The following is a 60,948-nucleotide window of genomic DNA, read 5'->3' as shown; positions in this document are numbered from 1 at the left end:
AAATATGTCATTTAGGATTTCCATTAGAGAAGACCTATTAATGGCAAAAGAAAGACTTTTTCTGGTTATAGAATTCGAAATTGCCAGGTACTTTGTTTTAGCCCATTGTCAATATTGTTCTGTCTTCTGGCTTCCTTAGTCTCCCTGCAAAGTCAGCTGTCAGTGTAACTTTCACTCTTTGAAGGTAACCTGTGTTTTTCTCTGGATGTTTGCAACATCTTCTCATAGTATTTGTTGTTCTGCAGTTTTATCAATAAAATGTCTAGGAGTGGATTGCTTTTTATCTGTCTCACTTGGGAGTCACTGTTCTTCTAAGTGTAGTCCCTCATAGAATTGTTATACGGATTAAATGAGTTAATGTTTACAAAACACATAGAACAGTACCTGCACAGAATAAGTGCTCAATAAATATTACCTATTATTGATCCTGTGTATTGATATCTGTGCCAGTTATCAATTTGTTACTTTGCAGCTCCAATTGCCCTTCTGTATTTTATGATGTGAAAGCTGGGTTCTGCAAACACAATTCTCCTTTGCCAGCTGTCTCTATGTTAGGTTCTGCCATTGGGGTATGCTGGAGGGACACGCAGGACTTGAGGAGGAGAAAGACTTGCTACTTCCTGGGTTTTTTCCCCTGAGGTCTGGTTGTGGGCTTGTGATCCTGAGAGCAGCCTCTAGCAATGACAGTCTTCACTGAGCTAGTGGCTCAGTGCATGGCTAGTTCCTGCAGTGGCATTTCCTGGGTTCCTGAGGTGGCCAGAATTCCTGCAACAGCAGTGTGTTCTCGTCAGGCCTGTGACTCTCAGTTCTATGGCTCTGTACTCTAAGTTTCTGTTTTTCTCTGGTTCCCTTGTACCATCAGCCCAAGCAACTTTCCACATTTGCCACCTCTGTTACACCTTAGAATTCTTTTTAACTCTCTTAGTAGTTAACTATTTTTTTACTTACTTAATAATTCTTTATATTAAATTTTATATTCCATTTTTCCAGTTCAAATTACTGGTTTGGATTCTGTCTCTTGACTAGACTCTAACTGATACAGTACCTTTCATCAGTACTGGAATCTCTTTATATATTACTCTGATCCATTCTATCTCTTCTCTCCAACAGGAACTCTGATTTGACATATGTTTGACCTTTTCACTCCGTACTCTGTGTCTCTTAAATTTTCCATATTTTCCATTTCTCCTTCTCTCTCTGCTACATTTTGGGTAATTTCTTTTAGCCTATCTTTTAATTTACAAGTTCTCTCTTCAATTATGTCTAATATTCTGTTAAACGTCTCTATTGCTATATATAAAATATGACATATCTATGTTTATATATCAGCATTTTTAGTGGTTTTCAGGAAGAGGGTATGTCTTGAGAGCTAGCAGGCATATCGCTGGAAACTGATATGTCAATATGTGGAATCTTTTATCTAGAAAGTTTAAGCAATATTTATATTTTGGGTTTGTATAGTGTGTTCTAGCAACAGAGTTGATCTAGCAGCCTCTGGAGTCTAGAGCATGGCATTTTGGGAAAGAGTGCCTTACTACCTTGATCTTTTATGCACTAAGTATTGCAGAACTATTTTCCTGTAAGGTCATGTTCAGAGATAATGAATCAAACGCTTTATCAGCCAACCACGTGTGAAGAGCATCTACCAGGCTCTATGAGAATGACATGCTTTCTTTGCTTGTTCTTTCTCTTTCTTTCCCTCCCTTTAACTCTCCCTTCTCTTCCTCCTTCCTTCCTCTCTCCCTCTTTCCTTCTTGCTCTTTGTTCCTTCCAGAGGCTGTTGATTTTGGAATTATGTTTTCACCACATTTTGTCCATGTGAGAGGATTGCCTTTCCATGTCAATGCCAATGCCCAGGACATTATAAACGTTTTTTTCTCCACTGAAGCCTGTTAGAATCACCATGTAACACAGTTCCAGTGGGAAGGCCACTGGAAAAGCTTATGTGCACTTCAATACCCATGAGCATGTTGTTGCTGCTATGCTCAAAGATTGGTCTCATGTTCCCTGTAGATATATTGAATTGTTTCTGAATCCACACCAAAAAGGAAAATAAGACTTCCAGGGACTCCAGATAATAAGGATGAAGCAAGAAGCACTTCATTTATACATCTTTCTTGGACATGGGCTATCAAGTTCCAGATTTTTAGCAGCAACTGCTAGAGAAAGGATTTGGGGGTTTGGGGTTAATTGCTTCTGAGAAAAATTCCATAGTGGCCTGTTTAGAAAGAAAAAGGAAAAATTCAGTTTGGGATTATGAAATAAACCACAGATTTAAATTTTTGTTTAAACTGTCCAGGATCTGATTGAAAAATCTTGTCTTTGTTTTATATAATTAAAGAGTTTGTTTTCATAGAGGATATGTTACCCCTCCCCCCCAAAAAAAGAAAAAAAGCTTGTCTTCCCAGAAAAACTTCCAGAGGCTGCTGTTTTTGGAACTACCTCTTCATATATACACGTATATATGTATATTCAAACACTCATAATCATAGCAAACATTCATGTAAGAGTGGGCAGAGGGCCATTATGAGGGAGTAGATTCACTATCCATAGTGAAACCTGATCCTGAATATAAATCCTGGTGGCTTCTGAAAGGGTAGGAAAAAATTAATGATGAGGTGAGGAGGCAAAGGGTACTGCAGTATCAAGGCCATATATAATCTATATAAACACCATTTTTTTTCTTTCTTGAGGAAGATTCACCCTGAGCCAACATCTGTGCCAATCTTCCTCTACTTTTTAGAGTGTAGGCCACCAGCACAGCATGGCTGCTAACAGAGTGGTGTAGGTCTGTGCCTAGGAACTGAACCCAGGCCGCCAAAGCAGAGCACACCAAACTTAACCACTAGGCCACCGGGGCTGGCCCAACATAACCACTATTTTTAAGTTCCCTGATTAATTGACTCATGAGTGGGAATAGAGTACATTTCCCAAGGTAAGGATTTAATGTAAGCAAAGCTATGGTTTAAATTTCTCAATACCTTGAACAGGGAACATTGAACAGAACAAATACTATTGAAGGAAACCAAAGTATGTCACCCCAAAATATGTCACTTTGGCATATTGATTATATTTAATTAAAGACACGTAAGAAACAGTAGGTACAAAAAGGACACTCTGACCCTCCTTTTTCTTCCTGAAAACAGGAGATAAATCTCCCATCTAAAAGGTACCCTCCCTGTACCAGGATGAAGGAAAACATTCTTATCACCACAGACAGGGAATTTGGGGTTGAGAAGTCTGTACAAACAAACCTTGTTAAACCAACCCTTATCGTCTCAGTTACTTCTTCACCCTTTCCTGTCCCTAGTCCAAACCCCTTTGTCTTGTCAATTCTTCACAAATTTATTGTTTCTTTGTCAAAAAGGTATAAAAGCTTCCTGCTCTGGTCACATCTTTGAGTCTTCATTCTGTTGTGAAGGCTCTCTTGTATGTGTAAAAAAATTAATAAAATTTACATTCTTTTTCCTGTTGGTCTGTCTTACATCAGTTTAATTCTTAGGCCCAGCCAGAGACCCTAAGAGAGTAGAGGAGAATTTATTCCCCCCCCCCATACTATTATCCCCATTTTACACCAAAACTGAGGCTTAAGAATCTCAAAAGTTAGTTTTCCTAACTGCCATTTTCATACAAATTGTTGGTGGCAAACCAGGATGGCAGATTGTGACTTTTGCCCTTGAGTTCTGGATGCTTCCCACTGCTCTGCACTGCCAGGGCATCAGGAGAAGCAGGAGCTGTCAGTGCTGCAGCAGCAGGGCCTCGGAACCCTTCACAAAGACACCTTGCTTTGATTCCGCATCCTTCAGGTCTGTGACTTGCAGTACAACATTTGCAATAACCTGAGACAATTTGTCTGCCCCATCTAAGTGCCTGCAATGAGCCGTCTCAATACCACACAAATCTCCTTTACTCCCTCTACCACCATTTACTGGGAAGGGTCAATGACTGACCCAGGCTGGACCAGGCAGATTATCTCTCTGAGGAATCCGGGTTTGGACCATGCAGACCTGGTCAGCCGGCTGTGAGGAGATGAGTTAGAAGGTTGTGTAAGTTCAGGTGCAGAGGCCACCATTTGGAATGGCCAGAATGGAGCCATGCATAGCGAATAAGCAAAAGCAGAAGCTGGTTTGCAGAGAATAGAGGCCCCTAGCCTTCCAAAGAGAGGCAAAATGAAATAGAGAGAGAGAGAGAAATTAGCTGACTAATGATTTTTTGGTTCATGAGACCCAGTTAGATACCCTACAATTTGTTTCCATTATATTTTCCTATTAATATTGCCTTTTTACTTGAGCTTCTTTGAGTGAGTTTCTGTGCCTTAGAACCAAATGGGCCCTTGCTAAGTCATCACCCATGGAACGCTGCTACAACTGCGTTTGGTGCAATATGATAACAGTCCACTAATCAACCAGTGTTTTGAACACCTACTAGGAAGACCACCCAGTGATGTGTGGTAGGGGACATGAAGAGGACTGAGCCATGGTCGTTGATCTAAGGGAGTTAGTGGTTTAGTGTATCACACATGTAAAATTTAGTTTGGGAAGAAAACTGACTCAGAAAAACCGGGAACAAATACACAACACCAAAAAATCAAATGGTTGGCCGGGTGAACTGATTCTAATGGCAATATGAGTCCAGAAAAGGGAATTTATAGACTTGTTAAAGGAAGTAGAGGGCTTAAAGTTCACTTTGAAAGAATCGTCAGGATTTGGATTGACTGAAAGGAGTGGGGAGGCTCAGGGAGGAGGTGTTTGCCAGATGCTGAGAAATGGTGGGTGAAACCGCAGACAGAGAGAGGGGATGGAGGGGTGTGCAGAGCACGAGGACGGGGCTACAGGATTGTGGCTGGCCTAGACACTGGAGAAAGCCTCATCCGTGTTTTCATAATTGCTCTCTTACCCTCTTTCCAGACTTCATCTGATATTCCTTCTCTAGCCCTGAACACATTTCCTCTCCTATTTTCCCTCTTTTCTTTTCTTTCCTCCACATGTTTAAATTGAAACTATTCTTCTGGGCTCTCTTTCCCGGGAGAATCCCTGCGAGAAGGAGAAGAATGATGCTGCTGTGGGGAGATGACTCATCTCTCTGAATTTTGCGGTTGTTCTATGAGTTAAATAATTTCCCTGATGAGCCCAGGTGATTCCTCCTGTCTATAATCCCTTGTGGCTGAACTTCACCCCTTGGCCGAGCATTGCATACAGCTCATGGCCCACCCTTTCCCACTCTGCCCTTCTCCTAGGCTCCCTTCCCCAGGAATTTCATCACTTCCTAGAGCAGCCAGAACATTTTTGATATATTTCTCTCAGTTAGTGTTTAACCAAACATCTATTGCTAAGGGATGGGCTAAACTGATAGAAGAAAAATTGATGGCCTGAGACTCAGGAAGTCAACCTCCGCAGGGTGACTACCCGATTTCTTGAGGAGAGGGAGGGTGGGCGGTGGATTGGTGGCAGCAGGCCTGAGACACAATGGAATCTGGCTTCACCTCCAAGGACACTTATCTGAGCCATTTTAACCCTCAGGATTACTTAGGAAAATATTACAACTTTGGGTCCAGGCACTCTGCAGAAAATGAGATTCTTAGGTATCTTCTGAAAAATATTTTCAAGATCTTCTGCCTAGATAAGTTTGTCTGTTGTTTGTGCGTCTACCCTCCGAAAGGCAAGTCATGCATTTTGAGATAGAGTCTCAGGGCATGACTGGGTTTTGTGTCTAGGCATTGTTATTTGACAGCCCTTTGGGCATCATTTCTTTAATGAGGGTAAAAACTAACGTTGGTAGAGATATTTTACAGTTTACAAAGTGCTTTTGCATCCATTGTCTTTTTTGGCCATGCAAAAGGGAATCAGAGGATGAGAGTGCTGTCCTTGATTCTGTATGAATTTGCTAGGTGACCAGAGCCAGCCATTTAACCATGATGGGCCACTTGAGAAACAGAGATTCCAATACTTCTTCTGTTCCTAACTCAAAGGAATGCTGTGAATATGCGTGGGGAAAAAACTTCCCAGTATATGAAGAATTGGGTGCTTTTTGGAGAAAGACATTATATATAAACTCAATTAAAAAACTTTTTTTTAACTTTCCCCAAAAGTACTCCTTAATAGTTTTGTGGAAATTAATAAAAGAAACCTTAACTAAATTGGAGTTGGGAAGGCCTGTAGGGGGAGCTCTCACGCCCTATCACACGTCACCAATTACCCCAGACAGGAAGAGAGGGAGGCTTGCATCTTGGACAGGAAGTAAAACCACTTTACTACTCAAGGAAGACTTCTCTCCCCACCTGGCAACAGCCCAGCCAATGAGAAATGCTGAAGCTCAGCCAATGAGAAGCTGTTGATGCACTGAACCGTTACTTCCCCCAATGGATTTCCATTTAGAACAGCCCTCCCTCCTCCTCCTTTTCTCTATAAAGGCTGCTCCCCTCCTTTCCCTTCCGGCTTTGCCCATGGTTGCCATAGCATACGCTCCTGAATGGCAATTGTTTTGGCTATTCCCAAATAAACTCGTTTTGAGGCTTTCCCGTCAACAGTTTTTACATTCTCTGTGTAGCGGTCTTTCTGGATCAGGGGTCTGTACACCACATATAGATCTTTTTTTCTTTTTCCTAGACCTAAAAATATCCCAGCAACATGTCACCACCCTGGATTGAGGACTAGAAAATGAGAAGATGTTTTAAAAAAAGACTTTGAGGGAGGAGGAGTGAATAGAGAGATGATCTGCCTCTGGGGCTCTCCTTGGGGCTTTCCATCACGATTCTGGCAAAGACGATGCAAATCGGCTCTGTCCGCTACCATATAATGCCTGGTCCCCCCTTCTTCCTTCCCTCCTCTAGACCAGATGGCCTGCAGGGAGACCTCCTGATTGACATCGGCTCTGGTCCCACCATCTATCAGCTCCTCTCTGCTTGTGAATCCTTCAAGGAGATCATCGCCACCGACTACACTGCCCAGAACCTGCAAGAGCTGGAGAAGTGGCTGAAGAAGGAGCCAGGGGCCTTCGACTGGTCCCCAGTGGTGACTTACGTGTGTGAACTGGAAGGGAACAGATAGAGAAGCGGGGGTCTGCTTCCTGGCTTTTTGAGCGTACCTGAGTGACAGTTGTTTTTCTGAACCAAGAATTATCTGTCAAGTCCAAGTTGCAAAGCAAAGGAAACAGAAAGAGAGAAACCAAACAGAAATTCAGATGGAGAATGAGAGAGCTAGAGAGAGAGAACAAGATAGAGAAGTGAGTGTGTGTGTGCACGCACCAGAATAGCAGAAAGCACAGGGAGAGAGTTGAAGAGATGCACACTGAGCTGAGAGGAATACACACGAAACCTTTCCAGGGCTGTGTGTAGGTGCAGCCTGTCGGTCAGGTACATCGGATCTTGTTTGGGACAACATCAGCTAAGGCGAAAACAGCTCCTCACCAGCAGCTTCTGGCTGTCAGAGCTTCGTGCCCCAGAGCCGCTCTGTTGCTAGTGATCCAAGCACAGAGAACTCTGCTGTGGGGGTGGCCAGTGCTGACGCCACCAGATACAACAAAAGCTGACTAGGTTTTTAAACTGAGATTATCAGCATCAAGGAAGTATTTGAAAAGAATTTGTTACTCACCATCCATAAAAATAGAGCTTTACAAACTCACAACTAATGATCAAAATCTTACACTACTCCGTCTACAAGTAAAATTTATGCAAATGAATCTTGTTTAAATTAATTTCTCCCCGCATGAGAATTGGCAGCAGCCTGCTAGCCAGAGGTGGCCAGTTCTGCATTTCACCTTGTCCTGACGTGCCTCCGTCTTTGGCCGATTGTCCCATAATTGCTCAGCTCAGGCCCACTCTCCTGCCCAGCGGACCATCGGCTCCTGGAGCATCATGTCTTTGCTGCTACGCATGTTGCTGAGACCCCACAGACTCCTGTGCAAACTCATAAAAGGACCACTTTACTCTTTCTCCTAGGATCCTGCTGGCCCTGTCTGCTGTTTCTTATATGCTCAGTTGTACTTACCTTTCTTTTTTTTCCTGCTCTTATGGGGTTTTTTGTTTTTGTTTTGTACATTTTTTCTCTTTCCCCATGCTCTTTTACCCATGGTTTTATTTGCACATGAACTGTCTCTCTCCCTTCCCCCAGTTCACTTTTTCCTACATTTCCCCTTTTGCTCATATACTGCAGACGTTGCGTGTTGCACAACATCCTTTGTCTTTCCTTTTCTTGTCTTTCACTCACAATGGGAAGGCATATATGTTTTTAATGAACATATCCCACGATTTGGTCAGGAAAGAGCTCTGATTTTCTCGCAAGACAATCTCCCTCAAGAAACAAGGGCTAACACTTTTTGGCTCACAGTTAAAGGTACTAGCATTCATTCATTCATTCAACAGACTTAAATTGAGCACCTACATTGTGCCATAGTACTAGCTACTGGGAAAGAACGGTGAACAAGACAGAGGAGGTCCCTTGTTACCTAGAGGTCACATCACAAGAGGCAAGCAGGTGCCAGATCATTAGGGCCTGCAGGCCAAGTTAAAGATTGTGGCCTCAGGTGTAAGGAGAAGCCCTTACAGGTATAATGGGGAGAGCAATAAGACCAAATTTACTTTTACGAAGATCTCTCTGGCTATCGTGTGGAGAATGGGTTGGAGGGGCTTAGAGGAGAATGAGAGATGCAGAAAGGAGACTATTTAAATCCAGGTAGGAGATGATGGAGGTTTGGACTAGGTGATGGAGAGAGGTAGATTACTTTGAGATGAATTTTTGAGATAGAATGGGTAAGAGTTGGTAATGATTGGTTATGGGAATGAGGAGAGGGAAGTATCAAGGACGACTCCCATGTTTCTGAACTTCAACAACAGGAGGATTGAGGTAATATTCCTGAATCCCCACAATAAATATGAAATCCTGTGGTCTTAACGTGTCCCTAAGGAATATGCTTGCCTCCATGCTCTTCTTGGAGTGAAGGTCAATTGGTTTTTCTATAGTTGCATTTAAATTTGATTCCCATCTATTTACCAACTTTTGTTTATTCCTGGGTCAGTTTCCTGTCTGAAATTAACTCCGAAGTCTGCTTCTATTTCTTTAGCCCTCCCATTTCTTTTTAATGGTCTGCTGACTTCAAGGTTATTAAGACTATTTCAAACTTTATGTTCATTTTCTTACATATTGTTGCTACACTGTCGTATTAGAAGAAAACGTGGATTGTTAAATTTAAGTTATCAAGGTGACTCATTCGTGGTACAACTCTTTATAATATAGCAGTATGAATAAACTAGGAGTTTTATATTTTGTTTGCAATTAACCTTTTTGCTTTCATGCAGTTGCTAAATTACCATTGGATTTATGCTAGTCCTTTATCCTTTTCACCAAGGATGGTAAGTCTTGAAATCAGATAGTACGAGTCCTCCAACTTTGTTCTTTTTCAAGATTTTTTTGGTAAATTTAGTGCCATTAATTTTAGGATAAACTTGTCAATTTCTTCAAAAAAGGCTTGCTGAGATTTTGATTGAGATTTCTTTGAATTTACAAATAAATTTATGAGAATGGATATATTGATTCTGCAGTCCACCAGCATGGTTTATCTCTCTGTTTATTTAGGACTTCAGTTTCTCTCAGCAATGTTTTGCAGTTCTCATATTTCACATATATTTTGTTAAATTTTTCCTGTGTTTCATGTTTTTTAATACTACTGCTAGTTGTAATTTTAAATTTCATTTTTGTTTCATGCTAATTTTATTTTTATTTCATTTGCTAATATATAGAAATATAATTGATCTTTGTATATTGCCCTTGTGTCCTGTGACCTTGCTGACTTCCCTAATTCATTTTAGTAGTGTTTTTTGTAGATTGCATATGGTTTTCTATGTATACTCTTATATCATCTGCAAATAAAAATAGTTTTACTTCTTCTATTCCGTGTTTATGCCTTTTATTTATTTTTCTGGCCTTATTACAGTGGCTAGGACTTCCAAAAGAATGTTGAATAGAAATGATGAGAGCAGACATTTGTGCCTATTTCCATATGTTAGGAAAAGATGTTCAGTGATTCATCATTAAGAATGATCTTAACTATAGGTTTTTCATAAGTATTCTTTACCAGACTAAGTTCTCTTGTACTCCTAGTTTCTTGGGAGTTTTTAATTGAATGTTGAAACTTTTCATACATATTTTTTGCATTTGTTGAGATGGTCATATGATTTTTCTCCTTTATTCTGAAAATGTGAATTACATTGGATAATTTTGAATGTTAAATCAAACTGGCATAAACCCCTTTGTCATGAAGTAGTATCCTTTTGTGTCTCGCTGGATGTGATTTGCTAATATTTTGTTAAGGATTTTTCCATCTATATTTATGAGGGGTATTGAGCTATAATTTTATTTTCTTGTAACATGCTTGGCAGATTTTGATGTCAGCATGATGCTAGATTCATATAACAAGTTGGAAATATTTCTTCCTCCTCCATTTTTTGAAAGAGTTTGTATTATTAGAATTATTTCTTCCTTAAATGATTGATAGAATTCACCAGTGAAGCTATCTGAAGCTGAGGGTTTTTCAAGTTTGTGGAGGTTTTTTATGAGAACCTTTATTTCTTTATTGGGTATTTGAATTTCCTACTTCTTTTGTCTGTTTTGATAAGTACTATTTTTCAAGGAATTTGTCCTTTTCATTTTGATTGTCAACTTTATTGGCATAAAGTGTTTTACAATATTCCTTTATTATCCTTTTAATTTCTATATGATCTTTAGTTATCTTTCCTCTTTCAGTCTTGAAATTGGTAATTTGTCCTTTTTTTTTAAATCTTGATCAATCCTGCTTGAGATTTATAAATTTTATTAATTTTTTCAAAGAACCAACTCTTGGCTTTACTGATTTTCTCGATTGTCGGTCGATTTTGTATTGTATTGATTTCTACTCTTACTTTTCTCAATTTCTTTCTTCCACTTACTATAGATCTGACATGTGCTCTTCTTTTTCTAGCTTCTTAAGGTGGAAGCCTAGGTCACTGATTTCACACATTTCTTTCTTCTCTTGTAGGCATTTAAAGCTATAAATTTTCTTCAGCACTCTTTTAGCTTCATCCCATGATTTTTGATTTGTCATATTTTTATTATTATCTGATTCAGCATATTTTCTAATTTCCTTTGTGATTTCTTCTTTGACCATGAATTATTAGAATTGTTTTGCTTACTTTCCAAAAATCTAGGGATTTTCTAGATATCTTATTGTTTTTGGTTTCTAATCAAATTTTGTTGTAGTCAGCGTTTTATTTTATCAGCTTATGGTCTATCTTGGTGAACAATCTATGTACTTTCTACATTGAAAAGTATGTATATTATCCAGTTGTGGACTTAGTTTCTATAAATGTCAATTAAGTCTGGTAGATTGATAGCATTGCTTAAACTTCTACATGATTTTATTTTATCAAATACTGAGAGAAGGTGTTAAAATCTCACACTATGATTGTGGGTTTATCTCTCGCTCTCCGTTGTTCTGTCAACATTTGCTTCATGCATTTTGAAGCTTTGTTATTAGCTATATACATTTTTAGAATTATGTCTTCTTGATGAATTGACCATTTTACGATTATGAAATATCTCCCTTTTCCACCAGTAATATACTTTGTCTTGAAGTCTACTTTGATATTAATGTGGCCACGCCAGCCTTCTTATGCTTGATGTTTGCTTGGAGTGGTAGGTAGCCTCTAAGATGGCCCCCAGCAATCCTCACCTCAACTATTCACACTCTTGTTTAATTCTCTCCCCTTGGGTGTCCATTGGATTTAGTGACTCTATTCAAGTCACAAATACAATGCAGCAGAGTGGTGGGACATCAATCCTGAAATTAGGTCACAAAAAGACTACAGCTTCCCTGTTGGGTGCTGTCTTTCACATACTTGTCCTAAGAAGTGAGCTTGGAAGAAAATTGCCCCCAGTTGGATCTTCAGATGAGACTGAAGACATGGCCAACCCTGCAAACTCATTAAAGACCTTGCACCTGAGGTACTCATCTAATCTGTGCCAGGATATCTGACCCACAGAAACTGTGAGATAAATCTTTGTCATTTTAAGTTCCTAAGTTTGGGAGTAATTTATTATGCCGTAACAGGTAACAAATATACATGATATATCTTTTTCCACCCTTTTGTTTTCAACCAGTCTGTGTTTTTATACTTAAAATATTTTTCTTGCAAATAGCATGTAGTAGGTCTTTCTTTTCAATCCAATGTGACAATTTCTGCCTTTTAACTGAATTGTTTAGTCCATTTACATTTAATGTAATTACTGATATTGTATGATCAAGTCTAAATCTACCATCTTAGTATATATTTTCTATTTGTTCCATCTGTTTGTTGTTCATTTGTGCTTTTTCCCCTGCTTCTTCTTGGTGAATGGAATAATTTTTGATATTCCATTTAATATAAGTATACACATTTTTAGTATTCCTTTTTATCTCCTCTATTGACTTTTCTTTCCTCTATTGGCCTCTTTTTTTTTTTAAGGTAATATATATTTTTTTAAGTTTCAGTTCTTCTTTTTGGTGAGGAAGATTGGCCCTGATCTAAAATCTGTAGCCAATCTTCTTTTCTTTTTTTCTCCCCAAAGCCCCAGTATACAGTTGTATATCTTAGTTGTCAATTATTCTAGTTCTTCTATGTGGGATGCTGCCACAGCATGGCTTGATGAGCAGTGTGTTGGTGCACACCATAGATCTGAACCAGTGAACCCTGGACCACTGAAGTGGAGCATGCAAACTTAATCACTCAGCCATGGGGCTTGCCCATATTGACCTCTTTTTGTTTTGCATGATTGTGTATGTGTATGTATGCATGTGATTTTTCTAGAAATTGCATTATGTATTTTTAACATATTTATTACCTCATGAACAATGTAAAATATTACAACAGTGTAATTCCTTTAACCCACTCTCCCACTCCTTATGCACTTGTTGTCACATATTTTACTCTATATATACTGTAACGCTACAATACATTGTTATTATTTTTGCTTTAAGTAGTCAGTAGTACTTTTATTTATTTATTTTTTATTATTTTATTTTAATTGTGGTTAAAACACAACGCATGCCCTGAAATTTACCATCTCAACTATTTTTTTTTTAAGATTTTTATTTTTTTCGTTTTTCTCCCCAAAGCCCCCTAGTACATAGTTGTATATTCTTCGTTGTGGGTCCTCCTAGTTGTGGCATGTGGGACGCTGCCTCAGCGTGGTGTGATGAGCAGTGCCATGTCCGCGCCCAGGATTCAAACCTACGAAACAGCGGGCCGCCTGTAGCGGAGCACGCGGACTTAACCACTCGGCCACGGGGCCAGCCCCTCCATCTCAACTAATTTTCAGTGTATAGCTCAGTAGTTTTCAGCATATTCACATCAGTCAGTAACATTTGAAACAAACATATATAAAATCTTTTATAGTTACCCACATATCTATCCTGTCCAGTATTCTTCATTCCTTTCCTCAGATCTAGGCTTCTATCTGGCATCATTTCCCGTCACCTGAAGAACTTGTTGTAGTATTTCTTATAATGCAGGTCTACTGGAGACAAATTCTCTAAGCTTATCAGTATCAGGTAAAAGTCAGTAACTTTTTTTCTTCCTTGTAATATGAGGAATTTAACAATTTTTGACACCCAAACATTTGGATATTTGTTTTTGGTTTGTAATCATATTTGCAATTGTGTGTACATTTTATATTATGCTCGTTTTATATGATTATTTCTAGTCATTGGGGTTTTAATTCTGGTTTATCACTTAGTCAACTGAATAGGTCTTCAAGTAATTTTTTCAAGAACATGTAAGTGACATATTTGATAAGTCTATGCATATTGGGAATGTATTTTTGTTGCCCTTACATGTAAGCAACATCATAAAACTGTTTAATATTGCCTAAATATTGCTCTATTTTTTTCCCTGGCATTTAGTAAGAAGTTGAGAGAGGCTACTTTCATAGGCCATTGTAACTTGCAAATCCCTTACTTAGAATTTTATGCTGGCTGTAGTCTTCAAACTGAAGATATATTCTTCAAAATAAAAGTAATTTCAAACTTCTCTTTTCTATTGACTATATGATTCCACAGAATGAAATTGGTATTAACTAGAAAAAAAAAAAAACCTGTAGCTATGAGGATTTGGACAATATCCAAAATTATTTGATACATTAGGAATTTCCGAGGATTTAAGAATTTCAGGGAAAGTTTGTAAAAAAGTTCTCAGTCATTGTCAGACAACACACCTTTCTGAAGTCCAAATCATGTCAAAAGGGCTTTTAGAACTTTGTTCTCAATTTCCCTGGCCATCACGAGCCTTCCCATCTCATTCAGAAATGAATCCTTAAAATGTAGCAGGACCCTAAAAGCATTTCTTATCTCGTGCCAGAATCGTCAGTTGTAGCAATTGCCTCTTGAGACACTGTCCCTTCCCAGTCGCTCCGTTAGATTAAGGGATTGTATTTTTGGCAGTCAAGTTCTGCATTCTCAGCCTTATCCTCGTGCTAGATCCTGTGGCTTCAACTCTTTTGAGAATGATAGTGATCCCATTCAGCTTATGTCTTTCTTGCATCGTCAAGTACCTCTGTCAACCCACAGCCTATTTCCCCTGAGATTATTTCTTCTTTATCTGAAGCTATTTCTTGCGCTGACTGCTGCCAGAGACAATTTGAGCTGTCTCCTGTTCCTCCGCCTTTGGAATATGTCTCATACATTTAGATACTACTCATTTTTACCACTCTCTGAAAAGTTGTAAGACACTGGTACCAAATTCTTGCCTCACACTCTTCATTTCTCGAGTCAGAAAGTCAAATACTAAGATATAACTAACTGCTCAAGCGTGAACCGAAGAAAATGAACTTTTACCTTAAGACATCCTAGAAACAGCATTAATTAACCTCTGGCTCCTGGGACTTGGAGCAGATTGCCTTGTGGTCCCCAGAGAAGCAGCTTCCACATCGCCTGGGAGCCTGTTAGAAATGCAGACTCTTGGGCCCCGCTCTCTCCCTACGGAATCAGCATCTGCATTTTTGATGAGATCTGCAGTGTATTGTATGCATTTTACAATTCGAAAAGCACTGGTGTCTAGAACAGAGCTTCCCAACAAGATACACTGGGGGATGCGCGTGAGTTAGAGGTGTGCTCTGCTGTTATTCTCCTCAGCCCTCAGGGCAGCCAGGAGGGACCTGGGGAGGCTGGAGCCCCTTCTGGTTGTCTCTATAGAAAGCAGTTCCTCTGTTTACCTCAGTGTCCCTGACAGGAGAAAGCTTGAGCACATGCAGAGTGGCAGTTCTCTAAAGCAAATGTTCTCTACATAAACATTTTCAATCTATTTAAAAGGAGTTGGGGCCAGCCTACTGGTGCAGTGGTTAAGTTTGCACACTCTGCTACGGTGGCCCGGGGTTCGCCAGTTCGGATCCTGGGTGTGGACCTACGCACCACTTGTCAAACCATGCTGTGGCAGGCGTCCCACATATAAAGTAGAGGAAGATGGGCACAGATGTTAGCTCAGGGCCAGTCTTCCTCAGCAAAAAAGAGGAGGATTGGCAGCAGATGTTAGCTCAGAACCAATCTTCCAAAAAAAAAAAATAAAAAAGGTGTTTGTCTATTGCCCCAAATAGACACAGTCATGCCAAATTTGTTCCATGAACTAGTGAACTGCCTCTATTCCAGAGCATCTCTATGTTTTCATGTCTTGTAAGGGGTGGACACTCCTCAACATCAGGATCCTGATGGTTATGACGATTGTTTCAGCGATGCCTCGGAGAACTTTCTGCCTTTTTTAAGGATGCTTTTCTCTTAAATAGGTGTTCTCACTGCATTCTCTCTTAGGGAAAATTAACAGGGCAGGTTGAGAAATCCTCAACTGGCCATTACTTTCAAAGTGTAAACATTTCTACTTGTAGGTCTCAAAGCCTCTCAAACTCAATGCGCCCAAATAGAACTATGATCTCCCCCAAATCTGCTCCATTGCTGGTTCTTATCTCCTTGAATGGCACCATCACACAATTAATGGACAAGCCAGAAGCCTGGAAGCCAGCCTTGCCATCTCCCTCTCAGTCATGTTCCGTGACCAGCACCAGGTTCTGTCCATTTTATTTCCTGAGTTCCTCTTGAACCAGTGTCTTTCTTCCAATGTTTTCCACCACCCTGGTCCCAGCTACCATCCTCTTCCTCCTAAGTGGCCTCCCACCTCCACTCCTGTCCTAACGTAGTAATCAACTTAAAGTGTAGATCTGATCACCTCACTCCCTTCTTTAGCACTCCTTAAAGACCATCCATACCTTTTAAGATAAAAAGCAAAATTCTTAACAGGGTCCACAAAGTCCTGCCCCGTCTGGAACTTGTTGACCCCATTTACCACACTTTCTACCATGCTCTGCTTTATTTTCTGAGATCCAGCCACATTGGCAGTCTCCTCCCCTCCATGTTTCCTCCCACCACAGTGCCTTTGCACTTGCTATTTCCTCTTATGGGAGATCCTCTTCCCATCCCTACTCTCTTTGGCCTAGTTAACTCCTACTTATTTATCCTCTATGTCTCTGCTGCCCTGACTCCTTTTTGGCAGAGCTTTCCTGATACTGTAGACCAAATTAAGCTCCCAATATTCCTCCAGCAGTGCCATGTTCCTCTCCCTCCTAGCATTTATCACAGCTTAATTTTCCATTTTTGTGGATGATCATTGGTTAATTCTTTCTCCCCCACCACACTGTTATCTCCATGAGGATAGGACCTATTCCTCATTTGTTCCACCTGCATCCTCATTGCCCAGCACTCTTCTAGCACATAGCAGAGGTTCAAAAAAATCTTTGTAAAATACATGTGTGCATTTTGCTTTCCAGACTCTGCCTCCCAGAATGTCTTCCACCTGACTCAGCTGTGGCCTGTACCGAAAGTCAACCAATGATTATCCCCTGCTCTTACAATTCTTACATTGACATCCAAGCTCATTTAGCTTTTTATTTCCTGTACATGTTTTCATGGCTCTCCCTCAGGAGGTGCCTGCTGGAAAATCTGGGGATGGGGCTCGGAGGAGGTGAGTGTAATTGAAAAACTGTGTCCCGGGGATTCTGATTCACCACCTGCCTTGCCGAGACAGGGCGGGAGCAACCTGCTCTAAGTCCTGGGATAATTTCCTGGGGTTCTCGAAGACAGTCTTGCTAAGTGTTCTTCCCGGGAATCCTGCTCTTCATCCTTTCATTCCTGCCCTCCCTCCCCAGCTGCCTCAGGCTCTCACAGACAGCATATTTACAGAGGAAATCACTGCCCTTTTTTTTTGCATATTGATTCTTTTGAGAGAGCAGATCTTTAGAACTAGAGAAATGGCGCTGTGCTGTTCCCTCTCTGTAAAAGGGCCTAACGTTTTACTAGTGTGTGTTTATCACCTACCCCTTGAGCTAAACACGAGGCTGAGTGGTAATTGCCTGGGTCTCCAGGCGAGTCCATTTCCCCGTGGGTGGGCTTGCAGGCCCTGAGGAGTCCTGAGGCGTAATCTTTACTCAGCCGCCTCAGCAACGGAGTTCACTGATGTTGGCTGTACGTCCAAGGACACACAGGTATCCGCCACAGTGGGTGTTTCCAACAAATTTCCCTCTCAAACTGGCACATTCTCTGAGAGCTTTCTAGACTTCACAGTGTGACTCACAGTTTGGGAACAATTTCCATCATCATCTGACTGGCAAGTACTCATTCTGTGGTAACTTGTGTCTTTAAAATAGCTTAACACACAACAGGGCACAGAGGTCCAACCTGCTTCCGACGTAATCACTTAAATACACGCTCCCACAATGTTCCCATGATAGAGGATGATCCTTAAACACATTCAGTTAACACCGTGTTGTCACCTCTTTAGCTTTTTATGTACACTTAGGTTATCCATAGGTACAGATAGGTTATTTGAAATTTTTCTATTCCAGATTAATTTACCTGTTCAAATCTGTGTTCTACACAGACTTCCATAATGTTGAATTATTATTATTATTTTTTTAAAGATTGGCATGTGAACCAACATCTGTTGCCAATCTTCTTTTTTTCTTCTTCATCTTCTTCTTCTCCCCAAAGCCCCCCATTATATAGCTGTACATTCTAGTTGTGGGTCCTTCAGGTTGTGCTATATGGGACGCCGCCTCAGCATGGCCTGAGGAGCGGTACCATGTCCACGGCCAGAATCTGAACCAGGGAAACCCTGGGCCACCGAAGTGGAGTGCGCGAACCCAGCCACTCAGCCACGGGGCTGGCCCCTGAATTATTATTTTTTATCTTAAAATGTTCTGTCAAATCATCCACATTCTCTCAGGCTAGGTGGCAACTTTGTAACTGGTTTTCCTACTTTGGGACTGACTAACCTTCCCAGTTTTCCCAGGACTGGGAGGGTTCCAAGGACGTGGGATTGCCGGTGCTGAAACCAGAAGAGTCCAGGACAATCAGTACAAATTGGTCCCCTCCCACCCTTTCTACCCTTGATAGGGGAGCGGGTAGACCCACCCAAAGGTAATTATCGTTCCCTATATACCAGGTTATCGGTTCATAGGAATTCCCTGAAACCAATACCTTGCTAAGCTTCTCTCTCTCTTTTTTTAATAGAATAGCTTTACCAAGATAAAATTCCCATAAGATCCAATTCACCAGTTTAAAGTGTGTGATTTAATAGTTCTTAGTGTATTCACAGAATTGTACGATCCTTACCACAATTTTAGAACATTTCTACCTCCCAAAAGAAACCCTGTGCCCATTAGCTGTCACTCCCATTTCCCCCTAATCCTCTCGGCCCCTGGCGACCACTGGTCTGCTCTTGGTCTCTATAGATTTGCATTTTTGGACATTTCATATAAATGGAGTCACACAACGTGTTGCCTTTTGTGTCTGGCTTCTTTCACTCAGCAGAATGTTTTCCAGGTCCTTCCATGTTGTGGCATGTATCAGTTGTTCATTCCTTTTTATTACTGAACAATATTTCACTGTATGGACATACCACACTATATTTATCTATTTATAAGTTGATGGACATTTGGGTCATTTCCATATTTTGGCTATTATGAATAATGCTGCTATAAATACTCACGCACAAGTCTTTGTGTGGACATGTTTCAATTCTTGTGGGCTATATACCTACGAGTGGAATTCCTGGGTCATGTGGTAACTCTATGTTGAACCTTTTGAGGAACTTTCAGACCGTTTTCCAAAGCAGCTTGATCATTCTACAGTCTCACCAGCAGTGTGTGTAGGTTCCAGTTTCCCCACATCCTCAACAATACTTGTTGTTGTCTGTCTTTTTCAGTATAGCCACCTAATAAGTGTAAAGTGGTGTCTCACGGTTTGATTTGCATTTCTCTATTGGCCAATGATGCTGAGCATCTTTTCATGTGCTTATTGCTAAGCTTCTTAAATGGAAAATTATAACAAAACTAACGGATGTTTGCAAATAACTGATTATATACACTAGGCTTAAGATTTTAACTAAATATTTAAATAAGATATCCACCATTAATTGCTATTATTTCAAATCATTCTACTGGAGGTAAACCTCCAAGTTTTATTTAAACCATTGCCTTTCTTCATGACCAGAAACAGTCCCATTGGAAGCCTCTCTTTCACTGGCTCTGATGTTGGACCGTCCTCTGCTGTCTCCATCAAGCCTGGTTGCCCAAGTGGCCGTCTTCTCCGGGAACTAATGGACTGTGGGTTTCCTGAATGTAAGCACCCCTGGTGCTTTGTTCATTAACTTCCTCAAAGGGCTGGATCCCCCGATCCTCACTCCTATTATGTGAGCTCTGTGACCTTCTGAGCACTTTACACACTCATTGTTTCTTCTCTTTCTCTTACCTCTCTGACTCTCTGCTACTTCTTTCTCTCTTGTCTGTTTCTCTAGTTTCTCTTGTGCACTCTATGCATTTATTTAATTTGGTTAATTTGTTAGTTTGCTCCTTCATTCCTCCACTAATTCCGAAAGGATCCGAGGCACTCTATGCCATCTCTTGCACTTGCCTTCTCTTCTCTTTTCATTAACTGATTTTCTCTCAAGAAACCCCATTGAGGTGGCCATTCAGGTGGCGTAGTGGTTACATTCATGTGCTCCACTTCGATGGCCCAGGGTTCACTGGTTCAGATCCTGGGCATGGACGTACACACCGTTCATCAAGCCAGGCTGCGGCGGTGTCCCACATACAAAATGGAGGAATACTGGCACAGATGTTAGCTCAGGGCCAATCTTCCTCACCAAAAAAAGAAAAGAAAAGAAAAGAAACCCCATTGATTTGACAGAAAAGGATAAGATTCCTGGGAAGGCTACCAAGAATATGATCTCCATCAGAAAACACACTATCTATCTGTAATATTTTTTGAAGCCTGAGAGGGGAAACTGTAGTTTTCTTCTCTCTAGAGGAGCCTTGGCCACATCTGTGGGATAGGGATCAACATTTTCTATAAACGTCTCCAGTTGACCCACTGCCCCTCAATGATCAGTTGCTGCTGCAAAGACCCCATTTCGGCATTTTAAGCCCATTATTACCTGGTACATATGGGTCAAATAGCCAATACCTCGCAGTTTGGTAGAGGGGACAAGAGTAATAATAATAATAAATAATAAATGAACTAGACACTATTCTAAGTAGTGGAAGAAGAATAATTTCATGGGGGCAGTCCATTGTAGAGGGCGGCAGCTGGGTATTTGTATTATCATTTCCATGTTCTTATTTACTTTATAAAGATATTGTACCCAGCATAAGGGAATGTGGTCACGTTCAGATGCCAAAATGATCCCTTATTTCTTCTTTCTTTGCTGTTACCACAGGGATGGCTCTAAGGACCTAACATTTGGGACAACACTGCCATTTTCAGCCCTGACCGATGATAAATAAATAAAAAGCAATAGTACATATTACAGTATATGAAGAAGCTATTTATTTAAAACTAATTCGGCCTGACCTTGTTTTTCCAAAAGGGCCTGATGAGCACACATTGTACATCTGCTTTAAATACTATGTCCCAAAGACAAAAATGATGCCCTTAAAGACAGGGATGTGGCTTCCCCATATATGGGCATTTCTTTAAGGATAAGCATCTCTTCCTGGGAACTAAGGATTAATTACCGACCTGCTGTGCTCACTTTGTGACCACCGATCTGTTGTCTTCCTCTATCTGTTGTGCCAGCTAAGCATCTTGTGACAACTGTAAAAGGAACATTCCGGGTGTATGTGATGTATGCTCATTGTTCCAAGATGGTATATAACCACTCTGTACATCCCGCTTCTTTGGTGCCCTTCCTTCCTTGGGGAAGGAAGGCCCCAGGCTAGTCTTCAGATCTGGCTCATAATAAACTCACCCGAATTTTGATTTATAGATTGATTATGGCTTAGTCGCATTGACACCAAAGAGATCTGGGGTCCCCATGAGTAAGGTAGCAAGCAGCGTTTGTTGGTTTGTGTGTTTCAGAGTCAAGGGGCCAGAGAAGGAGGAGAAGTTGAGGCAGGTGGTCAAGCAGGTCCTGAAGTGCGATGTGACTCAGAGCCGGCCGCTGGGCGCTGTCCCCCTGCCCCTGGCTGACTGCCTGCTGAGCACGCTGTGCCTGGATGCCGCCTGCCCTGACCTCCCTGCCTTCTGCACAGCCCTCAAGAACCTCAGCAGCCTGCTAAAGCCGGGGGCTTCCTGGTGATCGTGGGTGCCCTGAAGAGCAGCTACTACATGATTGGCGAGCAGAGGTTCTCCAGCCTCTGCCTGGGCCGGGAGGCGGTGGAGGCTGCCGTCAGAGAGGCTGGCTAGACCATCCAACAGTTGGAGGAGATCTCTCAATGTCATTCTTCCACCATGGCTGACAACGAGGGGCTTTTCTCCCTGGTGGGACGGGAGCAGAGCAGATCTGTATGACACTTCATGATCGCAATTAAAGCAATTCCTTTGACTTGCCCAGTGGACTTCAGTCCTGGTTCTAACTGCCAAGGTCATTGTGCTCAGTAGAGGCTGACGGCTGGGGCCTGACGGTTTGTCTAGCATGGGGTTGGAGCTGTCAGTCAGCCTCAGAACAATGTCTTGACCACCTACTCTGTGCTCCTCACAAGCGCTGGTGCTACGAGGACATCAAAGGAGGAACTGGCATGTCCAGTCTGTACCGCCTGTGATAACCAAAGAGGACCTCATTTTCCTTAAACATCCAGTTGTGATGGCTCAAGACCACACATGCCTACAGAGAAGTGTCTGCAGTTATTTACTACTGTTTCTAGAGCACCTGTGGACTCCTTCTCTCCCAGGGACAGGCCTCTCTTGTTAAACTGTCTTCACTCTGCAGAGGCTACTGCACGACAGCCTCCACTGCTGCTGGGACTGCCTGGGGCACAGCCGTCCTCTGCTAGGGTCCACTGGGGCCACCATCGCCTCCAGGCTCAGGGAACAGCTGGCCCCTTTGCTCTAGGGTCCCAAGTATGGTCAGACCCTGCTCTTACTTCCCTCAACACATCTGAGCCAAGGCTGTGACTTCTACCTGAAGAAAGGTTTGGGAGTTAACAAGAGAGATGACAGGCACTATCTTACTGCTATTAGAAACTCTTAGGTACTATTTTAGCTGCTATTAGAAATGACTGTCTTCAGAGCCCACATCCTTAGAGGGTCCTGGAAGGTAGGCTGATCGCATAGCTCTTGGCCAAGCATCTCCTTGGAGTTAGCTTACCTCCTCGTGGCATGTCTATGCCCTCTGGTTTCTAGACCCCATTACCATGATGCTCTGCAACAGAGGCTGACAAATTATGGCCCATGAGTCAAATCCAGCCTGCTGCCTGTTTCATAAAGTTTCACTGGAACACAGCCACAGCCATTCGTTTACGTATTGTCTATGGCTGTTTTCACGCTACAAGGGCAGAGTTGAGTAATTGCCACCACGCGTATGACCTGCAAAGCCTAAAATACTTGTTATCCAGTTCTTCGCAGAAAATTTGCTGACCCCTACCCTAGAGAGAGAAGGAGCGCCCTCTTCACCCTGGTCTGAGGCCCATCTCTCCAGTCCTTATTTCTCATCCCAAGATGTCCCTCTTCCTAGGATTACTGACAGTGGGCATTTCTGCTTCCCACAGGAGAGAGTCCTTCCTCCGCACTCCCCCACGTGCATTAACAATCACATCAGAGCACAAGAGGCCAACATCGGTCCATTTTTGTTTACTTAGTGGTGTAGGACAACAGTGTCGTAACACAGTATCAGTCCGTTTTCAGGATGCTTTCAATTGTTGAGCCTCATAGGACATGCTCACAACATAGTATTCTAACCTGATCACAATTTCTAGAGATTCTATCCTGAAGGACACTAACAGGCCAGTCCAGGCTGGATGGAGAAAGCCAGGTCCACCTCTGTCCCTCTAGCGGGCAGAGATGCCCAAGCCTGCACGTCGTTTCTGCAAGCAACGCTCCAGGAAGAGCACATGAAACTTCCCAGCAGCCAGCTCCACAGGCCACTCAGGCCACCAAGAAGCGACCACTTCCGGTGGAGACCAGGCTCTCTCAAACATGTGCCATCTCCCACCCACCCCAGAATAAAGGCCACAACTGCTCCGGAAACATCTGCACTTGCTCACCTCCCACACAATGGCCCTTGCTTACATTTGCACAACCGCAAACAAAAACGCAAGTTTTCCTTTAAAACAGGATTCCCTGGTTTAAATTTGTTTTATAAAAACAAGCAATCTCTTTTTAAAACGAGTTTTAAAATGATAGGTTTTCTACTTTTATTTATGTAAGTTTTGGGGAGAAAAGTCTGAGACCAGACTGGCCACAGCAGCCACGTAGCACAGTCCCTAACTCGTCGCCTGTGATTTTTACCTCGAGGATGACATTTGTGACATTGTAATGTTAGCGTGTATTTTTCTGTTTCCCCATTGAACTGTGAGACTCTTAGATTTATATTTGTTCCCTAACACTTCGGTCTAGGCTCTGGGGACAGAGCAGCAAACGGCAGAGGTAAGGGCCCTGTTCTGGGGAGTTCATGTTCTAGAAGAGGGAGTGGGGGGATAGGCAGATAAGGAAACTAATCAATAAATAAGATACTTTCTCATAGTGATAAGAGCTATGAAGGGAATATAACAGGATAATGGAATGGAGGCTGTTTGAGTGACAATATCTAAAAGAGGTTTAAACAATAGGGATTTATTAATCTCACTAATCAGAAATTCAGAGGTAGGCACTGCTGGGAGGAAACATGGCTCAAGAGTGTCATTGAGCATCCAGTTTAATCCATCTTTCTCCTCCGCCTTTGCCGGTGAGTGGGATTTTCAGGGGAGGATGTCTTTTTCAAAAGACCCCAGCAGGCTTTTTACATCTTATTGACCAGAAGTGAGTGACATGCCCACCTCCAGACCAATTACAGACAAAATGGAAAAGACACAGGGTACCCTCCTTAAGATTTGTTAAATGAATGAATAAATTCTTAGATGGCAAGAGAAAGAAAACTCACTGGATTCAATGAATGAACCTGCATCTCTGTTTGTTCCAGCAATCCAGTTTTTTTTTTTTCCCCAGCTACAAAGATCATCCCATTTTCAAATTCTGGCTATGCCACTTATTAGCTGTTCCTCCTTGGGCAAGTTACCTAACCTCTCTGTGCCTCAGTTTCCTCATCTGTAAAATGAGATTAAAATAGGACTTTCTGTCAAGAGAATAAAAATGAATTGCTACTTATAAAGGACCTAGAATATAATGCTTGGCACTTGATAGACACACAATATTTTATTTATTGTTAGCTATAATCATTATTATCATAATCTGCATCTCGTTTTTTCTTTCTTTCTTTCTTTCTTTTTTTTTAGCTGAGGAAGATTCACCCTGAGCTAACATTTGTGCCAATCTCCCTCTATTTTGTATGTGGGTCGCTGCTACAGCCTGGCTGCCAATGAGTGGTGTAGGTCTGTGTCCAGGAACCAAACCCAGGTCACCAAAGTGGAGCATACTGAACTTAACCACTGGGCCACAGGGCCGACCCCCATAATCTTCATCTTTGATATTAGTTGCCAAGGCAGCTGAGAAAGATGTCTTGGTCTCTAAGTGAGAGAGAGAGTTTCAGTCCTGGGCTACAGGCCTCCAGGTTCTTTATTGGCATGACCTTCCAGAGGGGCTGTGAAAATACTCAGTTTCTACACCACAGGCCACCAATTCCTTTCTCATTTGAGAAATATTCAGCAAGCATTTATTCAGCACCCTCTTTGTACCTTTCCTGCTCCAGGCACTGAGAATGCCAATGAAACCCATGGCCCAGGGTCAGCTGGCTCAAGGGGCCTCATCTTTGCAGTCATAGTAAAGCCAGGTGCTTCCAGGTTCTTCCGAAGGCGGTGCTGCAGCCTGCAGCAGCAGTTCCCACCCAGAATCCGCCGTGTCAGCCTCTCCTGCTCAGGCTGGGCTGCTGCCTGTCCACGTGCCCAGTCTGCCACCGCTGGGGAAGGGATGACGTGGCCTGTCATGAGAAAGACACTGCCCGTGCCCAGGGTTCTGCCTCGGATGCCTCAGAGCCACGCTGGCATCCTCCCAAAGAGGTGGGAAACACTCTCCATCTCTCCCAGGGGTCAGCAAACTTTTCCTGCAAAGGGCCAGATGGTAAATATTGTCGGCTTGGCAGGTCACAGAGTCTCCATTTCAACTACTCAAGTCAGCAGCCGTATACAATATGCAAATTAATGGGCATGGCTGTGTTCCAGTAAAACTTTATTTGCAAAAACAGGTAGACAGGTGGATTTGGCCCAAAGGTTGTAGTTTACTGATTCCTAATCCAGACCCTGAAACAGCCTTGTTTGTGCCCAGAGTTTTATAAGGTTTCTCATGAACATTCTAGTTAGTTTCTAAAACTCAGTCCTACTTATAGGAGCTTAAATCCAGTTCAAGGGGCTAAAAGGGAACTAGGCGGAACGTGGTATCCTCCGTGCTCCATCCGTGCTCCATCGCTCTCTTCCCCACTGCATCCCCCAATGAGAACTCCCGCCTCCTCTCCCAGCTTGAAGGCATTCAACAGACGCGGACAGAAAACGGAAGGGGGCAGGGCAGACGAAGTCAACTACACCAGTGTTTTTCAAACTGCAAGTTACCATTTATTAGGGTATCATAAACTCAATTTAGTGCATCACCATAAAAATTTGGAAAAATAATAAAGAATAAACTAGAAAACAAAATCCCAGATAGTAGCACTTCCTATAGTATTATTTTGTGAAGCTTTTTTCAGTTTTATAAAATAATATATGTACATATATATGTAAAACCATAAATATTTGCTACTGGATCATGAAATAAAAGGTATTTATTACTGTAGGTTGTGATGAAGAAGTTTGAAAGCCATCGGATTGTACTCCGGCTTCTGGGACTCACCTCTGAGAGCCAACACTTGTATACAGAGACGAAAGGCACGGCCCAGTTCTTAAAAAACTTCTAGTCACTGGGGGGAACTGACAAGCAAACAGTTAAAATTCGGCGATGAGGGCTCTGAGATGAGTAAGCGCAGGGTGCTTTGGATGGGGGATGTCAAGAAAGTGGCATTTGCTCTGGGTCGTGCAGGCTGAATGGGGGCGCTTGGCTGGCAAGGAAGGAAAGGGCTCTCTGTGGAACATCGTGTACAGAGGCATGAAATGACTCCTCCTGCCGTCACGCTCCTTGCAGGTTTGTTCTCTGAATGAAGCCAGGACGTAAGCAAACCTTTGGCTGCTGGCCTTTCGTTTGTTTTCCCTGAAACCAAACAGACCAACCGAGTCATTAGCAAACACTGCCTGGGGGTCACTCGGGTACTAACTTATAAATCTCTTTGATGACTGACCCACCGTGGGCTTTTATTGCTCCACGTTCTGGGGAAGTGTTCGACAGTCTCACCCTGAGCAAACTTTTCTCACTCAGGAAGACGCAAGTGGGCGTTGAATGTCCTGGGCAATGACAGGGCGGGAGAAAGCGATTAAGAAGGTTGTTCACCCATTCGGCGTGGTGCGGCCTGAGAAGCCTGGCTTTCGTGATTCCCGTCGTCTGGCTGTCAAGAGTAATAAGACGAGATGTCCGTGATATGACTTACTAGGTTGATCTCTAAAAGCTGTGACTGCCCCCTCTAATTTTAGCCTCAGCTGACATGGAGAAGGCAAGGTGACCATTAAATCTTACGGAGGCTAGGAGGAGGTGGAAAGAGCTCAGAACTAAGGGACAGAAAAGATGTGTGAGTCTTAGCTTGTCACTGATTGCCGGGAAAGCATCATCTACCTTTCTCAGGCTCAGGGGTCACCTGTAAAATAGGAGTAATAATCGTTTCTCAGGACTGCTGAGATCAAATGAGATATCTGGGAAGGCATTTTGTAACCTTTTAAGTGATATATAGCTATTAGATAACTTTGATATTATTAACCTGCTAATATAGCCACATATTGCCACGTTCATTAAGGCTTCCTTCATGAGGGAGTCGTCATACACTGCTGCTGGAAGTGCAAACTGGTGCAGCCACTATGGAAAACAGTATGGAGATTCCTCAAAAAATTAAGAATAGAACTACCATATGATCCAGCTATTCCACTCCTGGGTTATTTATGCAAAGAACTTGAAAATGCAAATGCATAAAGATACATGCACCCCTATGTTCATGGCAGCATTATTCCCAATAGCCAAGACTTGGAAGCGACCTAGGTGCCCATCAAGGGACGAATGGATAAAGAAGATGTGGTATTTATACACGATGGACTACTACTCAGCCATAAGAAATGATGAAATCTGGCCATCTGTGACAACATGGGTGGAACTTGAGCGTATTATGCTAAGTGAAATAAGTCAGAGGGAGACAGTCAAATACCGTATGATCTCACTCATAAGTAGAAGATAAAAAAAATAGCAAACAAACAGAGAAACAGAGATTGGGTTGGTGGTTACCAGAGGGGAAGGGCAGAAGGAGGAGGGCAAAAGGTGTGATAAGGCACATGTGTGTGGTGACGGATTGTAATTAGTCTTTGGATGGTGAACATGATGTAATCTACACAGAAATCAAAATATAATGATGTATACCTGAAAGTTATATAATGGTACAAACCAATGTTATCGCAATAAAAAAAAATCCCTTCATGAATTGAGTATGTATGGCTTTCAAAAGCTCTTTGAAAAGCTCCTCAAAAGTCCTTAACCATGCCATGGAGAGGCTCCAGCCACGCCTAGGGAAACCCATCTTGTGGACCCTTGATATCTAAGTCAGCGCCAGAGGCTCCTTGCTTGCGGAGTCTTCTTCACAACTCCTCCTCGGTTCAGTAGATATTCATGGCGCCCCTGTTACGTGCTGAGCTTCGGGCTTGGAGGCTGAAGATGCTATGCTGAAAGTGACACAGCCTCTGGCCTCCTGGGACTTAGATCCCTGTGAACGAGACCACAAAGTAATGCACTCTTACCTAACCCTGGGATAAGTTCTAGATTTTCTGGTTCTCAAGTCAGCCAGTCCGGAACCTTTTGCTGTTTCTAACAAAGCCCGTGGAAATGAGACAAATCAGGTGATTTAAGGAAGATTATCACAAAGAAAACCACCACCGTGAACAGAATCACTGAAGCTTTCTACTTCAAAATTTTCTAATGAAGTATGATTTGCCCTTTGGCAGTCTGCCATCCTCTTCCTGACGGATGGCAGTTTTGCGCTCAATGGAAACGCTGTCCTTTGTCCCCCGATCACCAGCAGAGGGCGCACGTGGCTCTTGTTGGAGCCGTCCATTCCTGCATTTGCCCTTTGACACAGCACAGAATTTAAATTGAGTTAAACCTTCCCAAACAAGAAACCTCTCCACAGTATTTCCTTTCGTACACTCCCCTTACAATGCTGCTGGGGAAAGAGGACGGGGAATTCAGCTTATTTTTCTTTAATAAAAAATATGTATAATTATTTTTATAGATTCAAACATTAAAAATTTTCCCCTTTAGGTCTATACACAAAATGCAAATTGTAATAAACCATACAGAGGCTCTTGGCCAGATTTGCATAAGAAATGTTAAATATTAGATTATGCAGTTAACTCACCACCACCTTCTATTTTCTATTTATTCAGAGAAGGAAAAGGAAGTTTTGTGCTGTTTCAAAATCCAGTTTTTTAATATTTAAAAAATGAAGACTTTCTATGGTTCTGGCCAAACTATAATGCTTAAAACTCTAATTTTTACTTTAATAGTATCTGTTGAATTCAGGGGGAAAGTTGGTGATGAATTTCAAACACTCAGCAAATAATGGTGAGTTAATATTGCCTTTGTTCTGCCTTCAGTGTGGAGGACCAGGAAATGACTTCTTCCCTGGCAGGTTATTGTCTCTTTCCATTTAGAGAAAAGCTTTTGAATGTTTACACAGAAGAGGAGGTAGAGAGTGGTAAACAGTAGTTAGGCTGCTCTTCAGAAAGATCAGGAACAGCACGAACGAGTCCCTTTGAAGCCTCCCACCCAAGTGACTGGCACTGCCCTTGAGAGCAGGGACTAAGCACTTTGTGAGCCAGAGGAGGCAGACGATGCTTCTAGAAGGAGGAGGGTAAGCTCTTAGTTTATTGCCCCCTTTCCTCTCAAGGGTCAATTTCTGCCCCTTCCCATGGCCCTGACATATATGGAAATCCCAGTTATTTGACGTGACCCTTCCCCTCGTGCCATTTAAAATGTTATTGTGAGTTAAGATTTACAAAATTAAAAGGAGAAGACCTCCTCTGTCACAGGTGAAGAAATTGAGACTGTGATGGTGGCAAGGAAATTCACCTTTCCGGCCTCAGTCTCTGCTGTAAAATGAGAGGTTGAATTAGGTCCCTGTGAGGGCCAACATTCTGTGATTTCTGAATTAGACAACAATGCTTGTTAAAATAGAATTCTAACATGTGTGCCACCTAAATTAACTCCATCTTTAAGATGCAAGTGAAATTGGCTCAAACCCCTAACTTTCACACACACCATGATTCCTCCAGTCTTTCAGGGAACCGGGGTGGGGTGGGGAGGGCCGTGACTTGTCTTTCTTCAGGTGATGCCTGGGTCTGAGCTCCTGTGGCACTGAGTGCCAATTTGTGAATCATCTCACTTTAAGCATATGTAGATCCTTTTCTGTATCACATGACCCCTGACCAGACTCATGCTGATGCCCTCATTCTCTGAAATTCCACCGGCCCTAATACATATGAGTAGCAGCTTTTACTGAAGCTTCAAGACGCTGTAGGACCACAGCAGCTTAAAATGCTCAGCACCCTTGCTCTTAACCTTATGAAGAATTTCTCAGTGACTCACTTTCTCCAATTGCCCTTCACCATGTTGTTCTGCTGTCTCCCTTCCCTTCTCTGGTCTCCAGGCCCCTCTTCACGGGCTTCTTGCCTCCCCGCTCCAATACCTGCACCCATCTCTTCATTTCCCTTGCTTCTTCAGGTCTAGACCACACTCCTGGGGCTTCATTTCCCTCAAGCCTTCAAAGTGTTTTCCTTAAAAGGAACTTTGGCGCCTGTATTTAGAATTGGATAATTCACCCTTTACTTAATCAGGGGCTAGGGCTCTGAGCTTCCTAGCACCCAAAGCAAAAAGGGGAAGTATCACTTACAAAGTTCACTGTGCTTCTAAATTCAAAACAAACCAGCTGTTCTGCATGAGCACAACTCTTCCCGGCCCCCAAAACTCTCCCGCAGTTCATGATGATTTGGGCATAGCGTAGGTATCACTGCACCCCACTCTGGTGCACCTGGCTTAGCTTCATTAGTGACTGCAGCTTGACTTTTTCTCAAGTTTAAATCCTCCAGAAGAGCGTTATTAATTCCTGCACACTAAAAGCATTTATTGAGTGCCAGGGCTGGTTCTAAGTGCTGGATAGACAGACATGGTCCCTGACCTCCTGGAGCTTACAGTCAAGGAGGGCAGACAAGCAGGAGTCAGCTTTAACATGTAAAGTGGTGCCGATGGGGAAACACAGGTTGAGCCTAGACCAGTCTTGCTGCCTGGAGGAAGCAATGCCTGAGATGAGGCTTAAAGGAAAAAGATTTATCTGAGCAAAAAGGAGGGGAACAAGTTCTGGGCAGAGAGAAGAGAATGTATAAAATGCCCAGAGGTGAGAGAGACAAGGCACAGGATTAGTGATTAGTAGATGCTGCTGTGCCCCACCCATGTCCTATTCTCTGGGTCGGCACACCCAGCCCCTAGCTGCTACAGTGTTGGCTGCTAAGGGCTCACGGCTGCCTCCTTCTTGGGAGAATTGCTCTCAGCTGACAGGAGGCACCTGATCTGGAAGTTACAGGCCAATGCCACTCCCCCTAGCCCCCCAACCAGGGGCAGCCCACAGCCACTGACTGATGCAGGCATTCAAAAGGCTGGTCCTCTTGCAGAAAGAGGGAGACACCTGTCAATGCAGTTTATGCTCCAGTATCCTCCCCTCGTGGATCAGGCCAGGGCTACATTTCACCTGAGACCACATCCTGGCTCAGCTTTCTCCTCCCTTCACAACCAGGTTTCCCTGAAGAGCACTCCATCAATAAGTGACATGTCCCCACACCCCTGACTTGGGCTCTGCTTCTAGGGAATCTGAGCTAAGACAGTGACAAACGGAGAATTGTTGAGACTGACATCTCCATATGCACTTGGTCCAAATTTGAGCCCCATCCATTAGCAGGTTAAGGCTTTACTGACTTAAGTTACTACCATTTTCAATAAAAATTCTTATGTGATACATCCCTTTAGATTTCTGATCATTAGGATCACAGTTGATAAAACTTAGCCCTGACCTAAATTTGTAAATAAGGACATGAAGACTCAGCAAATCATGACGTCTGCGTAAAACCTCTCTGAGCCCATCTCTTTGGAAAGTGGGACTGATAATCCATGCTGTCTCTGCTTTGTCAGGGGGCAGCTAGAATAGAACGTACCTCCAGAATATCCAATATCCTTTGACCTTCTGAGAGTTGAGGGCAGGAATGCCTGGATCACAGCCACCAACATTCCAAGTTCTGGCAATACACACCCCTCCCACCCAGCGAAAAGAGTCTGCTGTCTGTTTATGACTCAGTCTCTTTTGAGTCTGATTAGCATGAATCAGTGACCACAGCAGCCATGGATCAATGACAAATTAAGTTTCTGAACCTATAAGATCAAACACTGATTCAAGACGCTGACCTTCTCTGAGACTAACCTGAAAAAGTCTCCTGTTTTCCTCCCTCCCTTTATCCCCCGGAGATCAGGGTGAATGACCTACCATAGTGGAGCTGGTATGCTAGCTGGAGAGAAGCTGGACCTGGGAGGGTGAGTGGAAAGAACCCCAAAAAGACTCACCGCCAAGCAAGGAAGCAGAACATCTCCTCCCCAATGCGTTGCACTTTTTTTTTTTCTTGCTCCCAGGCAATAAGTATAATCCATGAATTAAAGATAATTAGTGTCCTTCTAGAAAGTGCAAGTGTAATTACAGACATTTAAGTGCACTTGGTGCATTGGAGAAGAATGAATTGCTTCACAGTTCACAGAGGGTCCTGCTGGCTGGAGGACAAACTCGGCACCCTCAGTAGCGTGATAATCATTGGAAGCGGATGGGGCTTAAGGAAACCTGGGTCCCGGGAAACCGTAGTGGAGTGCCCATAGCGGAGAATGGAACATTCAACCTTCAACATAATGGATAACCCCACCAATTCATAGACTAGGTGAGCTGGACACCAAAGTCCCCTGGGCGAACCTGGTCTCCCCCTGCCCTTGGGCTCACAGGCAGCTACTGAGTGCCAGGCACTAGGTACAAGGGGTCTGAACAGTAAATCAGACAGACGCGGTGCCTCCCTCTAGGAGCTTGTGGCCTTTTTGGCAGGTTGGACAGTAAATCAGGCAAAACAATTCAGTGTGAAGTGTCACATAGGAATGTGCACGGGTCTGATTTCCTGGGGAAAGTGACTTTTAATCTGAGACCTAGAGGATGAAGAGAGTAAGCAAGGCGTATGTTGCAGGCAGAGGCTTGCGGGAAGAGGGAGCCGTACGCCAGGCAAAATGTAGCAAAGCCCAGAGACAACAGAGAGCGGGAAGAAATTCCCTGTGGCCAGTGGGCAGGGTTTACGTGAGGAAGCGGTAAGAGATGGATTGAGGAGAGAAACAGGCTGAGTCAGAGACGCTGAGGCGTTTGCTCTTAATCCTAAACACGCGAGACTCTTGAAGGTAAGTAAGAAAATAGCAAAACCTGGCCTTGAGAAACGTAGAGATGTCTACCAACCGCCAGTATTTCCAGGGAAGGCAATGCTGTCGCTTCTCTGGGTTATTTAGTCTACTGGGTCACTGGAAGAAAATGTTTAGTGTCACCGCAGCCTTTTGCTCTCTGGTCACCTAGGGTCACTGTATCCTTCTGCCTGAAAGGCCTCTGATGACTCTCCATTGCTCGTGGATTAATTCCAGAGCCCTTAGCCTGGCATCCCAGGCCGTTCTCCGTGGTCCCTCCTAACTCCGGCCCCCACTCTCAGCCCTCACTCACGCGTGCCTGACACTTAGGATGTGCGCAATAAATATTTGTTAAATGAAAGGATGGATGGCCCTCGGACTTCTGCCTCAGCAGTTCGCAAACCTGCCTCCACTTCCTGCTTTGCTCGTGGACCCACCTGCCTGGATCACACTAGCCTCTGATTCACTGGGAAGCTCCCACTTTTCCCGGCCAAGTCAGCTCAGAAGTCCCTCCTCTGAGAAGACCCTTCTCTAGGCAGAGCTGACAGATCCTCCTCGGGGTCCTCCAGGCTCTTTCTACATCCAGCGGATTCTTGTTCACAGGACAGCAGTTACATTTTGTAAAGTCTCCACCAACACTGACTTAGCAAATACTGAGCGATTGCTCCCGGGGTAAATACAGGGTGAGTTTCCTGCGAACCTCAGGGCGTGGCATCTTTACCAACTGATCAATACATAACCTTGTTTGACAAATGTTTCTGTTTAAAGACACCTTATTTAAGATATATTGTGGACTCATTAACATGGAGCTCACAGCCAACAGCGCTGTAACTCTCGCCTGAACGGAGCTTCTGTAACACGTGTTATCCTCAAAAGGCACATCACAGCTTTCTTGTGCTTAAGAACAGTAGACAGCACTTCAGCACTATGCCTTGGGGCCATTTTAAACAGTGAAGTCACCAACAAAAAGCACAAAAATGCGAAAAACGTAGCACTAAATAGACCATGAAAAGGACACTTATTTACAGTGGGAGAGCTGAAACAAGAAGGCAGAGTGTGGTCTTGTTCAACCTCAGCTAAGACTGTGCCTGTTGGGCCACTCAAAATTTTCACCACTCGATGCATGTTCAGGAATGATCACAAAAGCACTGCAAGTATTGATTTTGGGGTTACAAGTAAATTTTAGTGAGTAAGCAAATCCACAAATATGGAATCCGTGAATAATGAGAAGCAACTGTATTTTTATTACAGCATTTTTTGTTCTGAATTGAAGTTAGTAATTCTTTTGGATTCCTGGACCCAATTTCAACGTGTGTATGTATATGAGGGGTTTCTCCATACCAACAACAAGCAATGCTCTGGACACCAGCTGGGTGGCCTGAATTCAACTCAATTCTGACACTGTCAACCCACAGACAGTGTCAGATTCCATAGGTTGAGGGTTCAGTCCTACAAGACTGCCCCCACCCCCACCCCACTTCAGATGCCATTTGCAAGTCCAGGTTGTCACCTGTGCTTCTAACTGACCTGCTACAAATTGGAGGTTCCAACGATCCCCTCCAACTCAGGATGCCAATCACAAGTCCAGGTTGTTACCTGTCCTTCTGACCGACTGGCTGTAGATCAGAGGTCCCCACGACCTCCTTCTTAGGTTGGGTTAATTTGCTAGCACAGCTCATGGAACTCAGAGAAACATTTTACTTAATAGGTTACCAGTTTATTATATTTATATTTATATATTTATTATATTATTATATTATATTGCTGAGCCGAGGAGTTGAAAGAAAGATTTCTTGGACTCTCAATGTCTGGTTGTAGTGCTCTTTTATTCAGAGAATAGCCTGGGGACAGGACCCACAGGCAGTGAAGAGCTGCAGGCATGGAGACAGGACCCATGGGCAGTGAAGGGCTGCAATCTGTTAAGGGTTAGGGCTAAATTTATAAGGCATGGGTACATGACTTATTTTTACTAGACAAAGGAAAGATGATGTAAAAAGTTGTTAAAATGGTATGAGTGCAGGTGAGATCTGGGTATTGCGTGGTCATATAACTTTAGACATGAATTGGGTCATATAGATCAGCATGTAGGCCGGGACACCTTGGGCTTCTCTCCCTGTGGCAGCCTTGATCCACATGAGATACAACTCAGGAACAGCCAGATGGAAGAGATGCATACGGCAAAGCATGGAAAAAGGGCGCGGAGCTTCCATGCCCTCTCCAGGCGCACCACTCTCTCAGCACCTCTGCGTGTTCACCAACCTGGAAGCTCTCCGACCCTGTCCTTCTGGGTTTTTATGGAGCCTTCATTGTATAGGCATGACTGATTAAATCATTGGCCATGGGCAGTTGAGCTCAGTCTCCAGCCCCTCCCCCTCCCCAGAGTGCAGGAAGTTCCAATCCTCTAATCACACAGTTGGTTCTCCTGGCACCCAGCCCCCCATCCTTAGTTTAGCTAAGGGCTTTCCAAAAGTCACCCCATTAACTTAACAAAAGACACCTTTATTGCTCTCATCACAGGAAATCCCAAGGGTTTTAGGAGCTGTGAGCCTGGAACTGTGGACAAAGGCCAAATGTAGATGAGAAATACATTTTGAATGATCAAATATGTATTTCTTATAAGTCACAATATAGCACTTATTTATGTGACTGTTTCTTCCACTAGAGTCTAGTGACTAGACCGTGAGCTTTTTTGAGGAGTTAGCATACAGTAAGAAACAATGACAACAACTCACATGGAGATCTTACTGTGAGGTTTCCACATGCATTTGCCCCTTCAGTTCTCACAAGAATTCTCTGAATTATGTACTATTATTCCCACTTTAGAGATGGGGAAACCAAAGTTTAGAGGTGATAGTAAAACCTGCCTATGGTCACATAGTAAGTAGTAGAGGCAGGATTTGCCCAGAGGCTTTCTGACTCAGGAGCCCACATGCTTGATTGCTGGGCTGTCCTGCCTGTCAATTAATTTTTTTAAGTTATTTTATTTATTTATTTATTTATTTTTTGCAGGGAAAGATTCGCCCTGAGCTAACATCTGTTACCAATCTTCCTCTTTTTGTTTTTTCCCTCCCCAAAGCCCCTGTGCATGGCTGTATATCCTAGTTGTGAGTCCTTCTAGTTCTTCTATGTGAGCCACCACCACAGCATGGCGACTGACAGATGGGTGGTGGTGTTCCGTGACCAGGAAATGAACCCGGGCCACCGAAGTAGTGAGAACATCAACTTTAACCACTAGACCTTTAGGGCTGGCTCCTGCCTCTGAGTTTAAGCCCTTGTTGAGAAATGTCTGGAACGGAAATAGAAGATCTCAGCATAACTGGCTGGTCAAACTCTGAGGGTGGCAGTAAACCCAGTTGGAGAGAGAGGAAGGAGGAGTGGCCTAGGAGGAGGCAGAGCTGATGGCAGGAGCTCTTATGGGTGGTCCCCTGGAAGACTGAATTCACACACTGGTTTGAGAAGGCAAATGGTCAAGGCTATTACTGTCTGTACTTAGCTGTGGCAAGTAAATTGTTCCTATCGGACCTATTTGCCTGAAGGCAGTGGCATATGTCCTGCAGGGGCCTTGGTGGAGGCTCGACAGCACTAGCTTGACAAAACTGGTTCCAAGACAGCAAAGTTTGGGGCCCACAAGGGACATGACCTTGGGGTATGAGGGTCTTTTAGGTAACAGCCTGACACCTGGTTATGTCAGAAGTGATAAGATTGTGCTTCCACCACCCAGCATCTGGAAGGCCCTGTGTAGCATGAGAGGAGCCCCTGGAAGGAAGACACCTCAGGGATCACCCCCAATACTCTCTGGGGTCAGCGTGGGTACTCAGACCAGGCCATAGCTCTAGCTATTGAGTCATCTGACGTTATCTGGCTGACAGTGTGCCCAGGCTGCTGACCCTTGAGGACACAATTCATGGAATGAACGAGTATGAAAAGAAATACCACCTCAGGTACAGGGACATCCAGAACGCCTCTAGCCAAACAGGAGCTCCTTCCCTCTCTGAGGGAACTGAGACTCAAAACCCTATTTGTGGCCTAGATATTCTGATTCTGAACATAATTGCACTCTGTTCTCAAAAAACCCTGTCGCGTTCACATCACAGTCCTCATTTGAGTCCTTCCAGTGGTCACAGGAGACCAGGGGAGCCAGCTCAGGATGTCTGTGGCTGGAAGGGGACTCTGGAATGTCTCCAGTGAGAGCATTTTCCATACTTCAGAGCAGGTTGTCAGACCTTTCCAAGAGCAGAAAGGCCAAGATCTCAAGAGAAGGGCCCACTGCTGCCTGTGCACAAATTCTCTTTCTGCCGGAGGGAGTGCTTGGCATTTGTCTCAATCCCCCGACGTGAGATGAAAAAGGAACTCGCTCCACACAGTTTTTCCCTCATGGCCCACCTGCCTGCCATGGCTCTGATGATTTCATCTTGGGGAAGAAGCAACCTCCTCCAGTCCCCTGCGTTTCTAAAGTGACTGACCCTCTCTGAGGACCATTGCTCCCCTCCCCCTGTCTCTCCGAGGAGGCATCTTAGGAGACTGACAGTCGTAGTACAGCCCAGCACTGTGGGTAATGTTTTCACATTTAACAGATTCCCCCTTGACCATAATTTATGTTATTCAGGTCTGATCTAATTTCTCCAAGGCCTTGGCCTATGGACTTGTGATCATTTGTACAATGAGAATGGATCTGGTCAAAATGATGAAGTGGATGAAATTCGTCTCCATTAACCCCACACCACCCAGCTCTCTTCCTTCGCTCGATGCCTCCTGCTCTTGAGGAGCTGCTGAGCGCACCTTCTCTTTCTCTCACTGCAACAGGTTCCTTTCCCCGTTAGGGGCACTGTACCCTTGGGACTTCAACTATTAGGAAACAGTGTATGAATATGCAACCCAAATAAAACTTGGGGCCATCCTTCACCAATATTACCTTAAAATGAAAAAAAAAAATGGAATCTAAAGCTTTGAAGAGTAACACAGGTCTTTTCTGGGGCGTCCTGAGGCAGCAGTGTGTTATGTTGCACAACCCAGAGAAAGACTTCCTAAAAATTCTCTTGTTGAATCTCCTTCTGCGGTCTCACCCCTCACAACAGCAGACTTTCTCCTCTCTCTTCCTTTCTCTCCCCAACACTTTTCTGCCTCAAGCACTCAGATGTCACTCAGCGTCATGGCCCAGCCACCCCACTGTCATCCCCTTTTCCCGCCTCCTCCCACTGTAGCCCCAAATTCTGCCCCATTTTCTGGGCTTCTTCAGTTTTGCATTTTCACCCTTTTTCCCACTTGTCACAATAAAAGCCTGGTAGTAGAGCATCAGAAAGAAAGGTTCTGAGGGAGTGAGGAAGGCCATACGCCACGGATATGAGGACTGGGTCACCGCGACGGTGATACCTGGCTAGATGCTTCTTCTTTTGTGTGTGGGAAGGTATGCAAAATTCTTTGTCCCAGTCAAAATCCGTGGCTCCTTAGAGCCATGCTGGTATTTCAGACAGGTGAGTGGAGCAGGGATTTCTTTTTAGAGAAATCTTTCAGCATTCTTAAAACCGTCTAGTGAACATGTTGCTTCTAAAGTTTCAAGCTGTTTTGCAAATGTGTTAGTTCAAAATCTGGCCCTGACTACTACTCCACTATTAGCTGTAGCTGCTTGCCCACATTTCCTCCACACTAATCTTACCTGACTACTGGCATCTTTTTAATGGATCATGCCATTTCGTGTCAGAATGCCCCCAATCCCTCCCTTCTTTATACTACGCTCTCTATAGTAATCGTCAACTTTCTGATTTCTCACTAGATTGTACACTCTTAGTTCCTAACAAGCAGTCTCACAGATAACAGGTTCTTAAAAATATTTCTTGTATGAATGAATGAAAGAATGAATGAATGAATGAAGAGTTATAAAAAGATTATAATGTATTTCTAAGCTTTGGTCAAAATTTTAATTATTATTGTGAAAATCACTACTGCAAGTAAACCAGGACGTTGAATGACATTTTTTCAGCCTAAGGATTTATGTTTTACTGTAATTTTGGAAAATTCTCAGTTTCCTCTCTCTTATAATATTTTCTCGCTCCCATTTTAGCCATTCTCCCCACTTGGACAACGAATTTTACATATGTTGGAGCTTCTCAGTCTATCTTCTATAACTTCATTTTTATTTTTCTATGTATTTATCTTGTTTTATTGCATTCAGGGTGATTCACTGTATATTCAGCATAGGCTATGCTATGCTGCACAGCAATAAACAAATAAACTTGGAAAGCAGAACATAGGTTTATGTCTTGCCTATGTCACAATTGGAGGCAGGTTGGGGGGCTTTTTGGCTTTTTTTTTCCTCCAAGATATGACTTTCATCTTGTGATGATGCCATCACCATCATGTGATCTTCATGATTTCCAAGAAAGGAAATGATCATCCAGGTTGTTTTGTGACCAGGCCTGAAAGTGACACACTTTCCTTTTAATTCCAATCACATGGCCTGGATCTCGCTGTAAGGACATCCAGGAAATAGGGTTTTCTTATGTGTCCAGGAAGAGGAAAGGGGATTGGTGAGTGTCTAGCCAGTCTATATCACATTTATTTAGTTCTTTTTTCCAGTATACTGATTCTCTTTTACCTTATCTACTCTATTTGTCACATCTCCTAAGTTTTTTACTCATTTTTTTATTTTCAATAATTTTTGTTTCACTTTTATGTATGCCTTTTCCAATTTAATAACTTGCTGTCATTTTAAGTATGCTATTTCTTCATTTATCTCTTTGAGGATTCTAAACAAGCTTGTTTAAACACCTTGGCTAGTTGCACCATTATATCTATTTCCTTAGATGTGCTTTGTCCTATTTGTTGTGTCTGCCTACCAGCTCTCATTATTATGGATGTCATTACATGCTTTGTAATTTTTGTACAAAATCTGATGATGCATGGGAATTTTTTCCCCATGCTTGCTTCTTCCTATTAAATAATTTCATTGTTGCATCAGTCTGGTCCTCTGAGATGCACAGCTCTGACCTGGGTCTTCATATAAAGATTTGGGCATTCTGATCCATTATATATAGTAGATCCACTTGATCCATTATATATAGCAACATTTTTGGATGCCAGACATAGGCCTATCTAATCCCTGTTTTTATACAAGAGTCACTGCTTCCTGTCACTTCAAATAGAAAGGTTCTAAAATTTTAGTTGGCGCTGTCTTAGTCCCAGTGCACTGGCTCGGCCACAGGTTTCAGGCAGGGAGCTGGATTCTGATGCCCGTCCATTCCCAGGATGCTCATGGGTACTTTTCTCACTGAATGATTGAAGACCTTGCCTCCACACCTTCTAGCTTGGCCCAGCTTTGCTTGTACAGCATGGCTTCCGTTCCTGCCTGCCTTTTTGTAAAGCCTACCCCTGTCTTTCAAACAGAACTAAATGGACCCTCTTCTGTGTTGCCCAGCACACATTATATCATGGTTATTTATGTATAGCTCTGTCCTCTTCACTAGACTGTGAGCACTTTGAGGGTGGAGAACATGCCCTATTGATCTTGCTGCCCTAGTGCCTAGCACAATGCTGCAGACTTGAGGTACTCAGTATTAGTAAAATTGAATTTGAGATGTTTTAGGGCCTCTCAAGAAATCCAATTTTTATTGTAGCCCGGAAATGAGTCTCCAGTGATATAACATGATGTTTGTGGAAGATAATTTACACACATAACCAAAAGGCATGTATTTGGACTCTGTAAATGATGTTCTGATCTGCCTGTTTTGTGTGCTAACTTGGGCAAGGCCTTTTATTTACTCTCATTTTGCTCCTTTGAAGATATAATTGCATCTTGGTTGCATATTTCTATTGCTCATTACACTGTTCCATACCATTTCATTCTGAAAATAAAACAAAATAGGATATTTAAAATTAATGATGTGGGGCACGGCTTTTTTTCTTTCCCTCTACCTCTAGGCAGAATTGGCAAATGGCTTGAATGCCAGCCATTCTTTTTATAGGAAGCATCTGGGTTTGATTAGAGTAAGAAAAATCACTGATTACAAGGGGAGAGGCCCCAGACCTCCTTTACAAAGGATCACCGGGATGTTTATCTACTCCTACCACCTCCTTCCCAAACCTGGCAGGCTTGCGGCAGCTAAGTCTGCTTCAAAGCGAGTGAAGAGTCACCCTCGTTGGTTTCAGAATTTGGAGATTCCCATATAAGGCTTTCCTCACCAGCTTCATTTTCAAAGATTCAGAAAGTGAGCAGTTTCTGGGATGGCGCAAGATACTACATGGCAGAGCTCTGTATCTCTTGCAACTGTCCCCATCCTTAAAGGAACTATAGTACCAGTCGGGTCTAGTGGTTTTGTTTTCTAACATATGATGGATGGTACTTGAAAATTTGTCCTTCCCCCACAAGTACTAAAATAAGTTAAAATGGAATTTGCAAGGACACACAATGGAGCCACCACAGTATGGCATGGAACATTCAGTGAGAGGTGTTACAAAAGTAGTAATAATAATAATATTAGTACTTGGTTTTGATTGTGGATTTGTATACCAGGGCTTTTATTTATCTTATTTCATTTGGACATGTGTGTGTTGGAGGAATGTTATTAAAGATCTGTTTTCTTAAGCTTGGTTCTCTCTTCCCTCCCATCTGACTGATATGGGAAAATCTGACTTCCTGCTCTGCAGTCACTTTGTCCTTGGAAAACTCTAGCAGGATAGGGGGATGAGTGGAATAGGCTCCCTAAACTCATATGCTTATGTGTTACAGTGTGTGTTCATTATAAAGCTGCAGTTACTGAAAGTCCGACTCAAATTGGCTTAAGCATGAAAGGAAATTGATTAGTTCACATGCCTGGAAAGCCTAGAAACACCAGGCTTCAGTCAAGGCTTTATCCAGCAACTCTGTGTTGACGCTGAAGACCCAGTTGCTTGTCATTTCTCCTCTTCGCCTTCCGCAGCATGTGTTTCCCTGAGTGGCCACAAGATGGCTCCAAGTAGCTTTGAGGGCTAAGTACTTCCTTGTTCACATCCAAAAGAAAGAGAATGTCCTTCAGGTAGTTTCTAAGCATAAGTGAAGCTGTTTTCCCCATAATCCTCCAGAAAACGTGTCTTTGTCTTTGACTGACCCTAATTTGGTCATGTGTCCATCCCTGAAGCAGTCATGATGATGGGGGGGAGGGGGCCTACTGTTTGCCTGAAGTCGTTCATGGCCCATCCTTGGAATTGAGTGTGAAGGCAGCCTCTCTTCAAGCACATGAGCTGTGTGAAGGAGCAATGGACACCTAAATGGAAATCAGACTACTGAGTCAGAGGGACCAGATGGCATGTGCTCCCAAACAGTGTATTTCCTCAGAAGAGAAGTGTCCTCGCTGTCCCTTCTCTCCTCTTGGAGGGGAAAGACTTGGTGGCTCAGTCAGGACAGGGATGAGGCCCCAGGAAAGGAAACACAGATAGGCCAGCCTGGGGTTGAAGCCCTGGGGTTGAAGAGACAAAAAGACTCACGTGTGTCCTCCAAGCTCACTTGGTTAGACCACCAGGTTTGAGACCAAGACGACCCTTGTAGCAGACAGTGCGCATCAGCCAGAATGCCTTGTCTGTGTCTGCTTTGGGAATCAACCCCCTCTTGGCTCACTTTCTTCCTCCTCGTTAGCTCCTCCCAAAGAAAGGAGGAATTAGAAATTTGATTGGCCAGCGATCTATCATTCATCCAGTTACACCAGAGGGTGGGGTTATGTATGAAAGTGCTAAAGGTCAGTAGTCATACTTGGCACAGCCCCCTGCATCTTCTTCCTTTCCCATTGCTGTAAGTAGGCCAGACAGGATCCGTCTTGGCACACCCAAACATCCTTCCCCATCACTTCTTGTAGAGAAATTAGTAAGCAGAGCCCTTTTGGGATCTGGTCAACTCTCTAGCCACAGGTACCTCTGAGAGTGGAGCTCTTCAGTTTGGATATGAGTTTGGAGAGAAGAGCCCCCGCTTTGACTTGGGCTCACCACTCCGAATTCAGTTTTTACCAGACCTTTGCATTCGAATATTGGGTTCTCATCCTGCCAGCTTTAGTAACTAGTACTCTTTCCCAGTTGGCTATTGACCTTTGTGTATAGGCTCCTTTGACAGGAACCTAGGTAAGGACTTGGGGATGAGGCGGGAGGGAGGACAGAAGGTAGAAATAGATACCAAGGCCTATCCTATTCCCCTAATAGCCTGCTGAACTGTAGAGATGAAATGAAATTATACATTTGAAAGTGTCTGAGAAGTTAAAACTGAGCACAAACGTAAGGCAGTACTAGCCCTCTGATTCTTAATGTAAAGACTGATGCTTTCTCCTGGGGATTGGCCTTATACAGATGTCAGTTCTGTAAGGCACATTCCCAATCCAGACACCAGTACCTTGATTGTTAGCTGGGAGATTTTCTCCTCCCAGATGTGGCTTGAATAAAAGTGTGTAATGACATGAGATGGAGGATCTGCTCAGAAGTTGAATGATATTCCCAACGAGGAGGACAATTAGTAGCAGCTCCTCTCTTCCTCCTCTATGAGAAAACATATCTTCTTGCTAAGTCTATTTTCTTATGAAGTGCTTTGAATTTCAGAGTCTCCTGGGACTTTGGTCTCTCTACAAAGGGCTCTTCTATCTTGAAAGATGTCTTAACTCCTCCTTTCCCTTGAGCTACTGCACACTCTTCTTTTCACTTCCCTTTCCTATCCACCCACGTATTCTTTAGGCTCAGAATGATTTGATGCCCATGGCTGTACCAAGTTGCTCTCAATGTCATCATCAGCAATGTCATAATCACTGCATTCAAATTCAAAGGTCTACTCTTAGTCACCATCCTTCTTGATGTGCCTGTCATTGTGGTTCACCATTTCTTTCAAAATTGTTTAATATTTCAATAGCTTATTTTTTAAAGTACATCTACAACTTCACCATAACGCAATTACATAGATATCTTGTTGATCTGTTCTAGTCTTTAGCCATATTTACAGTTGTTTTAAACAGAGTTAGAAGCAATGTACAAAGAATCCCTTGTTCTTTCGTTTGGTATTATGTATAGACACATCATTCAAGGGTAGAGCTGAAGAAGGCCTACAGACAGGGTATATTCCCTATGCTTTACAGAGAAGAAAACTAAGGTTTATTGGACACGCTTGATGGAAAGCAATGGACGGGACAACCCACACCCAAATCCCAGTCAGCCCTCCACCTTGGCAATAGGACCTACAGAAAGATTTCTCCGGATACGGAGAAAGCACCTGGGGTGTTTGTTGAAAATGTAATTTCTGGGACCCAACCACATCACTGAGTCAGACTCTCCAGTGCTGGGACATATACGGTTGCAACTTCAGCAAATGTCTAGGTGATCCTTGAGCATATTAGAATTTGAGAAGAACTGTTTTGGAGAGCTTAAATCATAGAAGACACACAGACAAATGTTCAGCACTACCAACTGGAGCTTCTCAGCTGGGCTAGACCACCACAGACTATGCCAAGACTAGAGGCTGGGTGAGCAGCCAGATCCTTATCCAAGCAGAAAATATCTTCAGACCTGTCCTACCACAACAAACCGGTGGAAAGCGATGCATTTGTTCATGTGACTTTTTATAAGTCAGGCACATGGTGTCTGGGTGTTGAGCTATGGCAGAGAAGAGGGAAGGAAGAAATAGCCTAAGAAAGGTTCAAGATAGCTGTTGACACCACCTGAGAAACAAGTTACCCAGTGCAGTTGCATTAAAAATCACTATTCCTCCTGACATATATGCCCTATACCTAGTAGGGTGTAAAAGTTGCATGCCTGCTACAATTACCACCATCGATGGCTCCATTTTGGCCATGACTTTTAGTAGAGCTTTCTTTGGGTGTATTGTGTCTGTGTGTACAGTGGGGGAAGGGTACAGATGTTGGAGAGAGAAGTGGGAGAAAGGGTGGCAGTAAACTTTCAGCACTCCTATAAATTAGATGAGTGTTTTATGAACTCCTGGTTGTGATATATCAGTGGGTTTGAAATCAATTTAGTGACTCGCATTTTTAAATGGAGTGGAAAGGAATGAAATGGAGACTAGAACAGAATAGACCACAGCATGTTACCAATAGTGAGGGTGAGTGTGTGGGTGTGTGTTTATAGTGGATGAGAATGTAAAATTTTTGAATTTTGAGAGTGGTCAAAATGTTTGAAAACTGCTGTGTTAGAGGAAAACTGCATTGTTAGAAAAAGTAACAAAGTTTAAAAAGTTTGAATCTTTAGCAAAAGGTCAATTAATTTCAGGCCTCTAGACTCCAAACCCAGTGCTTTTTCCCGTAACATGTCAATAGAGCATGCATTTCCCTCTCTGCGCAGGCTGTGCATTTTTGTTTCTAATGAATGAATATTAGGTTAATATAGCATTATTTGTTTTACTATTTCCCTATATTGTGTATTTTGGTAAATTTCATTCTTTAGCTATTATAAATAATTCTGCTATAAATATTTTTATAATTATAGGTTTGTTCTTCTTATGAATTACTTATATGGAATACATTTTCTGGAATGATCATTTTTATGGCTCTTACTCAAAAAAACAACCAATTTACACTTCCACCAGCAACCGTTTCCTGCCAGTCTCACTGGTGCTGAATTTTATCATTTCTCCTTATACTTGTTTATCTGATATGTGTTAAATGGCCCCTTATAATTGTTTTCATTTGGATTTCTTTAATTACTTTTGAGGTTTAATGTTCCAAATGTTGGTTTATGTTGGCTTTCCTGGTGTACGAGCTGCCTGCATGTGTCCCAGACAATGTCTCCACTGGGAATCTGGTTTGAATGACTCAATATATTTTAGACATTAAATTTTAAATATGCAGCCATATTTATAGCAAACATTTTTTCTTATTCTGTTACATCTCTTTTTGTCTTGGTGTTGTGGAATTTCATTATTTCACAGTTTTACATTTTTATGTAATTCTACCCATCATTATTTTTTACTTTGAGTTTCTTCCATGTTTTAAATCATAAAAAGAAATAATCTCCTTAGAGTTAGAAAAAGCATTCTATTTCATTTTTTTACAATGTGATTTTTAATTCTGATAGATACGCACAGAATGGAAAATTCCCTCACTTTTATGGAATGTGAGGGTGTAAGTCAAGAACAGAGTTATTAAAAGCTTTTTTGCTATCCTTCTAAAAATCGGTGTTCTAAACATGTGGTCCCAGACCAGCAACATTACATCACCTAGAAACTTGTTAGAACGTAAACTCTCAGGCCCCATTCCACACCTACTGAATCAGCAACTCTGGGGATGGGGCCCCCCAGTAATCCATGTTTTAATAAGCTCCCCAGGTGATTCTGATGCAAGCTTAAGTTTGAGAACCACGATTCTAAGTCGATCCTAAGGCGTTTTTACTTGGGCACAAACTCAGCCACAGTTACACTCGCTTCTAACTTTTAATTCCCTTACAGCTCGCAGAGCATCACTTGGTTTATCAAAATGTCAAAGTGTCCCCTCCACCTCCCACCCCTTAGCAGTGTAGCCAATTATATGCCCAGCCTTCAGCTCACAGTTTTGCTTGTAACCACCCTCCACTCAACAGCCCCACTACTACTTTATACTCTAAAGTTTTCATGAAGCTATTCTTCCAGTTACCCTCCTGGGTTATTCAGTTTGACATATTATGCATATTTTTATCTTTGCTTATGGAGAATTTCTTAGCTATGCTTTCTCATTATTTCCTGTTCTCCTGGGTCTATGCCTAGTGGCTTCATTGCTGATGTTTTTCCTTCCCCCAAGGTCCATTTTGAAGCAACCCTCAATAATAAATATGTTTGGCAAAAAATAACATTCTTAAAATATCAGCGGAAAATCTCAGAAGTTTTCAGGAAAAAATAGCAAATATCAGTGTTGCAAAGTAAGAAAGCCATTAGCTGTACAGGAGGGCTTTCAAAGGGCAGGATGCTAATGGTGTCACAGGAAGTGATCCAGGTTATGGTCCTAGGTCTAGCAATCCACAAAGTGGATTTTATCAGTTTATCGGGCATTGGTTGGGCTCCCAAGAAGCTGACCAATAAGAGTGAGCATCAAACCACCAACACTATTTGGGACATTCTTCTAGGACCCTCTGTTCTCTGATCTATTTCATCTCTAGTTATCCCCATCTGTGAAGGCTCGCTTTATCTAGTAAACCATTCCTGCTATGCCTGGCTTAAGCAGATGCTGCTCTCCATAACTCAACTGGCCTCTACGATCTGAGATAGATGCAATGGAATAGGAACCATATTCCTACCAGAACCAGCACCAGCTCCACCACCCTATGCAACGGAGAGCGCTTTACCCAAGGAGTGATCCTGGGAATCAGCAATTACCTTAAGAATGTCCCATAGTGCATCATGAGCATTGACTGGGAGAGCCCTGGGATGTCCCAAAACTGCCTTGTGGGCAAAGGGGGCCTGGAAATGTTTGACCAGACTTGGATCTGTAGGTGGAACAAGTACACTCATATTCCATGCTTCTAGCAACCAACAAAGTTAAATTGTAGACATCCCAATGGTTGTCACAGCAATGGCCCAGGCTTCTCATCACCTTTTCCCAAATTGCTTCTACTATTCTAATCTCCTCAAAGATAACAGTTCAGAGTCCACCCCAGACTTCGCATTCTAGACCTCCTCAGGTAGGTCTCATTCTCATACGGTCCCTTGGGATGCAACCCACACAAGAAGAACCCTCAGGTGTCTTCCCTGGAGAGTTTCAGGTGATTGCAGGTATTTATCATACATATCAGTTCTAGAGCCATACCTACATGGAAGCATTAAAAGACCTACGTGTGGGGCTGGCCCAGTGGCACAGCGGTTAAGTGCGCACGTTCTGCTTCGGCGGCCCGGGGTTTGCTGGTTCGTATCCCGGGTGCGGACATGGCACCACTTGGCAAGCCATGCTGTGGTAGGCGTCCCACATAGAAAGTAGAGGAAGATGGGCATGGATGTTAGCTCAGGGCCAGTCTTCCTCAGCAAAAAGAGGAGGATTGGCAGCAGTTAGCTCAGGGCTAATCTTCCTCAAAAAAAAAAAAAAAAAAGAAGACTTAGGTGTTCTGGAGTCCTTGTACCTGAAAAACAGGATGCAGTGGAGAAAGCCAACTCTGAGGCAAGTGGCTGTCTTTACTAGATAATTAGCAGACGCGAGGTCTGAGCCACTGCACTCACAAAGTGTGCTTCTCATATCGTTTGTGAAAGCTTCAGGGCAATCTTAATTCCCAAAACACTTTAAGATAACGTAGAACAATTCCCTATACTCCTCTACAGCTACAAATCATAAATATATGTAGCCAGAACCTATGCTTTTGGGCGAAAGTGAAGAAACAGGTTATTTCATGTTTGAGATGTAGCCACCCCCTGTCAATGGGTTACTTGGGACTTCTGGCCTTCATCTGGTCTAAGGGCCCCACACAGGAGAACTCAGTTGACTTGTCACCCAGCAGCTCAGTCAGGGATGGGTCCAGGCAACTGGAGCCACCAATTTTGGGCGCCTGACCTAACAGCTACCTTGGAAAATATCACCTACACAGTATAGTTCTGACACAGATACAGAGGATTCTGCGAGGTGAACAGGTTCAGAGCCCTGAGCATGATAGCCCCCTTCTTAACTGGCACCACACGCAGGACTTCTCTGGCCCTCCCCTCAAAATGAGAGATTTAGGCATTCAGATGATGTTCCTTACATACCACAGAATGTCAACTTAACTTGCAGTGGTGGCTACTTTTTCTAGGGACTTTTCTGGTGACTGGAAGTGACTTCTTTCCAAGAAACCCACTTACAGTATTGAGTACCTGGACACCCATATCAATGGTCAATGGGCTGCTCAGTGGGCAAATAATCAGTTTACAGCTTGGATGGCCTTGAGCAATTTCATTCAGGCCGGGAAAGCTACTGAAGACATCCCTACTCTGCAGAAAGAAGAGCAATGGGAAAATTTGTACCCACCAGGTGTGGTCACTCTCTCTCCTTTGGAGCATACTGGGTAAACATGGAGACGTTCTTACTATTCAGGTGCCTTTCTTATAAAAGCTAACTACAGTGTTCCAATAATGATAGAACAATTTCAATAATGAAATATTAATTGATTAAATGAATGATGCTTATATTTTTAACAGATTCATTCCATTTATATTCACTTATCCATTCATTTAGCAAGTAATTATTAAGCTGCTTCTATGTATCAGGTACTATTCTAGGCACTGCCCATGTGGCTATGGAAAAGATAAGAGCAATTCATGCTCTCACGGTGCTTATGTTTTGTCCTCTCTATTTCCCAGGATATATGCTTCTTGCTTTAATTAGATTTGTGTTTTTGCCAGGACATCACAGAATGATGTTAGATAGCACTTTTTGATGGTGACTATCTCAAGTCTGATGTCACCTATACGTGGACCACATTTGTGGAAAATAAGTATAGTTTTCTTTGGTAGTGGCCACTAATATCTGGCATTAATGTGGCATTTTCTAGTTAAACAAACATTTTGCTTTGGTAGCAAATAGCAATCAGTAAACAAGAGACTATCAACAACAATTGGTATAAACAAATGTGGCAGAATTTATGAGCAGGCTGGGTTTTTTGTTTTATTTTTTAGTGACATGTAGGAAGCACAGTACTTAATTTCAAGGGAATATTCTGAGTTGTTAAGTGCAATATGACAGTGTTTGGAGATTCTTCCATGAAAATGCTTATTTTTGAAATAACTGTGTGTATCACATGGTATGTGTATTTTACAAGCACAAAAGAAAAAAGCAAATAATCTTCCCGTAATTCCATGCAAGACCCAGTAAGAGTTTTCGTTGTACCTGAGTGCTATTCACATTTGTTCGCACGTGCATTCCCTTTGTAATAATAACATATCTGCCTCATGCTTGTGACAGCCACTGTTGGTTCCCTACCCAACAGCATTCCCTCCATTCTTCCTTGCTAGCAGAATCATTATTTTCTTCCGGTCTTTCCTTCTGAACCCAGAAGATGAATGTGATTAACCTATGATCTCATCCTCCTTGCCAGTGATTGGTTTAGGCATGAATATTTGATGTAATCTGGCCAATGAGAGATGAGGAGAAATCTGCTTGGGGGCTTCTGGGACGGGTTTTCTCATTCATGTGAAGAGATGGACAAGGAGAAACCAGTTTTTTTGCTGCCTTTGAATATTATGGGATGAGGATGGGGTGCTTGAAGTCTCCATCTTGCAGCTATGAGGGGAGAGACCTGAGGATAAAAAATAAAACCATACGGAGGATGGCAGAGTATAAAAATGGAAAGGACTTGTGTCTTTGTGTTGTCCTTTGGCCATTGAATTAAGCATCTTGGAATCAATCTTAATTTACTGGAGATAATAAATCCCTCATAATTTACGCCAGCCATCTCCAAAATGGAAAGAAGAAAATAATAGAACATCGATTTCTATTTTAACACACACATTTTTAAAAACATATTTAAAATACATATTGAAATCAGTAGCTTTACTCAGTCCATCATTTGTCAAGTGACTGTGTCTCCAGATGGACCCTGGGGACAGGAGTGGGAGTTCTAGAAAGCAGAATGGTGCTTTCCCTTTACTTTTTGCTTGCTTTCAGCACATTGTGACATATTACAATTTACGCATGCCCAGTTAAGAGGATTCAAGAAGTAGGGGGCCGGCCCCGTGGCCGAGTGGTTAAGTTTGCACGCTCCACTTGGGTGGCCCAGGGTTTCACTGGTTGGAGTCCTGGGCACAGACATGGCACCACTCACCAGGCCATGCTGAGGCGGTGTCCCACATGCCACAGCTGGAAGGACCCACAACTAAAAATACACAACTATGTACCGGGGTGCTTTGGGGAGAAAAAGGAAAAATAAAATCTTTAAAAAAAAAAAAGAAGTATATTATCCTAAATAATAGAAATTTTGAAAACCTTTGGGAGAGTATTTTTTAAATTGATGTTTGGAAATGTTTTAATTGTTATGTATTTTGTTGAATAAAAATTATGTCAGTGTGTCATCACTCATAAGAACAGAAAGTTATCCAACTTTTTAAAAAACCTTCTCTAATGGAACATTTCAATAGGTTTTGAACCCATTTGTTAAAAATAAAAACTAAAACTCTGATTAGTTCTCAAGAACAATGGTTTTCATCGGGGAAGTTGGGAATGTATTGCTCAGCTTTGCAGTTGAGGTGGGGGACTGAAATAGGGCGTCATGCTTTAGAAAGCACAACCAGTCATGAACTTCTATGAACATTGTAAAGGATCTTTTTCTACGCTGATATCCGCCAAAATCTAATATAAAAACAAGCAACTTAAAATTGGACATCCAAATTGAGTTTTCACAAATTTCAAAATACTATTTTTCAAGTTTCAAAAATGGTAAAGCATAGTGCTCCTGTGGAAAAATTCTAGTACTAAAATATAATTATTTTTAAAGATTATTTATTTTGTCTTTTACTTATCTTGTTAAAGATTCTATTTTTGTATACATTTATAAAATGTACAAAATACATTTGTATGGGTAATGTATATACTTTATATATAAGTAAATACATATTTTTTGTATAAATTGTTGAGTGTATTCTCAAACATTTTTTGCTGTTAGGTATGCACAATCAAGAAATATATAAAACCACCAATTTAAGCTGTTTTTAATGGAGTTGTCTGTCACTCGCAGCCAAAATATGCTCATATAGAGCTTTACTTAGAAATGGCTTTCACACACGCTTTTTTTTTTATTAATAGACATTAGTTTTGAGAGTAGTTTTATGGTTACAGAAAATTGAACAGGAAGTACGGAGAGTTCCCATACACTCCCTCACGTCCGCCCGCCCCACACAGTTTTCCCTGTTATAACATCTTCTATTACTGAGGTACATTTGTTACAATTGATGAGCAAATATTGATACATTATTACCAAGTAAAGTCCAAAGTTTACATTAAGGTTCACTCTTTGTGTTGTACATTCTATGGATTTTGACAAATGTGTGACATTTATCTACTGTTATGTGAAACCAGTGAAACTGTTTATGTGACACCACCATTATGTGAAACCAGTGAAACAGAATAGTTTCACTGCCCTAAAAATCCCCTGGGTTCTTCGTATTCATGCTTCCCTCCCTCCTCATCACTGGCGACCACTGATCTTTGTACTGTCTCCATAGTTTTGCCCTTTCCAGAATGTCACATAGTTGGAATCATAAATTATGTAGCCTTTTCAGATTGGCCTCTTTCACTGAGCAATATGCATTTAAGTCTCTACATATCTTTTTTGTGGCTTGATAGCTCATTTCTTTTTAGCTCATTGCTTTTCATCACTGAATAATATTCTATTGTCTGGATGTACCAGTTTGTTTATCCATCCACCTATTGAAAGTCATCTTGGTTGCTTCTAAGTTTTGGCAATTATGAATAAGCTGCTATAAACGTTTGTGGGCGGATTTTTGTGTGGACGTATGTTTTCAACTCCTTTAGGTAAATTCCAAGGAGCATGATTGCTGGATAATATATTACGAGTATGTTTAGTTTTGTAAGAAACTGCAAACTGTCTTCCAAAGTGGCTGTATCATTTTGCCTTCCCACCCGCAATGAATGAGAGTTCCTGTTGCACACACATCCTCTCCAGCATTTGTTAGAATTGGTGTTTTGGATTTCAGCCATTGCAATAGATGTGTAGTGACATCTCATTGTTATTTTAATTTGCAGTTTCCTAATGACATATGATGCTGAGCATCTTTGCATATGCTATTTGCCATTTGTACATCTTCTTTGGTGAGATGTCTGTTTAGATCTTTTGCCCACTTTTTATTTGTTTGTTTTCTAACTGTTGAATTTTAAGAATTATTTGTATATTTGGATAACAGCCCTTTATGAGATATATGTTTTACAAATACTTTCTCCCAGTCTGAGGCTTGTCTTTTCATTTCTTAACAGTGTCTTAAGCAGAGCAGAAGTTTTTAATTTTAATGAAGTCCAAAATCAATTTTTTTCTTTCATGGATTTTGCTTTTATTGTTGTATCTAAGAAGTCATTGCCAAACCCGAGGTCACCTAGATTTTCTCCTATATTATCTTCTAGGAGTTTTATAATTTTGCATTTTACATTTAGGTCTATGAGTCACTTTTAGTTAATTTTTGTGAAAGGTGTGAGTTCTGTGTTAGGATTCACTTTTTTGAGTGGGGATATCCAGTTTTTCCAGCACCATTTGTTGAGAAGACTATCCATTCTGCATTGTATTGCCTTTGCTCCTTTGTCAAAGAGCAGTTGACTATATTTGTGTGGGTCTATTTGTGGGCTCTCTATTCTGTTCCATTGATCTATTCTTTCTCCAACATCAGTTTCATAGTAAGTTTTGAAATTGGGTAGTGTCAGTCCTCTGACTTTGTCCCTCTCCTTCAATAATGTGTTGGCTATTCTGGGATTTTTGCCTTTCCATATAAAATTTAGAATTAATTTGTCAATTTCACACACACACACTTTTTGAAATTCACAACAATTTTGTCACAGAGAAACAGAAAATGTCATTTAACTTACTCATTCATAGCTGAGCTGAGTGAGGCCCTGGGCAGTTAGGGATTCGCCCAAAGTCACGCAGAGACTCTAAATCCAGGTCTTCTGTGCCAGGCTCCCAATGTTTTCCTCTCTACTGTATGCCTAGATAGTGGGATCAAATATGTGTATGTACTGGCTTCAAAATGAGTCGATTGTCTAGTGTATACCTGGCCTGTGTGTAAAACAGTACCTAGTATTTATCAGGGACACAAGTCTACTGCATAGCAGCCTGCTTACAAAGCTACCAACAGTGCAGAGCCACTGGGAACTGACAGCTTGTGGTGTTCAGAGGACTGGGGGTGAGGAAGTTGGCAGCCCTCATGCCAGAAATGAGAGTGGTCAAGCTGTTACGATGTGGCTGCCTGAACCTTCCTTCAAAAGTCAAACTTGGCTCATGAGAACTATCACCGAAACAGTAAAAGACCAAGTAAGCTGTCTGCACTGAAACACAGCTAGCCCTTGAGCTTGCATCCTGGCTATTTCACAAGCACATTTCTGAAGCCAAGTGGAAAACTATTTTGTTGTGTCATATATGACATGTGACACACTTCCCAAACCAAGTCTAAAAAACTCAATTTTTCTATATTTTTTCTTATTAGAAAAATAATATAGGTTTTAAAAAAGAATTCGAAAGTACAGAAAACCGTAAGAAACACAAAATCATATCTATTTTTGTCACACAGAAATAGCCCCCACTACCAATTTAGCAGTTTCCTTCTGGCATTTATTCTATGCATATATCTAGTGTCTGAAGGTTATTCTTTTTAATTACTTTTAATTAATTATTTTTCTTTGCCCTTCAGCATTTGGATGTCTGTGTATCTGAAATTTTTGTTACATTTTATCATTGGTGTTTCCTGTGACATTGCATATACTTCATGAATATGACTTTCTATGGTTGCACCATATTCTATCATATGGCTCTATAATTATTTATTTAACAACGCTGCTACTGTTAGAAAATTTGCTATTATAATTATATTCTCAAAGTATAGCCTTGTACATATGTCTTCATCCACATCTCTGATTTCAAAATTGTCCTTCCTAAGGATGGACAAGTATGCTTTTTGTCTTAGGAAGCAGCCCTCTTCAAAGATTTTGTGTCAGTTTTGTCAAAACATGTGTGTTTTTAACACATTAGTGCCATATTCTTCCCACTGTCTTCACATCCGAAAACAATGTGAGACACTTATCTTGTCTCTTTTCCATCAATTTGCTTGCTTTTATGTTTTTGGCAGTTCTTAGCCACATATGAATATCTTTTTTTCCCTCAGTTAAGACAGTGATGTGGGACAGTGGTCTTTAAATGGAGGTCCTCAAATGAAAACTAAACCAAAGAACTGTCAAAAAAAACCCATCCAGACTTGTCATTAATAAGAACCTGACAGACAGAATTTGCCGATGGTTTAGGTGCTTCTCTGCATGAGGATTATTGAGATGACCCCCAAAATTTCTCTTCCAATCCCAATAAGTTGAATTTCCTCATTTTGAAATTTACAAATCTAAATGCGAGAAAATGATAATGAAATGGAAAAAGAAAACCCCAAGTTTTTCTCTCTCTATGTGTATACATGGCTGAATCCTTTCTTTTCCAATTTAGTGACTTTTTATGACCAATTTATCAAGTCTTCTGTGCAATTGATGCGGGGTCGGTGAGCCGAGGAGTCAAAAGGAAGATTTCTTACACTCTCAAGATCTGGCAGTAGTGCTCTTTTATTTAGAGAATAGTGTGGAATAGCATGGGGACAGGACCCATGGGCAGTCAGAGCTTCTGCTGCCGCCGCTTCTGCTGCCCCCGCTGGCATGGGGACAGGACCCATGGGCAGGCAGAGCTGGTGTGTGGGGACAAGACCCACGGGCAGTCAGAGCTCCTGCTGCTGCCTCGAGTTGAGGGTTAGGGCTAATTTTATAACGCATGGGTACGTGACTTATTTTTACTGGAGAAAAGAAAAGATGATGTAAAAAGTCATTAAATGATTTCAGTGCAGATGGGGTCTGGTTACTGTGCGGTCATATAACTTTAGATACGAATCTGGCCATATAGATCGGCATGTAGGTGAGGATGCCCCGGGCTTCTCTCCCTGGGGCGGTCCTAATTCATACCATAAAAAAAGTCCACTGGGTCGTATAGTTTGGCATGTAGGCCAGGTCACCTTGGGCTTCTCTAGCTGGGGCAGCCTTAATCCACATCACAATGAATTGGATTGAGTCAATGAAATCACCTAAGACACTGCACCAACTATATTTTTATAGCAATGTTTAAAGAAATCCTATATATAAAGTGTGTCTTAAGAGTGGGTGATTGATTATCTACTGACATAATTTGAGAGTCACCAAAAAGCACACCAACCTCAGTATACTCCCCATGGGCCTAGTCACTTCCATGTTACTTATTCACAAACATGGAACCCCTATTACAGGAAAAGAAAACTAGAGACTAAAATTCCTCGTGGATTCATGCAAAAATCCTCAAAAACATTAACAAATCAAATCCAAGAATATACATAAAGGATACTACATAATGACAAAATGGAGTTCATTCTGGGAATGCAGGTTAGTTTAACATTTGAAATCAATCAATGTAATCCACCATATTAACAAAATAAAGAAGAAACACAATATGATAATCTAAGTAGATGAAGAAAAAGCAAGTAGTAAAATTCAACATCCATTTATGATAAAAATTCCCAGAACACTGGGAATAGAAGGAAATTTCATCAATCTGATGAAAAGCATCTATGAAAAACCTACAGCTAACGTCAAATTAGCTGAACTCTGAACACTTTCCCACTAAGATTGGGAACAAGGTAAAGATGTTTGCTCTGACCACTTCTAGTCAATATTGTCCCAGAGGTCCTAACCAGTGCAAAAAGGTCAGAAGAAGAAAGAAAAGACACTAACATCGGAGAAGGAGAAATAAAGCATTCTCTATTTGCAAACAACATGATTGTTTATGTAGAAAGTCCTAAGGAAACAAAACAAGCAAAAAACTACTAAAACTAAACATAAGTTTAGCAAGGTCTCAAGATACAAGACCAACATATAAAAATCAATTGTATTTTTATAAAATGGCAGTGAATAATTTGGAAAACAATTTTAATCCATTTACAATAGTGTTAAAAATAAGTAAAATACTCAAGAATAAATTTAATAAAAGATATGCAAAATATCTATGTTGAAAACTATAAAACATGACTGAATGAAAGAAGATCTAAACAAATGGAAAGAAGTGAAAAGGCAAGCTGCAGACTGGGGAATATATTTATAAAAGACTTACATCTAGAATATGATGGAATGAAAAAAGTGTTAAACAGCTCAATTTTTTAAATGGGCAAAAGACTAAAGCAGACACTTCACGAGAAAAAATATATGGGCCAATAAACACGTGAAAAAGTGCCCAACATCATTAGTCATCAGTGAATTGCAAATTAAAACTACAATTACATAACACTACATACCCACTAGAATGGCTAAAATTAAAGAGATTGACAGTACTCTGGGGACTGGAATTGGCCACCCCAAGATACCTCTCTTTGGCATGAGGATTATTTTGGGCTGATTACTTTTAAAAACTGCAGACATGAGAGAAACTCTGAAAAGTAGAATTTACTTACCCTTTGTTAAGAGACATTTACATTTGTAAAGGAAATCTCCATCTGTAAAGCTGTCTCCCTCTCTGTACCAGGAAGAAGGGGGGATGACCTTATCTCTAGAAACTCTTATCAATGGGGCAGGCAAGGACTTAAGTCTGCATAATAACCTTACTCTTGTTTACTGTACCTTTCTGGTAATCTCCCATAACTGACTCCCCCCACCCCCAACATCCTCCTTTGTCTTAAGCTGAGGATGGTATTTAAGGTGAGAGATTCCGCCATTTTGGTGAATTGCTCAGTTTGCCTGGGCCTCTCCCATGTACACGTTATAAAGCTTTGTTTAATTTTCTCCTGTTATTCTGTCTCATGTGAATTTAATTTGTAGCCTGGCCAGCAGAAGGACCTAGAGTGGGTAGAGGAAATGTCTTCCTCCCCTATAGTACCAAATGTGGGGAACAGGGGGAATAACTGATATTCTCATAGATTGCTGGTGAAAATGGACAATGGTACAACGATGCTGGAAAAGTTTTGGCTATACATATGTATGTTATACATAGTGTGTGTGTGTATACAAATACCTATATCTTTATATTGTAGCACAAAGACTTTTTTCTTTTTTTTCCTGGTGAGTATTATTGTTGGAAAATTTACTCTTAAAAGCCATTGTAAAAGGCAACTTCTTGTACATTTTTCAAGAGGCACTGATCTCAGTCTGCCTTCCATTGGCTTATTTATTAGATTCCTCCACGACATAGTGTCCCTTCCAGCTGGATATACTGCTATCCTTGAGTATCACTGCATTTTATTTATGTCCTCACCAGCTAAGAAGCTTACGTTGATCTTCGCTTTCTGTTGTTCATGTTACAAAAACAATAGGTATTTTTTCATATACATACCACCCCACCAACCTGCCGCCTTTGACGTGTGTGAGATGTTGGAAAAAGGCAGTCAAGCAGAGCTTGCTTGACCCTTGCATGTCTGCATAAGTGTGTGCCTCGGGGGGCCAGCGCAGTGGCACAGCGGTTAGGCTAAGTTCTCACATTCTGCTTCAGTGGCCCGGGGTTTTCAGGTTCAGATCCCGGGTGCGGACATGGCACGGCTTGGCAAGCTATGCTGTGGGAGGTGTCCCACACATAAAGTAGAGGGAGATGGGCATGGATGTGAGCTCAGGGCCAGTCTTCTTCAGCAAAAAGAGCAGGATTGACAGCAGATGTTAGCTCAGGGCTAATCTTCTTAAATAAATAAATAAATAAATAAAGAGTGCGTGTCAGGCCCGGAACATTTTCTTATGTGGAGATAAGGAGCCCTCACAGCTTTGTGTGGGAGAATCCCTAGAACAGTCTCATTTGGGCGAATCTTTCCCGGTTCCGGCCTTGATGTGTTCTCCTTTATTCTGCTTCAGTGTGTGCATTAATGGCACCGGGCCAACCCTACCGCTCTATCTGTTTCTAATGAGAGGAAATGGGTCCTTTGCCTGCAGCACAAGATGGGTGTATGCAGACCATCCCCCTGCATCAGCCGTGGGATGAGACCTGCTGGCCATGGCGGACGGATGCACACTGTTGAACCTGATCTTGCTGTGTCTTCTCTGTGTGGATAAAGCCTTGTTCTCTCCAGTGCCTGTGTGAGTCCTGTCTTTCTTTATGACCACAATACCTGCAAACTATGCAGTGAGCTGACATCCGGGACTGCTGCTCCCAGTGGGAGGCATTGTTAGGCTCTTTGCTATCCTCCACTCAGTGGGACACCTCCCCTGGCCGCAGTAACAGGTGTCACTTGCTTAACAGAGGAGGATGTTGAAAGTATAGGGGACATGCCCTCTCTCTATAGCACTTGAGAAACACCATCTTAAGAACATGGTTATTGTTTTAATCTCTTACTATTCCTAGCCCCTAATGGATGCCCCATACATGTTTGTTGAACTGAATTGCACTGTAATAAACGTGACCCCAAAGATCCTGTTGTATAACCCTGAAGAGCAGCAGCTGCACTCCTAGAGTGGTTTCTGTGGCTCCTTCTTTAGGGACAGAGAAACTTGCTCCCTCCCATGGCCCTGTGACCCCAGTGACAAAGGTGGCTCCCCTGAGGCAGCCATTCCACAGCCTCACCACTGCTGCTGCTCCTGGAGATGGAGCCATTGGCCTAAAGAGGACAAGAGCTGGGGTCTCCAAACCCCCAGCTCTACTGCATGCTCTGTGACAAACAGGACTGGATTTTTGTTCGATTCTAGCCAAGTTCTGATGTAGTAGCACATCCGCAAATGCTGGAGGAGGCGTCTGTAGCTAAGATGACAATGAAATCAATCAATGACCTGCTTTCCAGCACCATCCTTACTTCTTTGTCAAGTAGATTGAAATGAGAGGGGCTGAAACACCTGGGACAGAGTGGAGCCAACATTTATTGACAGTTCCAGACTGTCCCATACATGGTGCAGACAGAGAAGACACATGATTTCTCCTGCTTAATTCTTTACATGCATACCGCTATGCTTATGCTCATACATCCCTCAAATTCTAACCCAAACCTGCCTTCTTTCTTCCTACCACAGACACATGTCTTACTTGCTAGAACAAATCATGGAGTCTATATATAAATGCATTGCTGGAGGTTTCCACAGGAAGACAAAAAAAGCTGTTTTTCCTGCTCAGTGCAGACATCAGTCAGCACGCAAGCATTTGGAGAATGTGATGGAAATTGCATATACAGAAAAGTATGCTGTTAGTGTATTAGCTAGGGTGACCTACTCTCTTAGGCTGTTCAGAGAAATAACTGCCATCTGCAGTGGTTTCAGTCAACTGCTCTCCCTATGATTTTTTATAATTAGGGGCAGTCATTTTCTTGAGGGTGGCAAAATATGCAGAGATTCAGGCTCCCCCACCCCCTACCCGGCCACCAGAATAGCTCCATTTCTATAGCTCTCCAGAACGTTAATGGTCTTTGGGCAGAATGAGTCATTGAGGCAGGAGCATCAACATGGAACATGCACGTAGCCAAGCAGAGAGACTGGCACAGACGACGTATGCAATCATCTCCGTGGACGGAGGAAGGATGAGTGACAGAGCTGTTTGCTGAATGTCCTACTTGTCCATCACCTGGCATCAAAATGCCCCCTTGGATGTCCGGCCTCTTATGTTTTGACTGGAGAACACAGGCCCTAAGGACTCGAAAGCTTATGTATTTTGACATGTCAGAGGAGAAAGTGATAAAGTAAAATTTTCCTGCCACACAAAGTAAAGGGAATTTAAATATGTAATGGTTTGCAGCCATTGCTTTGTTCTAATGCTAGCCTGTTATCTACTGCTCTTAGAAATGACTTCGTTTAGCCAAGCTCTTCCCCTCCTGCCTCTGCCACAGGCGTTTTCAAAGCAGGAGCCACATGGCTCCGCTTCATTAGCGTCTTTGTTTGTGTACCAGCATCTTTGATGATATCAGTTAGAGCTCTGGGAGTCTGGCTTGTTCACACATTAACCATCATTAGGAATAAACAGCAAACAGCTTCTCTCAGGAGCAAAGCCCATTCCCTGTGCTGACACTTAGAGCCTGAGAAATGGAGCTCCTTCCAGGTGCTGCTTACGCCTGATACTTTAGCCTTTTCTTACACTAGCTCTGGTGTCTTCTCCCGAGTTTAGACAACCAATCTTCTATACCTGTAGAGAAAGAGTCATGTTGTTTATAGGATTCACAAACAGTATCCTTGTCACTGCCAGTAACCAGGACATCCTGGAGTTTTCATTTTTCATGCTTTTTAGCTGTCTCATGTTGTCGTTATGTCACGGACAATGTTATCTGTGGCATCCTGAGACTCAGTGAAGTCTTGGTTCTCA

The 60,948-nt window shown here is 42.3% G+C and overlaps 1 protein-coding gene across 1 annotated transcript; it reads left to right on the top strand.

Moving 5' to 3' along the window:
- The first annotated feature begins 5,465 nt into the window (after window positions 1-5,465).
- NNMT (nicotinamide N-methyltransferase) lies at window positions 5,466-21,834 on the top strand. Its single transcript, XM_070491497.1, is given in 4 exon segments — window positions 5,466-5,623; window positions 6,830-7,056; window positions 21,405-21,605; window positions 21,608-21,834. Coding segments are annotated over 4 exon segments (813 nt in total).
- Window positions 21,835-60,948: the final 39,114 nt, after the last annotated feature.

This window comes from Equus asinus, chromosome 20 (genome assembly GCF_041296235.1).
Source record: "Equus asinus isolate D_3611 breed Donkey chromosome 20, EquAss-T2T_v2, whole genome shotgun sequence".
NCBI classification, from domain to species: Eukaryota; Metazoa; Chordata; class Mammalia; order Perissodactyla; family Equidae; genus Equus; species Equus asinus.
The sequence above is the reverse complement of the archived record's forward strand: the minus strand, read 5'-3'. Positions and strand labels throughout refer to the sequence as shown.